The sequence below is a fragment of the Rhipicephalus microplus genome, chromosome 9, assembly GCF_043290135.1.
Source record: "Rhipicephalus microplus isolate Deutch F79 chromosome 9, USDA_Rmic, whole genome shotgun sequence".
NCBI classification, from domain to species: Eukaryota; Metazoa; Arthropoda; class Arachnida; order Ixodida; family Ixodidae; genus Rhipicephalus; species Rhipicephalus microplus.
The window spans coordinates 106,525,908-106,597,996 of NC_134708.1; the positions used below are offsets into that span (position 1 = coordinate 106,525,908).

General features: G+C 46.4%; 2 protein-coding genes across 6 annotated transcripts in view; one reads left to right on the forward strand and one right to left on the reverse strand.

Annotated features, from left to right (window-relative positions):
• Positions 1 to 21,820: 21,820 nt before the first annotated feature.
• On the forward strand, positions 21,821 to 52,262 carry LOC119163107 (uncharacterized). 3 transcript variants are annotated; one of them, XM_075874217.1, is made up of 10 exons: positions 21,821 to 21,908; positions 22,828 to 22,957; positions 23,087 to 23,262; positions 23,717 to 23,776; positions 23,848 to 23,907; positions 23,971 to 24,075; positions 24,131 to 24,244; positions 29,776 to 29,835; positions 35,339 to 35,494; positions 49,697 to 52,262. In XM_075874217.1, exons 2-10 carry the CDS (start codon positions 22,842 to 22,844, stop codon positions 49,915 to 49,917), a joined length of 1,068 nt encoding a protein of 355 aa, XP_075730332.1. In that variant the 5' UTR covers positions 21,821 to 21,908; positions 22,828 to 22,841; the 3' UTR covers positions 49,918 to 52,262. The 3 variants fall into 3 exon arrangements, with proteins under 3 accessions (XP_075730332.1, XP_075730334.1, XP_075730333.1); XM_075874219.1 differs by lacking the exon at positions 35,339 to 35,494; XM_075874218.1 differs by lacking the exon at positions 21,821 to 21,908 and having other exon boundaries at positions 21,917 to 22,957.
• A 5,783-nt stretch (positions 52,263 to 58,045) lies between these two features.
• LOC119163104 (uncharacterized) overlaps positions 58,046 to 72,089 on the reverse strand; it is a 21,682-nt gene continuing 7,638 nt past the window's right edge. For all 3 annotated transcript variants that reach the window (XM_075874220.1, XM_075874222.1, XM_075874221.1), the window contains exon 4: positions 58,046 to 58,802. In XM_075874220.1, coding sequence (XP_075730335.1) covers positions 58,465 to 58,802 — 338 coding nt within the window. In that variant the 3' untranslated portion in view covers positions 58,046 to 58,464. The remainder of the gene's footprint in view (positions 58,803 to 72,089) is intronic.

Consider the following 72,089-nt stretch of genomic DNA (forward strand, 5'->3'; position numbering starts at 1 on the left):
GGACTTCCTTCGGGAATGCGGTGCCATCATAAATCTCCGTGAACGCATCGTGACCTTCTCGACTCAAGGCGCAACAGATCGAGACGCTGATAACTGCCGTAGACCTGCGCTGCGTGTTGCTGACGACAGTGTGACGCTGCCGCCCCGAGCGACTGTTCCCATCGAAGTCATTTGTGAAGACCTCCGGGACGGTGATGTGGTGGCTGAAAGCAACCTATCACTTCTGCTACTCCAAGGTGTATGTGCTGCCCGAAGTGTTGTGCGTGTCCGTAACGGACAGTCACAAATACTAGTTACGAACTTCAACTACGAGCACCAGCATCTTTTCCGCGGAACCACCGTAGCCTATGGAGACCCTGTTGCCGACGTCACAGAGTGCTTCGCGTCCGAGGAAACGCATGAGGATGAAGAATTCCTAGACCACATCGACATTAATTCGACGCTGTCAGACAAAAGAAAGGCTGCACTTCATGACCTTTTAAAGGAGTTTCGGTCTTGCTTCGCCTCTTCTTCCAAAGTCCATCAAACACACCTCGCCAAGCATCGAATTATTACCGACGATGACGTCCGCCCCATCCGGCAGATGCCTTATCGCGTTTCTTTCAAAGAACGTGCGGCTATTCAGACACAAGTGAAAGATATGCTCGATGACGGGATTATTCAACCATCCAGCAGCCCTTGGTCCTCGACAGTCGTTCTAGTGAAGAAAAAAGACGGAACGCTGCGATTTTGTATTGACTACTGGAAGCTTAATAGCGTCACGAAAAAAGACGTTTACCCGCTTCCACGCGTCGACGACTCTCTCGACAGATTACGACACGCGAAGTATTTTTCGTCCATCGATCTAGGAGTCTCTCTCGAGCGTTCACAGAGAGCAGACGTGTTGCCCGGTGCTCCCGATTCTGCGAGAGACGCTACCGCGTCAGCCCGCGAGAGACGCGACCGCGTTCCGCGCAGTGCTCCTCGCGTTCCTGGACTCTCATACCCGTTCGAGTCTTGTCAAGGAGAGTAATCTTTACAGATTATGCCTTTGGATCCCTGCCACCGCTTTCGGTGACCTGAGCCCTGTGACAGCGTCCTCTGCTCCTGCGCGTCGCTGGGGCAGCTGTCATCCCGACTACCATGGCAGAGCAGTCCCCTCCATTCTCGGCTACGCCATTGGAACGCCCGTCGCGTTCCCTGGTTCCCACATCGTCACACAGACGCTCAGCGAGCGTCGCGTGCACCCGCGTGCTGTGGAACCTCATCTCCAGTGCCAAAGCGGTGCGGTTGCATCATGAACAGGCACAGAAACTGTGCAGAGTCGTCAGCGAGAAACCGACATCACTTCGCCTACCGGTGCTTGCTGCCGACGTCGAGACAACTGCAAGGGGCCTGACGTCCTCGGCGGCCTCCAGCCCTACCACTAGCACCACAGCATCTTCGACCGCTGTAGCGGCGCATCATACAGCCCAACTCGAAGATGCCGGGTCAATTCTGTGCGTGAACGTCACCGTTCCGCAGAACGTACCACTGCCGTTAGACGAGGAACCTGATATTGCAGACATGGATACTACGTCAACGCGTAAGCGCTCGCGTCCTAGCGAGTCGGGCAGCGACGATGAGGGTGGCTCGCGGAAGATGCACGCAGTAGCGCCTGAACGTGCCACAGTTGCGTGTCTTACCCCAACGTCAAATGATGCGGTTGCCCACGAAGACGCCGTCACACACGCAACTGACGAAATCAGTCAGTCTGAGTTTCAGACCGTCCTCTCCAAGTCTAAGAAGCGCCGACAGCGAGCCTCGACATCTCAAGGACCCGCTGCCCACACTGGTCCTCGTCCCGCCACTGAATCGACGGCTATGCTTGCCCACGTTGCTCCAGGGACTTCTAATGCGCCCACTGCGACTCAGACCGCTCCTGCAGGGGTACGCGCCACTGAACACACCATGCCGGCTTCTGCTTCATCGTCGCTAGACTCGGGCACTATTCTTTTTCGACCAGCAAACGCCAGCGCCTCCTTTCACCGCACCTCTCGTCTTGCCATTGCGCAAGCTCTCTCTGCGCTGCCCGGAGTCAAGGAGGTGCGAGTAAACACGAAAAAGAACATCGTGGCAGCAGACGCATCTACACCAGAATGGATGAATCGCCTACTAGCAACATCGGAGCTCGCAGGAATACCCGTGACTGCCCGCCTCCCTGCTGACCGTTCACAAAGCAGTGGCGTGGTGCAAGGCGTCGATGGCGACTATACCGACGAAGCCCTCCTGGCCGCCGTGTCGTCCGATGTGCCGGTGATTGCAGCCAGGCGACAAGGGACATCACTAGTCTTGCGGTTCGCCTCTCCCGTGCCTCCCACCCGGGTCCGCCTTTTTCGCATGGTGTTCGAAGTGAGGCCATCCCGACCTCGCCCGCTTCAGTGCCGGCGGTGCGGACGCTATGGGCATATCGCCGTCACTTGCCGAGGACCAGAGCGGTGCCTGCGATGTGGTGGCCACCATGGGAAAGACGCCAACTGCACCAACAAATTAAGATGCCTGCACTGCGGCAGGCCACATTCAGCTGATTCCGCAGACTGTCAGCTCTGGCAAAGAGAGCGGCGCCTGGCCACCATCAAGGCATCAGCTCCCACCTACCTGCCTCACCGCGAGGCTCAAGCAGTCTTGCGGGCAAGCCCTAGTGTAACTGATAGTCCTCAGCTGAAGCAGACCACGGGCAAGAGCTATGCTGCCGCAGTGGGATCACCATCCAAGATGACGGTCAGCTCGACCCATCCAGGCCAGACAGGCGTACAACAACGGGGCCCTTCGGCTGGTCTCAAGCACCCAGACTCTACCACGACTCGTCCACCCGCGAAGGTACCTTCCCAGCCCCGTGTGGACCAGGAAAATGCAAACCTGAGGCTCCTGTTAAGAGCAGTTGCGGACCTGCTGCCTCCTGAAAACCAGCTGCGCTCCATCTGCCTTCAGGCAGGTGGCGCGCACCCTCATAGCAGCCACCATGGCTGACACTCATCCGCATGCTGCAGAGAACCACCGCCGCCGCCGCCCGTGTGTGCTTCAATGGAACGCTCACTCGTTGCGGCGGCGGCATGCAGACCTCTCCTCACATCTCCTGCAGAGCGAGTATGATGTGCTTGCTTTGCAGGAAGTGTACGTAGCAGCGACCGACTTGCGACTTCCCGGATACATCGGTTACCAAAGTATCACGTCGTGTACTCTAGACACGTGCCAGGACGCGCCGTGCATAGCGAGTGCACATCCCCAGGGTCGACCACGTTGTGCAGTGTACGTGCGACGAGAACTACCACATGTGCACATAAACGTGGCTGATGTCACTGGAGGGGCTCTTGAGTGTTGTGCCGTGACGGTGCGGCTTCGCGGTGTGGACACGACAGTGGCCTCTGTGTATGTGCGACCTGGACAGCGGTGGGACGCCTCCATGCTGTTACAGCTCACGGCTAAATTCGGAAGAGACTACCTCATATGTGGGGACATGAATGCTCATCACACCATGTGGGGGAGTAGCACCTGCTCCTCTCGAGGAAGGGATCTGGTGGACGTTATCCATCAACTGGGCCTACAAGTTTTGAACACCGGATCCTTCACTTTCGTCCGCAGAACAGCACGACCGTCATGCTCCGCCATTGACGTCACCTTGGCCAGTGAAGGGGACCGGTACGATTGGGCAGTGGAGCCTGACTCCTGGGGTTCAGACCACCTGCCGATCGTCATCTCACCTGTGGGCGGAAAGATCCCAAGGAGGAGGCTGTGTAGTACGATCGATTGGCGGGCTTTTCGAAGGCAGCTTCGAGACGTCCCAGAGGATCAGGATTTCCTGAATCTGGTAGCAGTGGCAGCGCAGGCGGCAACTATCCAGACCAGGGTGCCAGAGCACCACCCTGTGCCAGACCTCCATCACTTGAACTTACGGGCTGCGAGGCGCAGGGCTGAGAGAAGGTACCTAAAATCCCATGACCCAGCTCAACGTACACTCTTCAATCGTGTGGATGCGGTATGTCGGCGACATGCCAACCGTCGCAGGCGGCAAAGCTGGCAAGGCATCTGCCTCTCCCTGAGTCAGGCAAGAGGTGGCGCAAAAGCATGGCGACTTCTACGATCCCTCGTCACTGGACCAATGGTGCGGCAACCCGTCATTGCGGTGGCCATCTACTTGGGCATTAGTGAAAAAGAACTGGCAGAGCGACTGGCCGATCGCTTCACAGAACTCCCACCAGCCAATCCTTCAGCCCTCATCGCCACGCCTGCTCCCAAGCCACCGCAAGGTCATCACCCTGCCTGGACGGCCAGCCAGATCGCATCTCTGTGTCAGGACCCTATTTTCGAACACGAACTGAACGTTGCTCTAGCCAGAACCAAGCGCCGCAGTTCCCCTGGTGCCGACGGCATCACATACCAGATGCTGCGCAACCTGGATATGGCCTCACGACGACACCTGTTGAGGACTTTTAATGAAATATGGCAGAGCGGCAACCTACCTGAAGCCTGGCTGACCGCTGTTGTGGTGCCGATCCGGAAACCTCGCCGCCCTTGTGCCGCCATTACGTCCTACAGACCCGTTTCTCTCACCTCTGCTGCCTGCAAGCTCATGGAAGCCATAGCACTGGCACGCCTAAATTGGATTGCGGGGGCAAAGGATTTCCTACCAGAACAGCAGACGGGCTTCCGACGCCACCGATGCACAGCAGACTCGATCGCGGACGTCGTCTCTACCTTGGAGGAGGCCAAGCGCAACGGCGAAGTGGCCCTCCTCGTCCTGCTGGATGTACAGAGCGCTTTTGACAGCTTGCCTCACATAGCGATAGAGAGTGCTTTGGACACACTCGGCATCGTGAGCTGCCTACGTACCTTTATCAGTGCCTTTCTGGCAAAACGCACCCTCCGGGTTAGAGTACGACGCGCGCTCAGCGATCCACGGCCAGTGACAGCAGGCGTTCCACAAGGTTCCGTCCTGAGCCCCTTTCTGTTCAACCTGGTGCTAGCGGGGCTGCCGACCGCGATGCCCGCAGACAAGCGTTACCCCACGCAGTGCTCCTTGTACGCAGACGATGTGGCACTGTGGGTTAAGGGGCCTAGGCAAAACTTCACGGCCATAAGGCGTTCCCTGCAGCGCTCCTTGGATGCCGTCGTCTCTTTCTTCAAGGCAATCGGACTGAACGTTTCGCCCACGAAGACGGAGGCACTGCTGGTTCACCCCAGAGCCACTGCGCGGAGGGCCGTCCGAAGGCTTGTGCTAGGTGACCGACCTATCCCGTGGAGCGATGCAGTGACGTACCTGGGGCTAAGGATCGACCACCGCCTTACCTGGATACCAGCCGTTAAGCTCGCCGTCCTCAAGGCCACCAGGGTCGAGACTGCCGTAAGCAAACTGCTCAGCAGGGGCCAAGGGTGCACCTCACGGCTGGCTCTAAGACTCTACGAAGGGGCTGCAACGACAGCGCAAACTTATGCACTGCCCTTGGTGCAGCTAGCGCCACACCGCAAGGAGCAACTGGAGCGGCAACATCGCATGGCAATTCGGCTCTTCATGGGACTTCCCCGTCAGTCACCCATAGCTGCAACCCTGGCGGAGGCCCAGACCTGGCCTCTGTCACTCTTGATGCTACGACAGGCGCTGCATCACGTGGATCGCCTTCACAGGGCCCTCGGGGGCGCTGCCCTCCTTCGGAGACTGCGGAGCCGACCAGCGTCTCGGATGGCACAGATCTGCGCTCTCTATGAAGAGCTGGTCCCCGATCCCCCCAGTCCAATCCAACCCCCTCCACCACATCAGCAGCCTCTGGACGTACAATTAACTCTGGACAACCTCAGAAAAAGGCGCACACCGGCATGCGAGCTCCATCAGGCAGCCGTGGCGAAACTTCATGAAAGACTTAAGGGGCAGCTCCTGGTATTCACGGACGGGTCCGTTCGGGACAGCCCCCATTCGGCCGCGGCTGCCTGCGTCATACCATCGACTGGGACAACCATCCGCTGCCGACTTCCCTTTCACGCCAGCTCCACTGCAGCTGAATTGGCCGGCCTTCACTTGGCAGCCGACCACCTTGCTGCCACGTTACCCCAGTTGCCTGTGGCGATTCTGTGCGACTCCCGACCAGCCCTACAAGCGCTGCTCCAACCAGACCAAGCAGGCATAACTGTGGCGTTGCTGCACGCAAAACTGACCGCCATCAAAGAGAGTGGTGTGCGCCTGTCCCTCCACTGGCTTCCCTCGCACGTTGGAATAGCTGGCAACGAGGAGGCTGACGCCGCCGCTAAGGCAGCACACCACTGCGACACGCCAGTCACTAAGGCGGTAACCCAGTCGGACTACTCACGGCAGCGACTGCGGAAGCTCTTACCAACGGCCCACCCTGACACACGGGTGGCAAGCGGCAAACCTCCACCATCCCTTCCGGAGACCGGCCTGGACAGATGCGAGCGGCGGTTGTTGCTTCGCCTGCGTACTGGCAGCGTCTGGCCTGCGGCACGCATGTATTCCGCGGGTCGCTCTTCATCGCCAGCGTGCCGAAGGTGCGGTGATGACGAAACGCTGCAGCATATTGTTTGCTCCTGCCCTGACCTGGCCACTGAGCGTTGCGCACTGGTAAGCCGCTATCGTCTGCTTGGACTACCTGCCGAAACAATGGAAGACATACTTTTTCCCGCGCGCTCGAAGACGAAAGCCCTTCGAGCCTTCCTCGAGTTCTGTGCTTGCGCGGACCTCGCCGCCTTATAGACGGACTCTTTACACTCGCACTACTGACTGTACTGACAAGACGTTCTCTTGCCATGCCATTCACTTTTTCTTTCCCTCCTCTCTTCTTCCTATCATCTTTACTTCCCCTTCCCCGATCCCTAAAGGCGCTGAGCCGTGCCCCCGCGACGGGAGGCAGAAAATAGCGTCCTTTTTGTCTCTTCCTCTTTCATTAATCTCTCTCTCTCTCTCTCCATCGATCTAAAGAGTGGCTATTGGCAAATTGAAGTGGATGAACGAGACCGAGAAAAAACTGCGTTTGTGACTCCAGACGGACTTTATGAATTCCGTGTTCTTCCCTTCGGCCTCTGTTCTGCCCCAGCCACTTTTCAGAGGATGATGGACACAGTTCTCGCTGGCTTGAAGTGGCAAAGCTGCCTTGTCTACCTCGATGATGTGGTCATCTTTTCCGAGAGCTTCGAAGAACATCTGAAGCGTCTGAGAAAGGTTCTGGACGCCATTCACACAGCTAAACTCACGCTGAAACCCCAAAAATGCCATTTCGGCTACGAAGAGCTGAAATTTCTGGGACATGTCATTAGTGCGGATGGAGTGCGACCTGATCCAGACAAAACTGCTGCTGTCGCCGCCTTCCCTGTTCCATCAGATAAAAGAGCAGTACGCCGTTTCCTCGGCTTGTGCGCGTATTATCGCCGATTTATCGCCAACTTCTCGAAGATAGCTGAACCTCTTACGCGACTCACTCGAGATGACGTGCCTTTTACTTGGAGCGCAGAACAAGATGCAGCGTTCACAGAGCTACGGCGGAGAATGCAAACAGCCCCTGTTCTTGCCCATTTTGATGAAGACGCTGCTACAGAAATTTATACAGATGCCAGCAACGTCGGACTTGGCGCTGTCCTTGTACAACGACACGGTGGCGTTGAACATGTAATAGCTTACGCCAGTCGTACTCTTTCTCGAGCCGAGACCAACTATTCTACATCGGAAAAAGAATGCCTCGCAGTCGTGTGGGCGACGACCAAGTTTCGGCCTTACCTCTACGGTCGTCCCTTCAAAGTGGTGACTGACCACCACTCGCTCTGCTGGCTGGCAAATCTCAGAGATCCATCCGGCTGTCTCGCTCGGTGGAGTTTGCGTTTGCAGGAGTTCGATATTACCACAGTGTACAGGTCAGGGCGCAAACATGAAGATGCCGACGCGCTTTCTCGAGCGCCTGTGGGGCCCGCTGTCAGGGGCTCCGAGGATGAAGATGCCTTTCTCGGAGCAGTCAGCGATTCCGAATTTATTTCAAAACAGCGGGCAGACGACGAATTACGCCCAGCTATTGATTTCCTGGAAGGCCGAAACTCTCAGGTCCCTCGACACATTGCTCGCGAAATGTCCTCTTTTTGTCTAAGAAGAGGCATTCTTTACAAGAAAAACGCCCGTGGTAGCGACAAAGTCTTCCTACTCGTTGTTCCTACCGAAATGCGGGACGAGATCCTCCTTGCGTGCCACGACGAGCCCACGTCAGGACATTTGGGCTATTCGCGAACTCTCGGCAGAGTACGCCAACAGTATTACTGGCCGCGACTATCAACAAGTGTACATCGATACGTGAAAGGCTGCCGTGAGTGCCAGCGTCGCAAGACTCCGCCTGTGAGACCAGCAGGCCTGCTCCAGCCGATCGCACCACCACAGACACCGTTTGACCTCGTGGGAATGGACCTTCTTGGACCCTTCCCTTTGTCGTCCTCTGGGAACAAATGGATTATAGTTGCGACAGATTATCTCACCCGGTATGCTGAAACAAAAGCGTTATCCCGTGGCACATCCTCTGAAGTCGCGCAGTTCTTCGTGCACCAAATCGTCCCACGGCATGGTGCCCCGTCATGCGTGATTACGGACAGAGGGACGTCATTTACAGCACGAATGATGGAGGACATTTTTAAATTGAGCTGCACAACTCATCGAAAAACGACGGCTCATCACCCGCAATCGAATGGACTGACAGAGAGGCTTAACAAGACCATAGCGGACATGCTGTCAATGTACGTTGATGTACAACACAAAACCTGGGACGAAATTCTTCCATACATCACGTTTGCATACAATACAGCAACGCAAGAAACAACGCGATTTCCGCCTTTCCGACTCGTTTACGGACGCAACGTGCGAACCATGCTCGATGCTATGCTTCCGTGTGACCAAAGCAATGAAATCGCTCCAGACGCTGAGGAATACACTCAATACGCCGAAGAAGCTCGTCAGCTAGCTCGCATAAACACCAGTCACCAACAAGATGAAGACGCACGACGTTACAACCTCCGCCATCGAAACGTCACCTACCACCCTGGGTACCGAGTGTGGGTGTGGACCCCTGTCCGGCAACCAGGCTTATCCGAAAAACTCCTAAGCCGTTATTTTGGACCGTACAAGGTTCTTAGACGTGTCACTGATCTTACCTATGAGGTATTTCCGGACGGCGCAGCGTCTTCTCGTCGACAGCTTCGGCCCGAAACCGTGCATGTCGTTAGGCTGAAGCCCTACTTGACACAGTAGCCCTTGTGGTTCACGTGTTGCGACATGCCGTGACATTGTGCTGCTGCTGCTGCTGCTGCTGTTCGTGTTCTCCTGTGTTTTGATGCCTTTTGTTTTTGCGCTTGGCGCAAGCATTGGCGAAATTCCTTCATTTGCGCTGCGAGTACTGGCACTCTCCCTCTTTTGGTTCTCTGTATCTGCGTGTGTATGCCTTCATTTTTTTTTCGTTACGAGCATCGAGTCGATGCTTTCAAAGGGGGGACTAATGCCACCTGACATGGTTGGGTGAGATCCGGGAGTGGAAGAAGACAAAGACGATCTGTCTGAGCTGCTGCTTGGCTAGTCGACTCAACGAACCCAATAAACCAAGTTTGTCTTAAGAAACGTGACAATATATATATATATATATATATATATATATATATATATATATATATATATATCCGCAAGTATACGCACATAAGTCACACGTCACGTCCACTCACAATATTCATACGGCCGCTATTTTTACGTGGTGCGTTTTTGGTCCGACTACATTGGACTTGAAGTAGTTTTGAGACCTCATACTGTCGAAAATGTGACATTTACAGTGCGCATTTGTACAGAGACACGCTAAACGTTCGGCGCAAAGCTACCCAGGATTTTTTTTAGAGGGGGGGGGGGGGAGGGTTGTGTGCAGCTGAACGACTAACTTTGGCAATTGGGGGTCGCTGTAAATGCGAGCGAATATTTTGGTATACCCTAAAAAGTTAAGTTACGAAGGTATTTCGTGGTGTTGGGGGTTCAGATTTCTTTCCTTTCCCCTATCTACTTACGGCTTCCTGGTTCTGGGTGCGTTTGACACGGTATTTTTTTTTATCTCACAGGTTTCTGAGCGCATCTAACTTCCAATTAATCCGCTCAGTTATTCTGAATATTGTATACACCTAACCAACAAAAAGAAAACATTTAGGACAGAAGAAATCAGAATAAGACGTATCCTTTCTGTTTCTTCTGTGTCTTATTTCTTCTAGCAGTGGTTCGTCGTCCATTAATTATAAGTATTACTTTTACTGCAAGTCAGCGGACTCCTAAAACAAGTTTTTGTATAAGAAATAATGTTTACGTATAAATAGGACCATTATGATGATGTAGTGCAAGTCACTTGTGTTAAGCTCCGAATAATGATGGTCTTTCACATCTCTGAAGCCGTGTTTTCTTTAATCAACGCATTACTAGCTGTTTAGACGATGCGCTCCTACCAATGTTCACAAAACAAATGTAATTTGAAGCACATTTAACTTCAGGTAACGTGTGTAATAATGCAAAGGCTATAAAGCCTGACTGTACTGATCATATTTTTTTCTCATTATTTTCATACCTGCAGTCAACAATTTAACAGTTTAACCTCAACAAAATAAATAATTTTCGATCTCTCACAAGGGTTTTATGGAGCTAGTATTCAGTAGGTTGGCGTGTCATACTTCAAGGGTTATGGCATCATGTGTTAGACATGAATGATGGGCAGGTACGAAGAAATGTGCATCGAAAAAGCGCGCCGGAGGAGCCGAAGCGCATAGCAGTTCCTGCGCGCGCGTGGCTCTTTCAGTACTGTTCGACTGCAGCGCCGCCGTCACTTGGCAACACGCACGGAGGAAGCCCTTCCTCCGTGGCAACACGGAAGGTATGGTGGCTAGAAGGGAGAGGTGACGCCAAGGGCCGGTCAAAAGCGATGCGCCGTTTCATGCCTGGCGCACGGTGGCGCTGCTGGTCGTAGTTCGATTAATCCGCTCAGATTAATCTCCTTGCTGCTGGTTCTCTAGAGGTCGGACGTGTTTTTGGAGAGCTCCGGAATGACAGCTACAGATAAGTGTTTTTGCATGTTTCCAGCTTGCCTCTGTATGTAGCGTTATGAGAACGTAAGGCGCTAGCGTAAAGCTTGATTAGGTCTAGTACGGTGTACGTTTTTTTTTAGTATTCTGTACTGTGTCTTTTTTTTCTCCAGCCACCACGTGGCTGAGGCCTGCGCGTAGACCGACCACGTGCATGCGCAGGTGCTGTGAAGTGTAGCGTATTTATTTATTATTGTGGTTCTTTTTGGCTTAGACCAGTGTATTTTAGTACAGTTTTCTAACACGTGGGCATCGGTAAACTGAGCTAGCCATGGTCAAAAAGACCGTAAAGTGTTCAGAGTGCGGGGTAGGGTAGAAGGTGGAAATTAGTGCGGAAGAGAAAGCAGAAGATGACGCCAAGTGTAGACAGTGCGAGTTCGAGGAGAAAATGAAAAATATGATGGCGGTCCAGAGTGGGCTCATGGAGAAAATCGCAGAGCTGGAGAATGCATTGGCGAAGGAGCGAGAGAAAACGTCAGCCATGGAGGAAAGGCTCCGGGCAGCCGAGAAGGGCCTATCGAAGGTCGTGAAGGGGAACGAAGACGCAGGTGACGGCGGAAGCATTATGGCGACGACCCCCCGTGCGGGAGAGATGAGGGAAACAGGCATGACAAAGGCAGATACATTGGCCACAGAACCCAGCTACCGGGAAGTAGTTTTGAGGGAGGGAGGGAGCAAACCAGCAGCCGTGACTCACGCTAGTCACCTAGTCAGCAGCCAGGTGCAGGTTTCAGAAGGAATGTCTGAACAGGTCATCATCGCCGGTGACTCAAATTTAGTCCGATGCGCAGCGGCAATCAAAGAAAGGGTGAAAGGCGACAAGAGAGTTGCGATAGGGACGTTCCCAGGACAAACGCTGGGGACAGTAATGAGTCAAGCGGGTGAACAACTCGCAGCTAAAGCTAACAATCGTAACCTCGTTGTAATTGCGGGAGGGTTAAATGACGTCCTGAAAAAAGAATCGTCAGGACTAGCGACGACCTTGGCGAAAGGGGTGGATGACATGCGCACCGTGTCCCCCCAGGTGCAAATTGTAGTATGCACAGTACCAGAAGTACCAGTACGCAACGTCAACCTGCAAAGAGCGGTAGTCGACGCAAACAAAGAGATATGGCGAATTAGTCGAGAGAAGGGTTTCGAGGTAGTGGATTTAAACAGGGAAGTGCACAGGTGGGGTGGATTCCAAAGAGACAAGATTCATTTCGATAAGAGGCTTGGACATGAGGTGGGCTGGCGACTGGCAGGACGCGCAGTAGCTTTTTTGGGGGGCTCACGGGCCCTTCGGAGTCCGGGGTAGCTCGTAACAGGGAAAACAACCAGGAGGACGCTTTGACAGGTAGAATTGCGAAAAACCAGAAAAAAGGTAAAAGAAAAAGGAAAAAGGCGCGTGTTGAAATTAGTTACATAAACATGCAGGGTGGCAGAAAGAAGGCAAAATGGTTAGAGATTGAGGAGCAGTTAAACAAAGAACAGATAGGCGTGTATGCGGTTACAGAAACACACCTTAGAGACTTGGAAGAGCCACCACATATTAAAAATTATGTTTGGGAAGGGTGTAACAGGACCATATCGGAAAGGAAAGGTGGGGGTGTAGGAATGCTAATTCACCGCGGAGCCAAATGGGTTAGAGTGAAACAGACGTGTTCAGAGCACCTCTGGGTTCTGGGCACAGTAGGTGGAAAGGAAACGTGGCTAGGGGTAGCCTACTTGTGGACGGGGAATAACTGCAGAGAAAAGAATCAGGAGATAGTGGATTGCATGAGTGCGGATATTAAGGAATTTGGTAATGGGGCCGAAATCATCCTTCTAGGGGACATGAATGCCCACATACATGACCTTGACGGATATTCAGACACCAATGGGAAGTTATTACTAGATCTTTGCGAGCAACATAGTCTGGAGATAGTTAACACGGGGCCTAAATGTGACGGCCAGATCACATGGGAAGTCGGAAACAAGCAATCAAGTATTGATTATTGTCTCATGACTGAAGGAATTTACCACAAACTGACAGAAATGAGGATAGACGAGGAAGGCATTAACAGCTTGGGTAGTGATCATAAACGAATAACATTACAAATGGGATACGAAACTAAAAATATGAGCATGGAATCAAAGTCTGGCAGCTCGTATTTAAATGACAAACAAATAATAAATATAACCGCAAGAGTCGAGGAAGAAGTAGGCGAAATACCAGGCAAGGACTGGGAGTATAGTGAGCTGTTACATCTAATGACGAAGGAGATAGGGAAAGAGAAGAAAACTGTTTGCTGGAAAGGAAAAAGGAAGCCAAAAAGTTGGTGGAACAAGGAAATCCGGGAGGCGATCGAGAAGCGACGCAAAGCGTCACGGGAGCATAGAAAGGCAAAAAAGGAGAAGCGGCCGCAGGACGAAGTCAAAAAAATATGGGAAATATATTTGGAGAAAAAATCCCTTGTACAGAAATTGGTAGAGGCAAAAATTAAAGGTGAAAGTGAACGCTGGATGACAGAGATACACGAAAAAAAGGAGGCCGCGCCTAGGATTTTTTGGAGCCACATAAAGGCGCTAGGTAGGAAGTCTGTCACAACGCAACAACATATTCTAGATGAAGGAGGAAATCAATTGGAAGGGTACGAAGCGCTAGGTTACATCCAAAAGGTAACAGCCGATTCGTTTCAAAAGAGCGTCCAGGGGATCTCCCCGGTGAGTAAAAGTGTGGCGGAGGAAGCAACAGAGGAAGAGCTAGTACTTGATCATTTCAACTGGAAAAAGGCCGAAGGAAAAATTCCAAAGCGCACTGCCGCGGGTTTAGATGGGATTCCCGTTAGCCTCATTAACGAACTAGGACATAACACTAAAGAAGCATTGTTAAAAGCAGTAGAAAAAAGCTTAAAGGACGGACAAATACCGGACAGTTGGCGACAAAGTAGAATGAACCTAATCTATAAAGGCAAGGGAAAAAAGGACAAGATTCGCTCGTATAGACCACTAACCATTACATCGGTACTATACAGGTTGGCGATGCAAGCAGTAAAAATGAAAATAGAAACATGGGCCGAACATAACGATATTTTGGGAGAACTTCAGAACGGATTTCGAGTCGACAGGCGGTTAGACGATAACCTGTTTGTTCTCACTCAGTGTATAGAGATATCTAAAATAGAGAATAGGCCCTTGTACGTGGCTTTTCTAGACATCACTGGGGCATACGACAACGTTAATCAGGAAATTTTGTGGGATATATTGAAAGGAATGGGCATGGGCGACGACTGTATACAGCTTTTGAGGGAGATATACCGAGAAAATACAGTTTGCATAGAGTGGGAAGGAATGCGTAGCAAAGAGAACGTTGAGGTTAGCAGGGGTCTGAGACAGGGATGTCCTTTGTCCCCACTGTTATTCATGCTGTACATGGTGAGTATGGAAAAAGCGCTAGAAGGTAGCAACATTGGTTTTAATCTGTCACACAAACAGGGCGGCATGATGATTGAGCAGAAGCTTCCAGGTTTATTTTATGCGGACGATATCGTCTTATTTGCGGACAGTCGAGATGATATACAGCAGCTGGCGAATATATGCGGAAGGGAAGGTGAAGCTCTTGGACTAGGATTCAGTGTAACGAAGTGTGGTTTGATGGTATTCAATGATCCCTGTGATCAGACGGTGTCCATACAAGGCCAAGAAATACCGAGGGTAAGTGAATACAAGTACCTTGGAGTATGGGTAAATGAGAGTGATAGATACATGGAGGTACAGGAAAAAGCCTCGGCAGCAAAAGGAAAGAGGAGTGCGGCAATAATGAAGCACTGAGCGTTGTGGGGATACAATAGGTATGAGGTGCTTCTAGGTCTGTGGAAGGGTGTAATGGTTCCAGGGCTTACTTTTGGGAACTCAGTGGTGTGCATGAGGGCAGAGGTGCAATCGGGAATGGATGTAAATCAAAGGACTGTGGGACGCCTCGCGTTGGGTGCTCACGGGAAGACGACAAACGAGGCTGTAAAGGGCGATATGGGGTGGGCAGGTTTTGAGGCGAGGGAAGCGCAGAGCAAAATAAGGTTCGAAGAAAGGCTAAAAAATATGAAGGAGAGTAGATGGGCAGAGAAGGTGTTCCGTTATTTGTATAGGAAGAGCGTGGACACACAGTGGAGAAAAAGAACTAGAAGACTCACTAGTAAATATACGGCTGGTATTGTGAGCCATATGTCAACAAAGAGCGTTAAGGGAAAAGTCAGGGAGGCGGAGAGGATTTACTGGATGGCAGCTATGGAGAAAAAACCGGCTTTGAGTAACTACCGAAAGGGCAAAAATGAAATAAGGAGGGAGGCATTTTACGATAATTCAAGGGGAAGCGCTTTACTGTTTGAAGCGAGATCGGGTTTCCTTAGAACGCGTAGTTATAAAGCAAGATTCAGTAAAAAAGAAGAACAATGCACATGCTGCGGGAAAGATAAGGAAACGGCGGAGCATGTTCTGATTGAATGTGGAGATATCCACCCAGGTGTACGTTTGGGCACGAGCCTACAGGAAGCCTTGGGTTTTAGGGACAACAATGGAAAGCTGAACACACCGGCGATTGAAATAAGTAAGAGACGGTTAGAGTATTGGTGGCAGAAAATTAGAGAGAAAGGACAAAAATAAATATTGGAAAAATAAAATATGGACAGTGTGCCGTAAATGGCAGAGAACTTAAGCTGAAAATTTACCTTTTTTCCATTAAGATAGAATTTATCGAAGTAGAGGCATTAGGCCAACATAAAAAAAAAAGAAAAAAGGTTTTTTTTTTGTCGAGCCTGGTGGCATACTTGTCACCACCCCGTTATAAAGGGGACGCTCATAGCATCCATCCATCCATCCATCGATGCCCGCTCGGCCGCTCGCTCTACGGCTGGGCGCGCGGTGGAAGCGCAAATTAGAAGTTCGCCGCACGCGCAAGTCTAATTTTACTAAGCACGCAAGTGGCCTTAAGTGGCATATACTTCGGAACTCGTTCTGAGCACGTCGAAGTGTTCTATTCCGATACGCATGACCGATGCAATCCCGAACGGCACTGATCCCTCGCTTCCGACTTCCATGCTCTACTCCACACTTCCCATTTTGCACACGACGTTAGTTTCGATAAAATACAAGGAAGAGACCATACCGCTGTTTTCATGAGTACACAAAGCATGAAAAACGATTTATTTTTTCCAATCCGAACAACTGACAAGAAATCAATAACTGCACGTAAACAGAAAGCGTCTGTATCTGCGACTGCAGCACATCACTTTAACTAATAAAAGAAAGACTGTTCAGTTTTTAAGTACAGATTATTTTTTTGCAAATTTAGAACACATTTTACTGAAAGCAGAATAAAAACATGAAGTTTGCAATTGGGGGAAAAGGTAAAAGCGCTTCACTTCATTGAAAACATGCACAAATACAATAAAAACGTTTGCATTTGAGTACGGCACCAAGTCATCTCGACGACAAAAAAAAAAAAAGTCAGTCATGTTCATACATTTTCAACTATGGTGATCACTTTTGAACATATTTACACAACTCATACAAAGGCTGCATTGAGAGTAGAGTGAGGAAAAGCAACTAATCCACTCAATTCACAGCACTCTTCTTAATTTTAGCATCTTCATCTTATTACGCTTGTCACCTTGGCTGGCATCCTGCGACGCTTTCCGTTTCACGCCAGAGCTCATTGCGCTTTAGATCACCGCACTCAGTACTGACTGGAAATAAGTTTGTGCGACATACTTGTCACACAAAAAGCGACGAACTCAGGCTGTAAGGCACAAAGAAACAAGTGCGCGAAACGGTAAACAAACGACGGAAGAAAAGGCGCCAACCCCCTCGCTTCGCTTTCGACAGGCATCGAAGAGCTGGCCGGAGCGCCACCCCGGCTACCGCGGCCGTGTCATGAAACGACGAATCGCTTTCCCTGCGGCGGCGCATGGGCGCTGACGCCACCTCCCCCTTCTAGCCACCATACGGAAGGGAACGGGCGGCGAGGCGCGGTCTCGCCACTCAACACTTCTAGCATAGAGAAAGAAAAAGACAAGAGAGGACACTCCGCGAAACCTGGCCTTAGGAAGTGCGTCACGACTACGTAACAAACTAGTGCTCTCACCAAACGTCAGAGAACGCAAGTGCAAAAAAAAAAACAACTATAATCAATGCAACAAAATTGTTTTTACAAAATAATAATTACACGCCCAAATTTGGTATGTTTTTATACATAAAAACCATTTATTTAACACACCTTACGCGATAATTTTTCTTCAGCCGTACTGTCATAAACACCATCCACCCAGCGACAAGCTAGGGTGGCTAGAATGGGGAGGTGTGATGAGCGGGGCGCCTTTCGCTTGGCGGAGAGGGTCCTTCGGCGCGCCGATGCCGCTAGGGGCGCTGATGGCAGCGGCGCGGGTAGTGAGCGGCGCACTTCGCTGGGTTTGCTTCAGTCGCGCCATAATTTTTTTCGTTAGCAGTCGCACTGTCTTACAAGTATGTCGTCGATCGGTGATTGCGTTGAGTCTCTCTGAAATGTCCGAAGATGTCAACGACAAAAAAGAAGACGCAACGTTGGTGCTTTGTGCCTGGCTGCAACACTGGATATTATAATTCTTCAGGAGAGAAAGTTTCCCTTTTCCGAGCTCCCACGTGTAGTGTGCTGTTCGACAAATGGATTCGTGCTATTCCAAGAGCGGACAAACAGCTTGACGAGAACTCCGCAGTGTGCGAGAAGCACTTCGACCCAAGGTATGTACAAAAAATAGAAGGCACGGTGTTCGCACACCCGAGCAAGAGACCAATTTTGCTTACTTGCGTTCCACGTGTCACATGCTGCATTGCAACATAACCAATTGGCTGTCCTTTTCTCTTTTCTTTTTCACAGATTTGTCGTGCGTACGTTCAAACATAGGATTAATGGTGAAGATGTATACATGCCGCGCGCTGTGCCGACCTTAACAAATGACGCCGTGCCGACGATTTTTCCTAATTTGCCTAAATACTTGACGAAAGCTCTGCCCAAGGAGAGAAAGAGACGGAAAAGCGTGGCTGAAAGTGCTGTTTCGAGTAAAAGAATTAGTGTGAACCACGACAATGTCGAAGAAGGCTCAGCGATTGACCATGACGTGATCGTTTCAGAACAGAACGTCATGTTGACCGAACAGCTGCATTCCTTAAGTGCTATGCTTCACCGTCCTAGCGAGTTGTGGTCGATGCAGAAGTTCGAGCAAACGAATGCATTATGCTACCAGACCGCTAAATTGGACAGAGATTTAACACCTCCTGTTATTCACAACAAGATAGTGTTGTTTGAAGCTGAGGAAGGAGCAGCTGCTCAGTGCAGCATCTTTCTGAACGGGTTCCTATTCAAAAAAAGTGGCTGTCAGACAGTGAGCCAAGCACAGGATCTTCTCAAGTATGCAGACACATTGACACCCTGCGTAGGAATTGGGACAATGGAAGAGTTCCAACCACTGAATTTGGAAAGCAAGGCGAAGCTATCTCAAAATCGTGTCTTCTCCCTTTCTTGCGATGGTTCCTCATCGATTTCGCTACAAGGTATTATGAGATATCGCAGTTGCGCAAACCCTGCCTAAAATATTTTATTTGAGCCTGTAGATACCTGTCCCTGCTTTGGTTAGACTTATCCACCGATTATGGTACACTTTACAGATGGCTCATCTGGACGTTGTACTGCCTGCAGAAAATGCAGAAACCTTCTGAAGGCTCGTCTGCTCCGTCTAAAAAAAAAAAAGACTAAGCGGCCACTTGCAAGAACAGCTGCACAACGACTGAAATGGGCTGTTCGTACGTTGAAGAAAAAGAAAATGAAGCTGCTTACCTTGCAGGATGCCCTGAAGAAGATGCGAGAAAAGACTTCACAAATCATTGCATCTGTGTTAGAGGAAAAGGTACACTGTCCCATTAAGTTGTTATAGATTCATTACTAATAGCTTCTTAATTATTTCAGCTGAAACTTCTTCCAAAAAAGCAACGGGCTGCGGTGCAGGCTTGTTTTGACGCTGCCAAACGAAGGTCCTTGCGCGGATATAACTACAATAAAGAATGGCTCCTTGAGTGCATCATCCTCAGAATGAAAAGTGCACGACTGTATGAGCATCTTAGAGCACACAGAATTCTTGTCCTGCCAAGCCGTGCTTGCCTTCAAAAATACATCAAGGTATGTGATTGCATATGGTGTGCAGTATAGAGATGGTTCCTAATGTTTTTATCTACAGGGATTCGCTGCTGCTTATGGGTTTAATACCAAACTCCTGAGCTGTCTGAAGAAAAAAGTTAAAGACATGGATGAAATGGAGAGGCATGGGGGCATAGTAGTGGATGAAATGAAACTCTCTGCTCATCTGGACTTGCAGTCGTCCAGCAATATTGAAGGCTTTGTCGACCTCGGCAAGTTTACCGATGCCAATGAAAGACACCGCAAAGCTGACCATGGGCTTGTCATAATGTTCCAACCATTTGTGGGGAAATGGACACAAATCATTGGTAATATATTTTTTGCACTGTTAAGGCACATATGCCGAAGCGTTTTGTAATGCTCTATTTCTCTTCAGGTGTGTTTTCATCCAGCGGGAACGTAAAAGCCAGGCTGTTGACAAAACTTTTGGTAGAAGCTACAATTTTGTGTGAGCAAGCCGGCCTCTACGTGGATTACATTTGCTGTGATGGTGCGCCCTGGAACAGATCTATGTGGAACATCCTGGGGATACGCGCCACCCTCAATGACATTCAGTGCAGAGTTGTTCATCCGTGCAACAAACACCGATTTTTGTACTTTATATCGGACTTCCCTCACCTCATGAAGTGCGTGAGAAACACAATGATGAAGCAGGGCTTCAACACCCACAACGGAAGGGCAAGTTGGCTCTAATATTTCTGTGGAATTTTTATGCATAATGCGTACTTCTCAATGCTAATTTGAATCCTTAACAGTTCCTGATGCAATGTGGAAATTTTACAGGCCCACTGGGATCATGTGTCAACCATGTGGAAACTTGACAGCAGTGCCATCACCTTGAAAGTGGCACCAAAGCTGACTCGATCACATATCTTTCCAAATGGATTCGAGAAAATGCGTGTGGACTTAACATTTCATGTTTTCAGTGCCCAAGTGACTCGGTGCTTAGATTTTTACAAAGATCAGATCGAGGAGCAATACACAAATGTTGAGCCAACAAGACTCGTTATTGGTCTCATGGCGGAACTAATCGAGGTGATGACATCCAGGTTTCCAGCAGAAGCTTTACGGTAAGAGTGAAATATTTACCCTGTCGATAATTAGTCCAGACAAAGTTTCTACGCTTCATACATAAACATTATTTCAGGCTTCACAGCCGAAAGGAAGCTGTGCTTGACCAGGCACTAAAGTTCCTCGATTTGTGGGAAGCTCACGCAAGAGGACTTGGCTTTCTAAGCAAAAGTACCGCAGTGGGTTTGCGTGTGACGTTGAAAAGTACGAAGCACCTCCTGGAGTACCTGTGTGAGGAAGTACATTTCAAGTATCTCATGACGGCTCGCCTAAGCCAAGACTGCCTTGAGCGCTGTTTCGGAATCGTGCGGCAGGCAGGTGGTGGCAATGATCACCCAACCCCTGCACAGTTTGTTGTTATCACGAGGTATTTTATTATCAAATTTTACGCCTTATGTTGCATGTCGTATAAACTTGTTACGCATCTGATTATGTTTGACTGCTGTTGTGAGTAAAATATGCATTGTTTATTTATAGATGCCTCAGCTTCTATAGCCTGGCAAAGAGTCCGAAGGGTGGCAATGTAGCTGACGGAGTGGTGGAATCTCTTCTCTCTCTGGAAGAAATGCTGCACGAGGTGGAAGATCACAACGAAGACAACGAAAGACTTTCATCTGACGTGCTAGAAGTGTCTGTAGATCATGCGTCATACACTGTTGAGCGAAGTGACGCCCGCCTTGTGTATTATGTCGCAGGTTATGTCGCAAGAAAGCGTGTACTTCGTAGTAATTGTGATGATTGCAAGAACGCCTGCCTTGCTTCTAAAGAAAATGTGCCAGGAAATCTCCCAGCCCAGGCAAGCAAGCTGTGGGATCTCGGAGGACTTTTGTATCCGTCGAATTCCTTCTATAACCTGATATTATCCCTTGAGAACAAAATCACTCGCTTCTTGAGCACATCACGTCTTCATGCCAAATCGGCCGTTGAGATGATGAAGGGGATAGGCGAGACGCAACAAATTGGTTGCGCAAAGCATGCTGCTTTTTTGACGAAAAGTGTGGTGCGATTTTATTGCCTCACTCGTGTCCACTTTTTTTTGAAAGGGATGAACCAAAAGGAAGACGAAAAGAAAGGGCGGAGAGTAAAGCCATGCGTACTCTAGTGGCAGTGCATGAATGGCATGCGTGGAAATAAAGTTGTGTTTTTGTGAAAAAGTGTCTGCTAAATTTATGCTGCTGGGAACAATTCTCAAGTCACACGCTTAGCGGTATAGGTAAATTTTGGCGCTCTTAATGCGTGACTCATCTGAGTTAATGTATACATTAACTCAGATGAGTTTTAGCTGCCTATAGGCAGCTAAAACTGCTTCGTTTTTCTGCGGCGAGCAGCGCGCTGCGGCGAGCAGCGCGCGCTCATTCGTACATCGCCTGCGAAAGGCTACCCGCGCCGGTGCGTGCAGCGCCCCAAGCGGCATCGGCGCGCCTTGGGGACCGGTTTCTGCGGCCGCTTTTCACACCTCATATTCTAGCCACCCTAGACAAGCCCTTGCATGACTGACAGCGGGAAGCTTTCGTCGCTTTCGTCAACGTCGGCTGCGTCGGCGTTTTCGTGCGTGAGATAACAGGTGAGGCACGTTTTCAAGCGAAGCTTGTTGAATGACATGTTGTTGGGCTTGTTGGGTCATTTTATCAGAAAACGGTTACACCTGCGCGAATAAGACACCACGCAACAAACATAGAAAGATGCACACACACGCGTTGCGCTTCGTGTGTGCGAGTTTGTTTCTTACGTGGCGTCTCATTCACGCAGTTGTAACCTTTTTCTGAAGCTTGTAAGGACGGGGAGGTTCGCTAAAAAGAAAGTTTGCGGCTCTATGCGGCGGCTAGACGGGAACATTGTGCAACGTATGCAGTATAGTAAAGGCGGCACGGTGTCAAGCCGAGGCGACGCGTGCTGCGTCTGCCACGGACGCGAGCGTCTGTGCGCTGAGCATAGCTGGGCAGCTAGGTCATAGGTTCGTTGGCTCGGTGCAAAATATTGAGAAGCGTTCGCTGGGCCTCGCATGCTTCACGACGCGTTTCCCGAAGGCTCGGAACACGAATAATTCTTGGTGTGCCGGAGGCAAATCTGGACTAGCCAAGTGGCCGTCATCTTCGTTTCTTCGCTAGCCTTGTGCCACTAGTGCAAGCTGCCCACAAATTTTTTTGACGTTTCCAATATAATTTTACCGCGCAAATTTCAACTACGATTTTTCTTCCCAATTTACTGCTGATACTGCGTACGCACGAAGGTGTTCTAAAGTTCCCATGCCGCGATACTATTGCATTACAAGGGACAGCGGCCTGGAAACTTCTGAAGATCTTTGTACGTGGTCTTGACGTCTATCTTTGTAAGTCAGAGTTTTATGGGTCAGAGATGTATCACTGGTTTTGTATTGTGCATCGATTAGCTAATCATTCAAAGGGATTTGCTGGTACACTTATGACGTGCACATATCTTTTTCGTAATTTGACAGCGAAGCATCCACTTACTAACATTTTCAGACCGCGCTGATGCCATGCCGTCCGGTGGTCCAAGCTACGGCAGCTACTGCTGTGTATCGTGGTGCTTCAACAATGGCAGAACCCACAAGAAGCCTGGGACGAGTTTCTTCCGCATACCACGGGACGGCAGGTGTGTTAAAGCTTTTTTATGGTTTGCATGTTTTTAGGCTTACTGTTCGTACTTGCTCAGTGAGGGTAACAATAAAAAATCACTATTCAAGCACTTCCCCTTTCAGCTGATAGTTCATTGCCAATGCAGGATGAAAGCATGGATGCAGTATGCTGGACGCGATGATCTCCTGAGTAAGCCGGCCAGCCTATTGTACGCAACGTACAGGGTTTGTAGCGACCATTTTACTGCTCAAAGTTTCATGGACCCTGGGCACACAAGGCTTACAAGAATGGCTGTTCCCAGTGTGCAACCAGATGCACCATGTAAGTGATTAACTGAAACTCAAATATGTGCAATAGCAGCCACTTGTATTGAATCAGTGGCGACAGTTAACCGCGAAGATCTTTGTAGCCGATGGAGAAACCTCACTATAGAAGTAACACTTGGAAAGTCTTAAATTTTGTGAATTGTGGGCTATTGCCTTTCTAACAGCAGCTTTACATTTCTGTGGTTTTTTGATGCTCTTGACCTGCGCAACTTGTTTTGAAAGACTTTAAAGGGCTATTTCACGTTATCTTCAAGCCTGAGTGCACATGTACATATACCTTTCATCAGTGAAAGCTGGCACTGTTAATTCCAAAAATCACAAATTACTTGTTTCCCACTTGGTGCCTTCTCTTTTCTTCCACGTTCGACCAATTTATGCGTTTGAAAGAGCCGTTTAAGTTTCCCCATGCTACAAGCTTTGTAACTTGTACCAACTGCACATATATGCAGGTTCTCTGAGCGTCGCTTCAAATAGTGACTGTGACATGACTGCAGAACCTGCACTGCAAGGTGCGGATGAGCTTCAGTTCGTGTTATTTTAAGCCTCTTACTGACACATTGTCGTAATTTCATTTCTTCAGGACCTGCGATAGAGGCTTCAAAAAGCGGCTCCCACACATTGAGGTGCCCCGATGAGCAGGGTGCGTTCAGTGTCGCGATTTCTTTTTTTTTACTCAAATTGACTGTTGACCAAACCTCTGCAGGTGGCAGCTCCCTTGTAGCTGGTGAAAGAATTTCTGCCGACTTCGTCTTGCCGGAGAAAACCTTAACCAGTCGTTCAGCTGTCACAAAAGGAACTTGTGTGACCGGTAAGTTGTATGTTCACTTCAACACCAGAGTGGATTGATATAGAGACTTCTGCAGGCCGCTCGCAAGATTGTTCCGACAGCACTGTCCGTGGACCTGCACAAGCTTCACAAGACCCTCCAGAAGACGTCTCCGCCAACAGCTCCACGCCTAAGTGCCCTGGAGAAAATGGTGACTATGCTTTTATTGCAGCTGTTTTTAATGTGCTATTTTATGTTTAGGACATTCTGAGGAAACTATCCTCAAAAGGACACTATGTGTGGACTTACAAAATGTAAAGGTGGGCTCTCAGTGATTTTCATTTTTTTTGTGCATTGTCAACATTGTGAATGGTTTGTTTTTAAGTAGTGAAATTTCTCTATGCTTCTAGTACACTCTAGCCTGGCCAGAGAGGCCTGACGCAGTGTGTTGTAAGGCTCGACAAAACAGCAGTTCAGTTGGTTATCTGGTGTGTGGTGCCTATATTACAGACGCTCTTCGAGCAACTGCGGGTCTCCCCTTTTAACTCATTTTGAAAGCTCAGTGCTTTATTTCTTACAACTGCGTGCGGCCGCTTGTATCCGCTGCGAGTGCTGCGCAATGCTGAGGCTCTGTGCCTCAGTGCACTTCGAATTTTTATGCAACTGCACAGGGTGTTAGCTTTCACAGCTATCCGAAGGACCCGAAGCTAAAGAAGTGGATAGTAAAGCTCGGAATGGGAAAACGCCCCACGCCTTCATCGACCGTGTGCAGCAAGCACTTCGCTGACAGTGACTTCTGCCACCAACCGTACGCCCCGCTCTTCGGTGAGCTTGTAACCGTGGTTGAGCACCTCACATAAGTCATTCATTGCACGGAGGCTACAAGATTAGACGACTTACACTGGATGCGGTGCCATCGCAAAACCTGCCAAAGCGGCCTCTAGATAAGCCGAAGACGCGGCCTCTGAAACTCCTCGCAGGTGAGCACGCCTCGTGAACGCAGCTGAGCCAGAGAACGCCGTTGAGCGGCGTAGGATGTTGAGGTGTGCACCGGCAGCCGCCGCCGACGCTAACTAATCAATGCCGCCGATGTGTTCTTTCGGCGCGCGCTATTTATGTACGATTAAATTTTTTCATTAAACCTGCCTTTCTATGGCAGTTAATGCTCTCACCAGCAGATCGTCGGTCCTTTCTTAATTCTGCCCTCTAGAAAACGCTTCACAGTCTCTTCGCCTGCTGGTTACAGTTAAATAATTGGACCAGAAAAACTGGAAATGTAATGTTTGATTCAAAATAAACATTAATTTTAAGCTACTTTTCAGGCCATCTACTAGTTAAACAAATACAGATCGGTTAAGGTAGAAGATACAGTTAAGGTGTAAGTACTTCTATGCGTATGAAAGCAATCACTTATGTTTCTCAGCAGTCTAAACGAGCAAGACCCAGCTGTTTGGGGCATACGTATTTAGAAAACGTCAGTTTAGGAATCGGAATGTCATCTAGAGCTGTTTGTTCTCAATCGGCTCTGCTTCTTTATAGTATCTCTGTTATGCCAACCATATTCTGTTTCATTATATGTTACATTGTTTTTAACTTGTTCTGGACTTTTTTTTCACTATCATTCATGTTTCCACACCATGTGTTAGTTATGGCACCATACAATAGTCAGCACTTTTCGCTCTATGTACAGTTGTAAATTCTCTGTCATTATTTTGGAGTGTCTGCCGTTTATGCTCTAGCCCATCTATGTTCTTTGCTGAATTTCCTTTTCATGAGTAGAGTGACCTGTGAATATCTGACTTAAAGAAGATGATATGCGAAGTACAAATGAGGAAAATTGATATTTCACTTCGAAATCAACACACCGTTACGAGGCAGACCTAAATATATGCCGCACATGAGTTCCATGTCATGATGGTTGAAGGTAAAAAACCTGGAGGCACTGCGCCGATCAAAGTAAAAGTTAAAAAAAAGAAAACACAGAGAAAAGACCTTTCGGCTCCTACACGGAAGCCTTGTTCACAGTGAAATGAAAACACGTGTAAAGCAATTGGCCTTATGTATGTTTCAATATATCACGCAGGCAGCGCGCATATACTGACGGCAGATTATCATCGCTTCTGTTTGACGTGCGCGGAGTGGTTTGTATCACGAGTCACTCAAGATAAAGACGCCGGGACAGCCCTTTTTCTCTAGCGAGAACACGTGCCTTCCCTCAATTGATTGTGTGACCATCTGACCCATGCTCGGCTAAGGCACTGGATTTAACATTTCTTTTCTTAACGTCGTCATGATTGATGTCATGATTGTCTTGTTTGGACGTGTCATTTAGCTTCGTCGTCCATTCACGTCACGTTATACAAAATTTGGTATATGTGAAGCTAGCGAAAAGGCCGCGAGCATGCTATAAGCGGAGCTTGTAGTCATGTTTGACATCACACGCATGTCACGATTATTATTTTTGGACGTGTCATTTACCTTCATCGTCCATTAACATCGCGAAATACCAAATTTGGTATATGTGAAGCTAGAGAAACGGCCGCGAGAGCATCATGAGTGTGGCATGTAGTCATGTTACATGACACGCACGTCATGATTATCATGTTTTTACCAGTTATGCCTTCGTCAGTCATTCACGTCCCATAACATCAAATTTGGTATATGTGAAGCTGGCGAAACGATCGAGAGCACATCATGAGCATGGCATGTAGTCATGATTTACATGACATGGATGCTATGATTTTCACATGAGGGTCTGTCACTTCTGTTCAGCAGGCCCCGCCGCTGTGGTCTCGTGGCTAAAGTATTCGGCTGCTGACTCGCAGGTCGGGGGATCGAATCCTGGCTGCGGCGGCTGCATTTCCGATGGAGGCGGAAATGTTGTAGGCCCGCGTGCTCAGATTTGGGTGCACGTTAAAGAACCCCAGGTGGTCGAAATTTCTGGAGCCCTCCACTACGGCGTCTCTCATAATCATATGGTGGTTTTGGGACGTTAAACCCCACATGTCAATCACTCAACATCTGTTCACTAGGCAGTCATGCCATGCCATACCAGTTTTGCATTATGTCATGTGAACAAAACTACTGCAAGAGCAGCGAGACCATGAAATGTAAATCATGACAAATATGTCATGATTTTCATGTTACGTCTAGTCTCTTATGCTCGCCATACAGTCATGTTATGCCATATCAATTTTGGTATCAATACCATTATCGAAATGGCCAGGAGAGCTAAAGTCGTAGGTGGCTAAATAGATAGCTAGGCAGACAGATATAAAGATAGAGACAAATAGATAGATACGCTCAAAGTAGTTGAAGTTCGCTAAGAAATGCTTCGCATTTAATACACATGTTGTAAGGATTCTAGTGTCCCATTACCAGTAGCAAGCTCTCACTTTTTTGTTTGGTCTCCTACCATTTATCTTTGTCCTTTAATTATTACTTGAACACTTTCCCTGCTTAGATTCTCGGTCTTTGTAGTTCGTTGGCATCACTGCAAAAAAAGTACGGTGTGCACAGCATAAGTATGGAGATATTCTTTGTTAATTTTTATTCCTGTTTCTCATGAACATGGGGGCTGAAATACTTCTGCTAAGAATGCTGTAAATATTGCTCGGGTGGTGTCTCCTTGCCAGATTCATTTTACGAATGGAATTTTTCTGCTCTCCTGTGGACTCCCTGTATATGTTGGCTAGGGTATTCATGTATGCATTGTGCACTAGCTGCTTGACAACACGTCTCTGCGACTCCTGATATCTCTACCGAGGCAAACGCCTTTTTGTAGTCTATGCAAGCCAAATAAGTAGATGGGTTGTGCGCATGCTACGATCCACAGTGGAACATCTGTTCACCTGTAAATAATTCTTCAAATCTTTCATGTCTCCTTTTTTCTGTATTTGTGTGGTATTTGTGTTTTTACAATTCGCTAGTACATTTGATTGGCCAGTATGCGAGGCATTGTGCGGAAAGTGTCACAAGCTTGTTGAACAGGAGATCTCCTTCATGTTTGATCAAGTAAACAATTTCACTGGATGATTTTTCGTGGGTTATGTTTTGTAGGGCTTTTTTCTATTCCGTTTTTCCATTCAATCTCTCAAGCTAGGGTACCCAACCAGATTCATTCCTGGTTCTGATTATCTTTCCGAGTCCTCCTTTCTAACCTTGTTGGTACTCATAGAACTTAAGTTTTGTTGAACTTTGGCTTCTTCTACTGTTAGATGGCTTATTTTTTAGCTGTAGAGCTCATATATAGTACTCTTCTGCAACATTTACTTTGTTGCTGAAACTGCTGATAACCATTACCATACTTATCCGTTATAGTGTGCATTCGAAAACAGTTTCCTGTTGTCTTGCTTCGTCCTTTTTTTCGATTCTTCTATTTCTTCGGTGCTATAATTCCTCGTGTCGCCAATTTTCTTTTTCTCAGTCAGCCATTTTAGCTCAGCAAATTCAATTTTAGATCTTGAGCTGGTAGCTTTTGTGGGTTGCCATTTCTTCTATAGCTTTTTTTTTATTTTGAGAGTGCATTCTTCTTGCCTTAGTGCTTTAACCTAACTGTAGTTCTGTGTCAGTGTAGTTATGGTTTTGTTCATTTTCTCTGTGGGCCTAGCGTACGTGTGTTTTAAGGCAACGCTGAGCATGCTCGTTACTGTGACTGCTCCATTTTGAAGGGAGCCTTGCAAGTTTTCTGCAAATTATACGAAAAATAGCATTTTGAGTTGTCGTGAGGTTCCGCATTCAATTTTGGCGGGCTTGCTGATGACGATGACTATGGAGTTCAGGTATGTGAAGAGATGCGTTTCGTCGAACATTTAAAATGAAAAGTTAAAGACGAAAAAGCATTAAACACGAATCGCCGGTTATTGTTCCTGTAGCTAGGGTGGTAGCCGCATTGAATTTCGCTCGTAACTGTCTTGGCTTACATTGGCTTTGCATTGACTCGCAGATGTCTGAAACTATGGCTGTTTTTGGATGGTGCCCATACTGTACATATTTTACTTAGGAAGACAAGTGCGCCTTGCAGACTGCTTATAAATGCATGAACTAAACTTGCTATCGTTGTTCAGTGCACATTCTCTAAAGGTTTTCACGTGAGTGCGATTATAAAAAGCGGAACTCCTTAAGCTTTTCATTATTCCGCATGCCTGAACAGAAACCAGCTTGCTTTTGTCACACTCCGGCCTTGAGCACGATATAACTCATCAGAGACACCTTTTTAATGTTATCTGAAACCCAGAAAGGGCACTGTGTAGTATTAATATGAACTACGTACTTCGTGATGTCATTCTCGTTGAACCAAAATTACTGGGTCAAACTGCAGTCTTTGCATCGACTACGGGGTGCAACAAGGCGGGACTTGCCCCCCTCCTCCCGCCACACCAGCAGCTGCCCCACAACAGGCCCTCCCCCCCCCCTTTTGCTGAGATACAACACGGGCTTGTGCCCCCAATACAAAACCCTACAATGTCCATGACTTCACCGAGCACAAATGTCTCGGATTTGATAATTTGATGCGACCTTGAATTTCTAGATGCCATTTATTATCGATCACAGCAGTTGTTTACACCTGCCACAGCAGCAGTGTAAACAGCTGCCCTACACTGACTACTCCATGTATTGTTTGCGAATGCCAGAGCTGCAGAATCAATAGGGGATTATTACGTATTTCCTCATGCTCACTGTCGCTAGTGATGCACTGCAGAAAAAGAATTATCATTATTGAATATGCCAAATCTTTTTCAGACATGTCAACCATCAACAGTGAAGCAATGTCTACGAGCATGCTAGAGAGCGAACCATACAGTAAGTATGCATTGTAATTTTTTACGTGTAATTTTAGTGGTGTGGCAATAATATCAACGTTGCAACAAGCTGTAGGTGCTGAACGCATCGAGTGGAACATTCACCTCGCAGTTGCTATTACTTGTCAGAAAAGCATTACTCAGATGCATTCTGGAATGTCACAGTAAATAGAAAAGGATACAAAGATAATTACAAAAAAGGATACAAAGATACAGAGATAAATTAATTGTTTGTTTTGACAACAACTTGCCAAGCTCCAGCAGCTTTTGTTACGGCAGTGTATAGCGTTTAGTTTACAGGTTGTTCCTGATTTGGTTGCAAATAGAAAAGCATTCTCGGTGTATGCAGCCACGTAATGTGACAACTGCGCATGCTTGCTTTTATGTCTCGCATTATTTTTCTATCGGCCTCTACAAGTAAAGATGATAGCAAGCATGCCATTTGAAGTTCCTGACACAATCGTCATTCTTGGAGCCGCACGCAGTTCTTTGAAACAAAGCGCTGTGCTTTGAAAATAAGTTGAGGCCCACGGTTATTCGAACAGCTTCGGTAACCACCACTCACCAGATAACCAACTGAACTGCTTCTTTGTCGAGCTTTACCACGGTCGATAGTTTCTGTATGGCGCCAGGCCTCAGAACGAAATCCACAAATTGACGTATACAAGCGCCGCTATGGGTCCCAGGCCATAATATCATAGAGATAACATACCGACTCTATATTATAGGCTCCATGTATCGAAATCCAGACACTTTGGCTCTCTTGCCAGGAGTGAGCATGTTGTTGCGCCACCTGCTGATGATCAACATGCCCACTATTAGACGCGTTGTTTGGGTTTTGTGTGGTTGCTACCAAATGGTGCGACAGCCTGCTAACTTCTGAAAAACCGGGCCATTTGCGTGTCCGGGTTTTGGAACGCAGTTTCGCAACTAGTACGGTTTAATAACTATGGCCGCTGGATATGAAACAAGAATAACTCTAGTCTGGCAAGGGAATGCGCGGCACTTCGCAAACCTCCCCATTAAAGCCGCTGAATTCGACGCCCCGTTTTAGCCAATTTAGTTGGCACTTTTCGTTTCCACTCGGCCGCATGAGCAACCTACAAGCCAAAGCAGCTGTGCGGCGAGCTCGCAATGCAGCTGCCGCTCTGGCTTGCCTCCAAGACCTTGCGGTGACAGCCCAGAAAGCCGAAGAGATCTTACCGTCCAGCAAACCCAGATCTGCGGGCCAGCGAAACCGCAGCGAGGAGGCTCGTTGTCAAGTACACCCCGAGCTGTAGCACTTTTAAATGCGGAGAGAGCACTTCTTAGTCGAACAACGTCTCGCATCGGGGTAAGTGCCATCCACACCCCCACTGCACATGCTCGGCACGTCTCGTGCCTCGTCTCATCTCCCTTCGACGGACCTCACCCCCATACTCTTCTCCTTCGAACGCGGACGGTGTGTATTGCGCGGCAGAGGTTGCATTTCGGAATTCTGTCAAGGCTGAATTTACTTGGCTTTAATTTTACTGGACGCTTTTCTTGACTTGAGTGGATGCGATGGAGGCAACAGTACTTGCAACCTGTAGTGAAGCACAGCCCAACATCAGCGTCCCACCACTCGTTGAAGGCAGTGTTAACCCACCTTCACCGTCATCGGTGCTAACAACAGCAAGCAACGCAGAAGACAAGGCTGCGAAGAGACGAGCATATGACGCTGAACGCAAGCGTTTGAAGCGAGCTGCAGATCCGGAACTTCATGCACAAGAAGCTGCTGTGAGACGACGGGCTGCGGATCCTTCACCTGCCACTGTGACGCATTTACTCGAGTTCCCCCCGTGAGAAAATGTGAGCACCAATTTTTTCGTTATCCCTCGGCCGCATGAGCAACCTAGAAGCCAAAGTAGCAAGGGCTGAACGCAGCTGCAACTCGGGCTCGCCACCAAGACCCTGTTGTGATAGCCTGGGAGGCCAAAGTGAAGAGGGCTCGCAGTCAAGCAAACCTTGAGCTGCGGCGCAGAGAAGCAGAAGCTAAGCGGGCGCGCCGTCAAGTGGACCCTACGGTCAAGGATCGCGAAGCAGAAGCAAGATAGAAGCGGCGGCAAGAGAATTTGAAGAAGTGCGGGTGCGAGATGCCGCGGCTAAGTGCCCAAAGTGGTTGCTACCTCACGTAGGCAGCGCTGATGCGCGCTTCGTGCGGGATTTGATTTCTTTCACTGCACTTTAAGCCACAGCTGCGAGTTATGCAACCGCTTGTGGTGTGACATGACTGTTTGCCAGCATTTACATTGAGCGATCCCGCACCAACGCCATCGCAGTCCTTCAATGAGAGTTCCCTGCCGCTTTCACGTCGTCATCCCCGACAGCAGATTGCAGTGAGTACAGAGCTTGTTCTATATATGATCGTAGGTGATGTGTACGGATGATTCGCGGGTTACCCGATTATCTGCGGTCAAGCTCCTCTAACATCACTTAAATTTTTGAATATGGGGGATGTTTTTTAGTGGCGAAGCCCCTTATGGCGGGACCTAGCCAGAAGTCGAGCGGCGTCTATCGTCGACCATCCTCTGTACGCACTAGCGTCTTCCTTCTCCTGCAAAATAGATGGCGCTGGCTCATAGAGATGCATGCAAAGGCAGTTGGTTGATCATATACAAGATAGCGCTATATGCATTTGATTTCTCGTCTCGTTTACGAGAGGGTGATGTCCCATAGACATGAGTACAATATAGTAGTTGGGTGAGGGTACGCTAGATGACGTTAGCGATGCAGCTGTACTCCAATTGGCTGTTGCGCGGCGCTCCACTGGCGCGCCCGTTATCTCTCATTCTGGATTGTCGCTGTGCGAGTGCGTTGCGGGATCGTGCTGCTTGGCGGAACATGGGCGTTGAGGAACGCCAGGTGCGGAAGGCCGCTGCGGCTCATGTTTGTCGGCAGGATCCCGAGATGCGAGCTATAGAGACCATTGCGACTCGATCGCGGCGCCAGGCAAATTTCGAGGGGGTGCACACCCGCGAAGCCGCCATCAAGCACGCGCAGTGTCAGGCAGATCCAGAGACAGTGCGCGCCAAGGAGGCCACTGACGAGATGTGCACAGCGAGAAGCGGACCCGGAGACGTTGAGGGCCCGTGCTACGGCTGCAAAACATGCGCAGCGAAAAGCAGACCCGGGATTGCGAGTGTGAGAAGCGGTGGCCAAGCGCCGCGAGCTCCCGCGTGTCAAAGGCGTGGACGCGCAGTTTCAGCGAGACTTTCTTGCCGTGTCGTTTGGACAGAGTTACGACGTGTGCGATCTTCTGTGCTTGCAAACAATCTGGCGCTCGTGTCTGAATTCAAGAGCGAGAGTGCTCAAGAGAACACCATCATCATTCTTCGGTGCGAGTTTCCTGCCGCTGCCGAAACAAAGTACGGTGAGTACAAGGTGTGCTTGAGTTGCAGGGATTCTGTGGTGGTGGGAAAGTTCCCGCTGGTGAGCGTGTTGTACTGGTATTGCTGTCCGGCGAGGCAAGGTTCTGTTTAATGTTGCATAAGTCTGTTGTCAGACTCACTAGGTCAGATTTAGGCATCCATGAATTTAGGGGTCACTGTGGCCAGACTTGCTGCCAAATTTCGCGAATAAATTTGCTCCTGTAGCTGTGCCTTTCCGTGAGGGCTCTGTGGTGCATTTCAGGAGTGTCTATGGGCAAGGTGGCCGTTTTAGGAACGAACGTACAACGCGCATAGCAGAAGTCGCGGCTTGCTCTCTTGCTGTGTGCGCAGTTGTGCAATTAAGAGGTCGGACAATGCGCAACGGCATGTTTGAACACACGCTCAAGAGGAATTGAATTTGTGCGCCGCGCTTCAATACATCGCACTTGTGTAGCCGAAGCATGGTATAACTGTAGCTGTTTGTATCTAGCCGTAGCTGTGCATTTCACACATCGCCGGTACAACGTTGCAGACGATGACCACGCTGTGGCTCACCTGATCAAAGAGTACAGGTCATGACGTCAAAGAGAAGAATTAAGAGGCCGCTGCAGATGCCGTCGCAGACGAAGACGTCGATCTCTTGCCCAGTGAAGACCTTGTTCACCTCGTTAGAGAGACGTGTGCGTGTCCGGCTGTGCGCAAGCGGCAGGACATCATGGGGAGGAGATTGTTTAATACCTTCATGCGCATGATCAACCACGAATATTACAAGTTGCTCAGGGAAATCATACACCGCCAGACCACTGCCGCATCCCCTCTGCTGCGCGTCTTCCTCGCGGGGCCTGCCGGCCGCGGGAAGACGTTTGTCCTCAAGCTGCTCATACACATTTACAACCACTACAACAGTGACGTCCGGCCGTACAACTCGTACATCGTGTGTGCAAGCACCGGCAAGGCCTCAGTGGCTATCGGGGGAACCACTGCACATGCACTCGATGTTCAAGCTTACGCGTAACAAGGAGGACGTAGCATTGTCTGACTGCAAACTCAACACGTTCTGGGTCACCTTCAGAAACGTCAAGTGCGTCGTGGTCGACACGGTCAGCATGCTGTCGTCGGGAAAGCCTTGGGGTCATTGACAGATCACCCAGCGGTTAGACGAACTGTTCGGCAGCTTGGACGTTGTCATGTGCGTTGACCTGCGACAGGTGTTCCCCGTACGGGCCAACAAAGTGTACAAGAGGTGCCGCAAGGCGGCCGGACTTTTCGGGTCCACCATCAAGTGGCATTAATTAGCTCGACTACTTCCCTTTCGTGTGGGCCGTCAGGCAGGCGGGTGCATCCTTCTTGGCGCTGCTGACAAAGATTCGAGACAGAAGGGAGCTCAACAATCAAGAGACGAAACTTCTCGATAGCAGGATCATCACCGTGGACAAAGCGCTGGTGCGCGCCCCGTTGGCTGTGCGAATCTTCCACTTGAACAAAGAGGCGTGACCAAGTTCGACACCTTTGTGGCCATGCAGGGAGGTGACGATGTCGTGAGAGTGGCTTTCATTAAGCATAAACATTTGCTCTGCAACACAGGAAGGTCGATGAAAGTCATGCAAGATGTTTAATCTGATGATTGTATTGCTCCACTTGAAACAGGCAGCCTTTATACCGGAGCAACACACTGAAATGACTGTTGAACACGTCACTCACTGGCAGCATGAAATCCATGTTGCATGTCCAATCGCTGTCAGAGCTGTAAAGTTTCTTGATTAAAAAAAAAAAAATGCTGGGGAAAGCTGTATGAGTATGCACATGGCCAGGTAGATAACGATTGTTAATGCGGGTGTACTGTATATATACAAAACTGTTAAATAGCCGAAACCTGCCTAATCTGAGACAGGTGTGTACACAGCACACTGCAAAGCAATACAAGCAGTCTTGCTGCTGTGTTAATCAGAGCCAAAATTCTCTTGTGGCCTTCACCACTATAAGCATTTTCGCATGATGAAAAAGATGCATTGTCACTTGTGCTAGATTTATTTCTAATAGTTTCGCCATACAGCTGTGATGTCTCTCCACTGTAATGGAAGAAATGAAGCCTATACTTGTAAAAATTGCCTGCAGTTGCTGAAAAAGGAGTACTGCTGAGGAGGTGCCCTTGTGGTCAAGTGGTCAACACGAATGATGCAAGCCAGTTACTGGGTTGGAAAGTTCGAAGGGACGTGTCGATCCAGTGTGACCTACAAGAGATGGCCCCCCTGCCTCTCCCGAGAGAAGTTTGTACGTACCTTGTACCCGTCTCTGAGAAATGGCAATGGTGCAGCTTAGTGCAAGAAAATTTGGAAATTGTTAAAGGAGTTCAAACAGCAGTAGAGTATTTTTCATAGCAGCGCTACTTTTTATGCTCACCAGTGGCAATGTCCATGGAATATTGTCACCATTAACATCAGAAGCAGTGATTCTACACGTTACTGTGGAGGATTTCACAAACTAAGTTGCTGCATTTTGTAAGAGAGGCAGCATCTGCAACAAATAAGTCAGCTGTCTATTTGTAGCAAAAGTGACCAGCAGATCAGTATAAAGATTGTCAACATATTTATTTACTATCACTAAGCTTGCTATTGAACCTTGCGGCTTGTCAGCTTTGACTAATGGTACGTGGCTATTATACTGGCCACCAGTGAGGCTGCAGTCTATCACTCGAGACATTTCTCTGAGAAACTAAGCTGCCTATAAATCATAACTATGAGAGGTTTCTTGGCAAAAAAGAATGCGGGAACTTTGTACCAAGTTGCGCAAAGGTTGGCACAGTGAAGCGCAAGCTTGTCGCTGCTCGTACTCCCCGTCAACTGACATGTCTAGCTCTGAGATGTGCAGCTTCCTCCTAGGGCACTCTCTTAGGGCAACTTGTGAATTCCTGGACATGATCGGGTGTAGCCAGGCTAGGTACCATAGAGAGGAGGCTGTGCGCAATGTTTCCATTGGTTGGTGTGGCGTATAGCCACTGCACATGTGCGACTTGATCAGGTTATGCAGTATCTGGTCTCTAGATGAAAAAATGCTTGCTTAGTCTTTCTTGCTTTCCTTTATTGTAGTGTATTTCTATCTCTATATTTATCTCTTACTTTTTCGTATATGGTAAGTAGAAGGCAATCATCGCATCTCTCCTCACTTGCCTTAGCCACTCCTGTGACTACACTGTAACTATATACAAGGCTATGTTATGGTCTTTCTGCATACATAAGGCCCTGCCTGGCAGAGTGTGTTAGGACGCTTGTTTACACATTGAACGAGCCCCGCCGCGGTGATCTAGTGGCTAAGGTACTCGGCTGCTGACCCGCAGGTCGCGGGTTCGAATCCCGGCTGCGGCGGCTGCATTTCCGATGGAGGCGGAAATGTAGGCCCGTGTGCTCAGATTTGGGTGCACGTTAAAGAACCTCAGGTGGTCGAAATTTCCGGAGCCCTCCACTACGGCGTCTCTCATAATCATATGGTGGTTTTGGGACGTTAAACCCCACATATCAATCAATCATTCACATTGAACGAACGCGGGTTTAAATTCTGCCTTGGGAACAATATTTTTGTGGCAAGGACATTGCTCTTTCTTCATATCTTTTATTGTTTCTTTTCCTCTCTTTGTGTGCTCTTTCTCTCAACCATTTGGATTATTACAAGCCATGCCATTGTAGTGGTGAGTAGAGGGATTGACCCAATTCTGTGCTGCACACCAATTCATAATGACGACACTTTTTGGGCATGGTCCCGTGCTCTATGCCGAGCTAGAACACTCTCACAGTTGAAACTATGATTTACTCTGCTCTATCAAGTGCTTTGCTTGTGGAATCCACAGAAATGTGTACACTGTTTAAATCTGTCTGCAAATTGCATGGGGTGGACAGGAATGCCATTTGCACTAAGGAAACTTGCTGTAATATTTGTATATATGTAGTGTTTGCAACTGCACACTGCAAGTTCTCACAATGGAGAGAGTGAATGCCCCTTAGTTCTGGTTTCAAGGTGCCATTTGGCCTGCGCTCGATGCTATTATCTAGTATCAGCTGGTTACTTTAAGGCTGCTTTACTATCATCTTTGGGCTGTAGTGTTACAAAGTAAAAGCTTGGATAATAACGGTTTTGTATTAATAATGCGGTAAAGCTCATGAGCAAGTTGCCTGGAACATATTGGTCTATTACGTAGAGATGCAGTTAAAAAAAAAATTCACTAATCTGTAGTTCAGGGCAGTAAATTTTTTTCCTATATGTCATGTTTTTATGTTGTTTTCAAGTAGTATGTGATTAGTTTTATAGTAAGCTGCACAGTTTTTACCTTGTAACATGATGATGTGTAATGTGTAGTTCATTTTGGATAAACATCTTATGCCTCTGAATTTTTATGGTTCTGAGCCATTGTGGGCTCATGCTACTCCATGCTAACTGTAAAATGCGAATAACTATGAAGAGAGTGTGTATAACACATTCTAATGGACAAGAAAAATTGTAACGTGAGAATTCTTAGAATCATCAGCCCATACTAATTGTTTGCTTTAGATTCGTAATAACTATACTGGCATTATAAAGATTTGATAGAGATACTTGCAGCCTTCACATGCTGGTGAATATGTGGGCAAAACTTCATCCTGATCTGGATATCAGAAGTACCATAAAAATGATGCCTAAACTCAGGAATTTGCCCGAAATAGGATCTTGAGAAAAACACATATTAAAGGTAGAAGTCAAAGCTCATCTATGCGGCAGAGATATCTTTTTTTTTCAATAATTTTTCCATCACAACAGCTTGGCAGTCATTGTTATTTTGAATGTGTGGCTTATTTAGTGAACTGCTCATGCAAAATGTAATGGTAAGCAGCCAGCTGACAATATCCTGAGGACCGTAGACATTGAGCTCGCTTTTTTTAGTTTTTATTAGCCACTTGTGTTCTCTAAAGATGATTGTAACCTACTTCAAGTAGTACACTCGAACCTCGATATAACAAACTGGGATATAGTGAAATATTGGTAATAATTAATTGAAAAATAGTTTTGCAGTCGATATAGTGTTAGGAATGAACCTTTATAACAAATTTTATGGATATAGAGAACTTATTATGCGTAAGATGCAAGTTTGTTATAATGAGGTGTAAGTGTACAATCTTCAGTTTTTTTTTGTTGTGAAAGTAGAGGACCTAATAAAATATTTGTGGCGCAACTGATACAAGCAAGGAAAAAAAAATTAGCTCTACAGAGTGATCTTAACAATGTAAAACAATGGTGCGATGATTGGCTAATGGAACTTAACCCTCACAAATGCAAAGCCTTATGCTTCACCCGCCGCCGTTCTCCACTTGTTTTTCCATATTCCATCAGTAATGTTCCAGTTGAAACTGTTAATTCTTTTAAATATCTGGGGGTCACACTCTGCAACGATCTTTCATGGGGTTTGCATATTACGAAAGTCATATCATCGGCAAACAAAACATTGGGATTCTTGCGACGTCATCTACGTAACGCACCTAGAAATGTAAAATTATTAGCTTACAAAAGCCTTGTCAGAACTAAACTTGAATATGCTTCCCCAATCTGGAGCCCGCAACAGGCCTATCTTGAAGACGCCCTTGAGTGTATTCAAAACCGTGCCGCTAGGTTTATCAATAATTCTTGCTCCCATGACGTCGGCGTATCTTCACTAAAGGCAGAACTCCAACTGCCCCTCCTTTCCCTCCGCCGCCGTATTGCCAGTCTTTCGTTATTTCGTAAGTTTTTTTCACAGCTCGATGCGCATGCCACCTTATTTTGTTCCCCCAGCGCACATCTCTCAACGAACTAATCATCCTCTTCAAGTCGCACGCCCACGTGCACGCACCGTTACCTTTTCAACATCATTTTTTCCTCGCACAGCAGTTGCCTGGAATGGCCTTTCAGGCGACATTCCTGCCATTACTTGTACTTCTACCTTCACAACCAGTATCACTAACCATCTTTCACTCTAGAACAAACGATTGTTTTCTGCTCAATTTTTATGTACCCACCCTTTATGTAATGCCCCGCAAGGGGTCTTTAAGGAAATAAAATGAAATGAAATGAAAGGAGGGGAGTCAGACAGGATAGGGCGCTAGACTTTCAGCTTGTTTATTTTCCTCGCATCACCCAAATATATACGTTCCCAGAATGCGCAGAAAAAGGGGCCACAGCACAAGCAACTATCACAATGCACAAACAGAAGAAAGGTATCGCACAGGCCTATTTAGAAACGGGCATTGCTTCTTGTACAAAGTGATAGATGGGACATTGACAAATTTGCTCCCCTTTGATATACCTTTGGTACTTTACATGCTAATGTTTCCCTGCTTCGTCCTGTTGCACGAGTTTCTCGGAACAGTGGTGTGCAGCGACACGAAGCATAATGAAACGGTAGATGTGTACTCACGCCATACTTAATTGATAATATGTGCTTCCTAAGGCGATCATTAACGCAGTGTTCTGTTCGGCGTATGTACGACTTGCGACAGCTCAATGGAATTTCAGAAACAACGCCCACCATGCAATGCAGAACTGGCCAGGCGTGCTTCTTTTTGCATGGAGGCTTGGCTTTTTGCGACGAAATGCGGGCACAAAGCTTTGAGAGCTTGTTGGGTGCCGAGAATACCACTGGAACGTCATGCCTGTTGGCAACTTTCTTTTTAATCGTGGGCAATTTTGTGCACGTAAGGCAGAACCAGTGGTTGTGCTTCGCGCTGCCTGCTGCATCTTTTAAGCTTTTTGAGCAGAGATTCAGACACATTGGTTAAGACCTCCTAAGGGAACCCAGCTGCAACCAGCCTTGAAATGTGCTCCTAAAAACTTGTCCATCGTGTGCTCGCACGACTTCAACAACGCAGACTGGAGACACATTGCCGCAATGGCTTTTTTCACGGTTTTCGAGTGTGCAGATTCGTAAGGCAGGAGGTTTTTGCATGCACGGGGGTTGTATCTTCAGCACGAATGTGTAGCATTTACTAACAGGTTAATGTGAAAAAACTGCAAATGATTGTTTTGAGGTCGCTCATGCGTAAACGTCAAGCCTTGACTGTGCTGAATAAAAGCTGATAAAACATTCTTTACATCGTCGCAAGCGTTCATAGAGTTGGGGATATATAAAAATACCTGGAAATCTTCAACGTATCTAGTTGCTTTGAAACAAAGATCCGAGTCGAGGTTTCTAGGAATTAAGTGCCTGGTCAATAGATGAAAGAAAGATGTTGCATAAGACAGAAGCTACACATGAACCAATGTAAATGCCTTTGCAGCAATGGGGCACCCACGAGGGGGTTTAGGGGGTTGTACCCCCCCCCCCCCAAAGGCTCCCCCCCCTGTATGCCCCAATATCCTTGTCGCCGAATCCTCTACGTACGCCTTAAGGACTTGGGTGACATAGTGATTTCAATTCAGTATGTGATTTGAGGTTGATTTTTCGTGAGCGACTATAAATGCACTGTATTCACTCACCGGGTAAAATTGGATGAGTGCAAGCTGCATGGCTGGTGGTTTGTGTTATAGTGTAGTGAAGCAGCTTTGTATGAAAAAGATGCTAAGACGGGCTAAGAGAGCAAATAGCTAAGAATAGGAAAAAAAAACCTTGCTTCTGTTATTACAACGGTAGTCTGTTGCTGAAGACAGGGAGTTGCTCTTTGAGGTCATAGAGATGGAGGGCGAATAGATTTGTTGAGCGAGCCTGCAGAGAATGAAGGGAATTTCAGGGCCTTGTTTAGGTTGCGTGTATGCAACTGAGACGATTCTCTTAAGAGTCACCTCGAAGAATGTGGCGCTAATGCAACCTACACTAGGTGGAGAATCCATAATGAGATTATCTCAGCCTCATTATTCTGGGAAACCTAGTTTTTTAAAGTCAATGCTGCTAAATATTTCGCAGTATTGGCTGATGAGACAGCCGATATAGCCGGCGTTGAGCAGCTTTCGATTTGTGCACTCTACGTGAACATGGAAGAAATTGAAATTCGGGAAGAGTTTTTGCAGTTTGTTCCTGTTACTGACCTGACTGGAAGGGGCCTTGCCGATACAAATTTGAAAAGTTTAAGGGATATAGGCATTGCAGCCGAGTACCTCAGAGCTCAAGGGTATGACTGTGCAACCTCAATGAGTGGTGCTTACAACGGCGTTCAAGCACTCGTCCAACAGCAGTCTGTCGAGTGCGTGCTCTGTGCCTCAGATTCGAAATTGCATGGGAACCGTGGCGAAAGTTTGTGAGTTTTTTCATGCGAGTCCAAAATGCCAGGCCGCTCTAGGTGACCAAATTGAAAAGTCAATACCAAAAGCTCGTGTGACACGCCTGAAGTCACTTTGTCCAACGAGATGAGTGCAGAGACACGATGCGCTGAATGTATTTGTAAACATTCTCCATCCTGTTTTGTCTACTTTTCAAGACATTAGCGAAAGTTGGAATGATCGGGAATCTTCATCCAATGCTCAAATCCTTCTGAGCGCTTTGCAGAGAAGCAAATTTCTTGTCTCTCTTCTTGTTGCGGAAAAAATTTTCTCTATAAGCTTGCTGTTAAGCAAATACTTGCAAACCGTCAACTGGAATCTTTCCTCCGCTCTAAGGTTGGCTGATGACGTTTTGTTTACTGCGCGTAACCTTAGATCCCGCGCTCAAGACGTATTTCATGAACTTTTTGAACACGTTATGTCAGTTTGTGAAAAGCTTGGCTTGATTATTGAAATGCCAAGGCTCGTTGGTCAGCAAAGGATGTGCTCAAATGTGCCTTCGACTCCGGAGGAGTACTTCCGTCGTTGTGTATTCCTCCCATTTCTCGAAGCTTTCACAGAACAAATTGATGAGAGATTTGTGTCACACAAGAGCATCCTTACTAAATTTGAAATTCTTCTTCCTTAAGTCTGTTGCTGAGCAAGGACAATGAAAATGCGATGCACATTCTCTGTGAGAGCTACAGTTCTGATGTCGGGGACTCGGGTTCGTGTGCTGTGGGAGAGCTATATCTTTGGTACAGTAAGATTCAGCAGCTTGAAAAACTCCCAATGGGTCCTCTGTAAGTGCTGGAATTCTGTCCAGGTGGTATTTTTCTGTGATCCGAAAACTACTTCAAATTATGGCTACTCTGCCAGTTACGACTTCCACAAGTGAGAGGTCCTTCACAATTCTGAGACGTCTTAAAACCTATTTTTGCAGCACGACTTGGGCGCTAAGGTTAAATGGTCTAACTTTTCTAAATATTCACAAAGAATTTTCCTTATCACCTGAGAAGATTTTGGACAAATTGGCAACGAAGTCACTTGGCTGGACTTTAAGCTGCAGAGTGTCTCTTCTATGAACAAGCCACTGCTACAAAGACCTGCTTGAGAACTTGAATTGTGGGTGCTGCCTCCAGAATTAATGGTTTTACACCGTCTTCAACTAGATGCGCATGCCTGTAGTTTAATATTTTTCTTCGTTTGGTTTAGCCATTTCATCCGTGCTTAATCGTATTGATTAAGCTTTTCGGGCTAAGTTCACCCTTTATTGTCTTGCTCTTTGGTCACTTGACTAGTTGATTATTAATTTATTCCTAATGTTAGTATAGCACTGTAGGTGAACCTGTCTTGCTTGCGCATTCTCTTGGATCTTCCAACTGGCATAACTTGCACAATCCTTGAGTTCTTTCACTACATCAGTCAATAGTAACCTAAAATGCTTATGAAACTCGCCGCTTCCACGGCTGTATAACTAAAAGCTTGAGTGGATGACTCCTCTACAACTTGTCTCTGACGTGACCATTGGCGCCGCTATCGTGTTTGTCGCCAGTGCAACTTGCAAGCTTTCCCTGCATATAAATGTTCTCCAGACTTTGTCCTATAGTCCCCTTTCTACTATCGGAAGCAAGACATTTCACATGTGCTCTTGTGACTTGCTCGTGAATAATGTATGATTTACTTCTCTCTGAGTTCTCTTCCCCATCTTACCGACAACAACAGGAAGACAACGAGGACAAGTGCCCCAAACTAACACGCCTGTGATGACGTAGCTGCTTTGACAGAAACAAATCCTACTGTCGAAATGTTGGACAGGACGACTTAGGCTCTTATCTGATTTGACTTTAATTTTGCTAAGGATGCCATGATGATACGCGTGAATGGCCAACTAATAATCCTAGCTTATGAGAACAAATTTCTGAAGTATATTTTCTGACGTGAGGTGAACTTTCATATTTTAATCATACGAGACAACCTCGACAGAATGAATATTCTTGGGAAACATTCTGGGATATATATTTTGTGTCCTTTCTTCAATAAACTGAGTTGGGAGTTGGCGCCTGTTTGTCTTTTTGCCTTTCGTGTTTTTGTCTATTGTGTGCGCACTGAAATGTTTCCAAGAATGTACTCGGACCAACTTGCCCAACTTTCCATACTGTTACAGAATGAATATTATATATCTCTTAAGGGGAGACGCTCCTCGAAAAAGTTTTTTTTTTTATTTTTAGTAATAGAGACTTGAAAAGTTTGTTATTAGTATAGTTTTTCATGCAGATTTCAAATATGCAATCATTTTTTGTGTAGCTGCTATAATTATTGAGTTATGCCGTAAACAATAGCAAAAAGTTACATTTTTTGCGGGCACTCTTTTATGTACTAAACTTTCAGTAAAAGCACTGTGTCTGATCTTATTTGACTTTTGGTAGATTGAAGAGTGCAAATATCTATATAGATATGTCACAGAAATATTGGAACCAAGAAAAAAAAAATTGTATTGAATGACTTATTATTTTCAATCTCCCTTGAAACAATAAGCTAATATTTTCACAACTAATGCTGGTAGGCATTGCAATTTAGAGTAGATATTTGCATTCTGCACGTGTTGAAGAATATGTGTGCCAAGTTTCGTTACTATACAATGAATATAAGTTTCTAAAAGGCTGCCCGGAAAACGTGAAACTGTCAGAAAAAATGAAAATGAGAAAAACAAGTTTGAAAGTTCGCAAAGTTGGCATTTATTAGGAAATCATTCTTTTTGCATCAAATTGGGGCACAATGAAAAGTACCTTGCCTTGAATGCACTGCAAGTGTCTAGAAGTCCCCTGCACCATAGCTTGGTCCTTCACGGCTCTTGCGGTCAGTGTCCTCAACACGAGCTCTCTTCGCTGTGTTGCGACGGTGTGCCCTCGCTTCTGCAGTTTGCTTCAGGTTCATCTTCCTGATGCGCATGACGTCACAGTGGTCACCATGTGTGGCCAGATCTTGTGAGGGGAGAATTCCAATGCCTTCGAGCACTTCTTCAAAGCCCCTGTGGCCTTTGTTGTACCAGAGTACAGCAAGAGCGGTGGCCGTCTCCACAGTTGTTCTGGAGGCAAACTTTGTTTTTGGACATAGCAGCCATATCGTGCTGTTCAGCGATTCGGCTGCATTCTGTGTCTTGCCATGAAGGCACCGAATAAGGAGTTTCTCCTCTGTAAGGCGCTTGTAGATAGGCATAATTGCCAATCCTTGAGCCTTCAACAGTGGGGTGTGGCGTGGTGCAGGCTCCCCCAGTGCTTCCGCACGCTTGTGCTTGCACCACGAATTTGGTCCCGCGGGGCAAAAGTTGTGGCTACTGGCACCATCACTGGAGCAGCAATGAAAATACGATGCCCATATGGCAGTGTACATATTTCGGACACTGTCCTTGTTGCTCGTGATGGCGATCTTGTAATATGTTTGTAGTTTTATTATTGTCGCATCTTTCAGTTCTTCGCCTCGTGGCAGTGGCGTTGCCAATTTCCGTAGGGCAGTTCCCAAGCGCTTTGCAACGTGGTTCGTGCACTCTTCTTTGTCAATGGGGGTGTCACAGTATACATTTGCCTCGCAGACTGCAGTGTAGGCCTTGCTGTCACCATCACTTAGGAAGCTGGTGAATCGCAGTGGAGTTTCATAAGACAAGGTCCTCTGCCATATATTGACAGCTGCCGTAGGTTCCATTGCATGGGATGAGCAGTCAGTGTTTTTTTGGCAAACTGGAAGATGAAAAGCTCGCCCTATCTCTTCATCCTCCCCAAGGTCCCTGTTTATACTGCAAGCATGGCAGTAGTTCGAAAGAACTTCAAAATCGAGGCAGAGCCCCGTGTCCAGGGACACGACTGTGCCCACTCCATTGTGGCTTTTATGACCTCTTTTCTGCCAGGTGCCATCAAACATGACTGGCACATCTCTGCCGCCGACTGCGTCCTTCGTGATGTTTCGTGCCTGGTGCAAGTTTTTGCTCACTGCCGTCATCGCCGCACCATGGAGCTTCTTGCAAATGCCGTTGAATGTCTTGTGATGCATCGGGCTCGGAAGACCGAGAATCGCACAAAATCGTGAAAGTTGGTCGTGGCCTGCGCCTATAGCGCGTGCTGCGAGAACTGCCTTCACGTTTACAGCAAAGCTGTCACGCGAGCTGCCGCTGTCAAAACGAGCGCTCGTTCCTTGGTCCCCGGCCGAAGCAGTACGTCTCGACGTGTGCGTGAACGAAAGTGCAGATACAGGGCAATCAGAATTTTGACAGCACAGTTCGAGGAATGCCGAAAGTCCTTTGCGCTTTCCAGCTGCCTCTCGCACGCCGAGCTTCCGTTCGCGGCAGGTTGGGCATTGCGCACCCGCCACAAGTGCCGTCAGCGCATCGATTTCGCAAAGCAGCATGTTCGCAGTAGCAGCATCTACCGGTCTACGTTCACTCTCGAAGAATCCAATCTTCCTTTGGGATGCACTGACGAATTCCACGGCAGCGGCTATTTCACAACCACTGTCGCAGGGTTCGGTGACGGTGTTAGGCCTATCCGAAGTCGGAGCGTCGGGGCGTTGGCCGGGGGCGACATCGTCGTTCGCTGTCGCTTTGCGAAGCGTCCGACGCCGTTTCCCTCGATACTTGTGGCGAGTTCTGAACTTTCAATTATCTGAACTGCACTTCTTCGGGCTTGCCATGACGCAAAAATGCAGAGAAACGCAGAAAAACTCGATCGCGACGTCCGAGGCTTCGCTCTTTTGCCGGAGAGATGGGAGGGGGAGGAGCGTGGAGCGCACCGCCGTCCAATGGCGGCCTCGCGCTGTGTGCCGCGATATTCAAAACGCGTGACGTACGCATTGTTTTTCTCGTTTTTTGTTTATTCTGCGTGAAGGCACGAGACTGGCTACTAGTGGATTATGAAGGATACGGCCTTCGCAGCATGCGTGCACGATTGCAAATGGCGGCCAACGCGTCGTTTTCACGACAGGACGACGCGAACTTCGCCGTTTTTCGCGACTTTCGCGCATTTCTCGCGTCACCGCTGCCCACTTGGAAGCATTTTTTGATAATTTCTCGTGCGAATTTCAGCTTGATATTTTCAGAAGTAATAGATTATAGTCCAAGGATGCCAATACAGCCGGAAAAAAAAAAACAAAAATTTTCCGGAAAACCGCGACTTTTCGACTCGCGTCTCCCCTTAAAGACCTGAATATACAATTTCTCAATGAGCTTGAATTTACGTGGCTTCACTTCTCTACTTTCTAAACCAGACAAACACAGTTTTTACGCAACAAATATATCCCTTAGACTTTATATTAGTTTGTATGAACTGCTGTGGTAAAAACAGTGTACTTATTCAGACTACGTGTTTAATACAAATGCAGCTAGTTAAAGCCCACAATTCACTTTGGTACACTTTCACAAGACTCAAACGAAACAGATATCATGTTCCGCTCTCATAATTTAGAACATCCTTACCTGCAGAGCTTTAACATCGCGCGACTGCCAACAGGCTGGCATATCCTCGACGCCCTTATCTCTGTACGCAAGCGGCAAAAATAAGCATGTGCCGACAACATTGTGGGGAACTATGTTATGCGCTGCTTTATAAATCTGTGGTTTATTTTTCACTTATACTGCTCTGATGAATTCATTGATGCACCAGTCAAGCTTTTGCGAGGTGTCTCTGGAAAACGCTGAAGTAATCATCATCATAATCATGATTGACATTATTTGTGACTTTATTTGCTCTAAGACTTATTTGCTCTAAGACACCACTCCCTCCTCCAGACAAAAATCTTGGGTGTGCTACTGCTTTGCACTGTAAATACATAGTCATTAAAAGAAATAAATGTGCTACTCAAGTGAAATTCAAGCAGGGACAAGGAATTGTCAATTGATAAACAGCAAGAGTTTATAAAGTGATGCTGCCATTGCCATAAATACATTCTCTAACGCAGGAAAAAAGTGAAACACAGAATAAAATAAATCCTTAGGATACTGAAGGCACACCCAAAACCACTTCTAATATTCCAAAAATCAGTGGCCGTGGCCGAATTTTTGAGGCAAACAGGTCATCAAGGCAAAGTTTGTTTAGGTGCCTAAACAAGAAGCAACTAACCTGATGTTGCCAAGTGCCCCTTTCAGTGACATTACACCTGAACGGCTTTTCTGGCTTGTGTGTTTGAACTGAGAAAAGAACCTCAAGGGAAACCTTTGCACATCACCAATAGATTTTGCTAGCTGGCCCAAATTTAGTTGCTTGCCCAAAGCTACAGCACGGTTTTTTACCTTGGGAGACTTCGCTGATGAACGGACAAAGTTTGTTCAATAACGTAGAAGGCCTTCTCCTAGTAGAAGTCCCTAGGTGAAATGACGAAGCCTCCTTTTTTGTCCAACTGAAGAAGGAATAGTTAGTTTTTTTTGAAACAGGACACAATGTTCTCTGCAGAAAACTTCTGTCAAGCTGTGGTCATTTTCCCGAGGATTTTGTCTGCTCCTTCGAGAAGGCAACAATCACGGTCCTGTTCTTTAGCTCTCAAGAAGACTCGCCGGTTCAGAGCCAGAAGTTAAGTGCAGGGACCTCATAGTGAAGGCAAATCTTCGGCCCTTTCTTAAAGCAAAGCCAACTTTATCAGGAGTGGAAACATTCCAAAGAATTTGCACGTCGGGAAACGAAGGTGACTTACTTGAGCACTTGGGAAGCCGTACCAAGATGCAACACCACCAGTACTCGGTCGTGTCAGCTGCCAAGGGTTGAAAACCCTGTAACTACGACAAGGCCATATTTTCCCAGAAAGTGCAGGTAGCAGAATGCCTGCAACAAATCCTGGTACAAATGTGCTTGTATTCACAGTTACGACTTCATTATCTTGCAGATACATTTCACATAACCGAATGAGGGCTGTACATGTCCAAGAAGGAGTAAAACTTCATGGGGTATGAGGCCTTTGTTCAAGCAGAGTCCGATGTACTTTACACGGCATACAGAAGTGATGAGGTGAACATGGGGTGGTGTTAGGTTGAAGGATAGGCGTGGTAGGAAAGGGCCCACTGTAGAAGAAATATGCTTGTATAAGCGTGTATATTTAAGTGATGTGAGGAAAATAAACGAGTCAAAAGTCTGGTGCCTCATCTTGTTTCCTCCTCGTTTTCTTGCTTGTATCAGTTGGGCCATGAATATTTTATTAAGCTATGCACCAACTCGCTCAATGTCACACTCTGCTAGAGAAACTAAACTTGTGAAAGGAAATAAAAACAAAAAATGTGTAATTTTAAAGAAAAACAAAACTTCTATTTTTTTACTCGCACCTCCCCTTAAAGGGGCACTAAAGGCAACTATTAAGTCAGCGTTGATTGTTGAAATAGTGGCCCAGAAACCTCATACTGTTGCTTTTGTTCCAAGGAAGCGCCTATTCTGAAATAAACTCGCATTTTAGTGGTCCGCATTGGGTTAGCGCACTTCAAATTACCCGCCTTAAGAAGCGGACCGACTCAAGTCATTGTTGCCGTGCACAACATTGCCCGGCTTTACTGGGCTAGTAGCAGCAGACCGAAAGCAGTGAGAGCCACAGCAGCAACAACAGCCATTGATCAATTTCCCGTCATTTGCTTCGAGATTGCCGACGTTTCTTTGTTTCAACTGTGCCTGACTAGATGGCACCACCCGCCTCGTGTAACCACGCGAAAGTTTAATTTTTGAGCCACTTGCGCCTTTCCACATAGTAACGTCCGGCGGTTCTTTCTTTCTGTGAATCAAATGAAAACCTACAAGCATCATTTTCTTGCATCTCTTGATGTACAGAAGGTTTTTTTATTTAGTGCAGTTAGATCGATTACTAGTGATTGATTGTAGGCAGTTCGTCTGATGTCATCGGGATCGTTTTGAAAATCTCCTACTGAGGTGCTTGGGTTCTTGAGCATTTACCTTAATTTATCGGTGTGTAGGGCACTGTTGTTGATAATGTCGTCGTCTTAGATGTTGTCATACATTGAGCTTTCACTCTGGTGTGAATTCTTATTTGACTTTAGTGTCGCTTTAAGTCACAGAACTGGTGTCGAGAGAAGGGGGATGTCATTGACTGAAGGAAATTCTCAGCCATAGACGTAGAGTGGCCTGTGCAGACTAGTCATAAGGCATTGAACACGAAAGGCCCGAATATAATAAAGTGATAGCACAATTGTACATAATTTCGTGTTTATAGATAACATTGCATGGAAGTTAAGTTGTGTGTCATGTTTTCTTTTACAAATTGCAGTTCCATCAGCAGCACATGTGGAGAGCATAAGGAAAGGAACAAGTTGCAACCAGACTGGAAGTCTGCCCTCAGAGTTCGAGAATGGGATGGATCATGGCGCAGGCAACGCAGTGGGATGTCAGCAGCTGTTTCAGTGCCATCGCTGCCAGTACTCCACTCTTAAGCTTCATAGGTTGACGTATCATCTTCAATCACACAGCGCAGAGACCTTTCTAATCTGAGGCCTGTCCAGTGGCATTTAAGTGCCTGCACTCCTCAAGGCCCACATGTGCATACACACGGGAGAGTGCTCTACCAGTGCCATTTTTGCCCGTATACGACTTCCTACCGGACACTCTTGTTGGATCACAAGAGAGCTCACTTGAACACCGTGTCTTTAGCCTGCGACATGTGCGCATATACAACTAAGAAAAAGGCAAACCTGAATGTGCACGAGCTCAACCACATAAGGGATATGCCTTTCAAGTGCAAAGTCTGCTCTTTTGGTTACAATAACAAGCGGTATTTAAAAGGTCACATGCGGCAACACTTGGAATCGTAGCTATGCCGGTGATTGTAGCCATTCATGGAAGCAGCATCCACCATCGCCTGTTTTTGTACATCTGAATCTCTGCATTCATTCTGTTCATTGTGCATTATAATGAGATGAATGTTTCATACTTTGGGACCTGAAGAGGACATCTAATCAACAAGGCAGTCATCTGCATCACATGGTGGAACATCCATATACCAAACTCTGTTGTTATCCATATGTTCTTCAGTCATGCAAACGCTGTTTGACATTCCCCTAATTATTTCCATTCCCCTATATCTTGCCAGCGTGTGTTCATCAAGATGCTATCACAAGCAATACTGGAAGTTGCACCAGTCATGCCACATCTGATGTACTGAAGTTATGAAAAAACAAGCAGCTAAAGCATGTCAAGTCTTGTCATATTGTTAGAGGTGTTAGCAGTCTTGGCTATCCATGCAACAAGCAGTGAATGGGACTTTTGTATGGTGGCATTTTTAATACAAGAACACTTGTGTGGAGGACGAATGGTGGAAAAGTTTATTTCTTTGCACTTGAAAAGTGTGTTGGGACTGTGATAAGTGTTCTGTGCTTAAAGTTCTATTTCAGTGTTATCAATAGGAAATAATATATTCCCAAAACAAAACCCTTATGGTATCGAGGTGGGCCAGGCTTGGGCTTGTTTTTTTTTGTTATTATTATGTAAAGTCTGGTGGACATAAAGTCCTTAAGCATTGGGCGCAAGCAGCAGGCCCAGACCTCTCCTGAAAATATGGCCTGTGCCACACCTCGGATGCCTGATCATAGTAGGTACCATCTGGGCCATGGTCGTGTGGCATCTTGGTTGTATACTTTATAGTAGAATTTCAAAAATCACAAAATTAAGCATGAAGGTTGTTCCCACATTCAGTATGTAGCAGAACGTACCCTGTAACGCAGTTCATTGTGATTGAGGAATACGGCATTCTAAATTGAGCATCGGGCACCAAGATTGATTGCGATGATGATAAATTGGTGCCTCAATATTCCTCTCTAAAACTCTTTCGAAGGATAACAGCACGAGTTTCATTCTAATACAGCACAGGATTGGGTATGAAGGCTTGGTGGCACAGCTTAGATGTCTGAAAAGCCAGTGTGTTCCTGTTCTATTCCATCCATCCAGCAAATAGATTCTTGTAAGGGTTGGCTATGTAGTGCATTGCAGGGAACCAAGATGAGAAGATGCCAGAAGTACACTACCAATTTTAATTGCTTAAACGGTTTATGAACCACTTTAGCAAGTGCTAATAATTGCAGTATGGTTGTCTGTTACCTCACAAATCAATTGCTGCAAAACATTTTCGCATCTGCCAAGAACGGGCAGAGTTATTCTGATTTCTCATGTGTGACTGGTTCCTCTTTTCTCGGTGCACGATGATGCGCACACAAGTGTCGCCTAATAAGTTGAATGAGGTTTGTGGGATTGTTGAACAGAAACTGAAGAAGAGCGTGCCAGGAGTATCAAGAGATAGCTGCAGGGTCAGACATCTAACTCTATTTGTAAAGAGTGGGAAAGGGTATCGTGTGTTTCTTGCTGTTTTCCAGCGATCGTGCATACATAGGCCAAACAAATGGATGCATTAACATTAGGTTGTTCCAACAGAGGCAATCTTTGCTAGGGAACGTGTACTCACATGTGCCCCAATGTGTTGGGCAGTGCCATTGCACACATACCTTTCATGAAGCTAAACTTCTATTGACACGCAGGAATAAACCACATAAGAAATAATTGAAGCATATAATACCAAAAAAAGGGGGAGTGAACAATGCATTAGCGTGCCTTCAATAGCCCTACATGACAGTGAGCTTAGGCTCTTTGATAGAACAATATCTTAACTTTTATGCTCTTGGAGAGTACATGGGTGGTAGGGGGAGTATCAGGTTTTTTTTTTTTCGTTCAAAATGTCACCTGACCGGCTGTTTTCTTGCTTTAATGTGGTCACATGAGTGTGAAGGCTGAAGTGTTCATTTTTTTTTTCACTCATGTTTTCCAATAAAAATTCAGTTGCGAGTGAGCGTTGCGGTTTGTCCTTTTTTTGTGTCCGTGTAGTCATGCACTGCATTAAAATATGTTAAAGTACTGTCAACATCCCGCCTAGCTTTCAGTCCTCCCCCTTCAGGCACGATTTATGATGTACTGTCTGTAAATGTTTAAATTTTGCACAACAACATTCTAAAATGCTCGATATTACATTCCACAAAAACAAATGGAGAAATAGGTTGTTTTTTGGTGAGCTTTGGTCATTATTTTTCATTTGCATATATATAAACATTTAATTATTCTGCATTCAGTCATGTTTGATTTTTACACATAAAAATGGAAATCTTAGGCCCAAAATGCATGCACAGTTAGTTTGTGGCTGTGTTCATTTTAAGCAAAGAAAAATAATACATGTAAAGTTGGTCCTGGAAGCGGCACGTTGAGTGACCCGCCGAACATTGCAGTGCTTTCGCTAAAATAGTCGGCTTCAGATTTACGCAGCACATTTGGGTTAAATCAAGACACTTTGACTATGTAGTAGGTTCAACTGATCTTATGCGCAATGTGTGTTGCCCTTTCTTTCACACTGGTCCGAAAAAGTGGCAAAAGCAAGTTGCGTCCACATATGTGGATGCTGCGTCTTAAGGGGTACACAAGGCATGGCATGGAGGAAAGAAGTTGCAGGAACGTGCGCTAGGAAACGCGCACATTCCTTTCTTAGTCTCTCCTGTAGTGGCGAGTGTGGCTCACTATGTAATGTTAGCAGGCTATGGAGTGCAGTGCCAGCACCGTGTGGCAAGAAGCACATCTGATCCAAAGAACACTCATTATTTATTCCAGCTATTGGCATACTACTCGCTTTTTAATGTAAAACATTGATTGCTGGCCACTCTCAAACGAGCGAAGATAGGGATCTATGTATGAAAAAAGAGCGCTTGAGCAAATCGACGCTTTTCATCGTGCTTGTAAGCTCTCTTTGCTGTGCCTAGCTGCAAGGTTTGGCTCACTTGTGTGTCGTGTTATTTGGAGGATTGGTTTTCTCACCAAGACTGAGCGGTGTTTTATGACCCTTTTAAGCTGTTTGGCATTGGTGAAATGTGAAGCAATCAAGACAGTCTTCTAATGCAGCTTCATGGTTTCAGTACTGACATGACCCATTTTTAACGCGATAGTGTTGAAGAGCTCTTTTCGCAGAAATTCTGGCATCGGGGTCGGTTGTGTGCGAAAAATCGTGATCCTGTGCGTGATAAAAAAATTCAGAAAATGCAAATTCAAATAAATAATAAAAAATTTTGGTTCCAGTGGGGATCGAATCCGGGTCGTTTGCATCGCAAGTGGACATTCTACCACACAGCCCCGCGTCTCCTCGTGAATACAGTGAAAATAACTTCCTCTGCTTGTGAATGCAGTGGAAGTTATGACATACACACACATCCTGTATACATGCTTCACAATGCAACATGAAATATTGCAGTAATGATGCGTGATACAAGAGTACATTGTCATTGGGTGTCAAAATGTGCGATTATCATAATGACTGCATAGTTTAAAGCCAGTCACCCACTACAAAAGGCACAAACGTTACTTCGCCTATTTCCTTGTGGGAACAGGGTAAGCCCTATACCCGCTGTGTATTTTAGGCGAAGTTTATGTACCTTTTCCCCGAAACCATAAGAGCTACAGTAATCATTTTACTGTCACTGTGGTTATGAACCATTCCTCCTCTTACTGAAGTAGATTTAGCACTGAAGACTGTAATGCTCATTTTTGAAATCTTCGTCAATACTCAGAATGCTGTCTAATTGCAAAATGCCTTCCCCCTTCACTTCCGAGTTGCTGTGCTGTCCCCGCTGTGTCAAATTCATGCAAATCTGCCCTTCAAGGGGCTGGAGGTGTTCGTACAAGTTTGAAGCAAACACGATGATGCAGGAGCGTAGGCACAAGCATTTCTCAGAGGGGGTGGACCACCTTAAAATAATCATTTTTCATGCTGTATGCCAAGGTGAAAACAATTTCAGGGGGAGAGGGGGGGGCACCCCCTGGCTGCGCCACTGCAAGGACGTCATGCAAATACACAAGGCACGTCGGTCACTTCTAGCCTGGCTTGAAAATGTGGATACAGTGTTGGCCAACATTATATCTTTTCTGTTGTGTCTTGGCAGCCCCGGCACTGACGAAGAGAAAAAGAACCATAGAACCAAAGCCCGCCAACGCTGCCGGCAGGCAGGCCAGAAGGCCACCACACAACGGAGCGCAGAGTGCCGAAGGGACGTCTGCCTCGTCTGAGCGGTCGTCACCAACTCCTTATCCACACATATAAACACATCGCCGCAACGCGAGGTGGCACATGACAATCAAAACCGGAACTAATAGAACACCACAGTATCCATAACACGTTGGAAATAAGCAGCAGCTGAGCAACAAGGGGCATGACCTTGAACTCACACAGGCCGTTTAGGTGATTGATTGATTGATTGATTTGTAGGGTTTAACGTCCCAAAACCACCATATGATTATGAGAGACGCCGTAGTGGAGGGCTCCGGAAATTTTGACCACCTGGGGTTCTTTAACGTGCACCCAAATCTGAGCACACGGGCCTACAACATTTCCGCCTCCATCGGAAATGCAGCCGCCGCAGCCGGGATGCAGCCGTTTAGGTGAAAATGTTTGGTTATTGGAAAATGTTTGGTAACACCGCTCAGTCTTGGTGAGAAAACCAATCCTCCAAATAACACGACACACAAGTGAGCCAAGCCTTGCAGCCAGGCACAGCAAAGAGAGGCAGTCTTTTCTCAGTCACTTCTGTTGACTTCAGTTTGCTAGTAGCCGGTCTTGAGGCCCATCAATGAAGAGTACTTTGTGTTGTGGAGTCAATCGGGGGCGTCGTCTGCCTACGAACTCTTAAATGGCTGAATGATGTCGCGTAGCATTTCGTCGACTTGCTTCTTCCCGACCTCGCGTTCGCACATTGAAACTCTGTACGGGCTCTGACAGATTAGTTGGACACTTCTGTTTTGATGTGATGTTTCGCGAGCGGGGTCTGTCGAACCTTTGACGATGACGAGGAGCAATCACGGAATCGCAAGAGCGGGTCTTTGAGCTGGTCATGCTTGCACTTCGGATAGCTCGGCTTGACGTCGAAATCGTCAGTTCTTTAGGCTGCCGGGACACGACTGGTGTTGACGGCGGCGCAAAGGTCATCACTGTGCCTGCAGTTTAGGTAACTGTTGATAAGGTTGCCGGCGATGAGTCGTTCATCGCCACCGGCCACCTTGCCATCGCACTTTTCCGATGCTTATCCGCTGAGGCACTGCTGCAACCGCGCGGAAGTCATCACAAATCGACCACTCTCTGCCGTTACCGAAAGGTGAAAACCTTTTGCCGCACATTGTGATGTCGGAGAGTTGAGCGTTGCAGATAACTTATGTGCGACTAAAGTTACTGCTTTTCACATATATGGTTTCTTGCGTTCGAAAGCATTGTTGATTAATCATCGCTAGTCGTAGATGCCGAGAGCGATGTCAGAAAAGTTTGCCATGCGAAAGCTGACCGCAAGTCTTTTGCTGTCTCCTATTTTTTTTTCGTGTTTTTTTCCCTCACTTCGCTTTTGCCGATGAAGAAACGTATGGAAAATCATCGACCTCGCTCACCATGCCTGAAATCTGTGTGCGGTGCTCGCCGCAATCTACGATATCTTAGTCGCATATAAACAGCAGCGGGGCACACGTGAGCGTGCACCTATATGCTTTAGAGTGCCTTTCTTAACATTTTTTTCTCGCTTCGTATGCCCCATATTTTTACCACGACCGTGTCGGAAGTGTTCATTGTTACGTTCGCTATATGTGGACTCAGTTTCGAAGAATAGCATAGGAAAATCGTAAGTGCACCGAAACAGGGTCATTATAACCAATAGATGGCTATTTTGGGATCATTATAACAGGGTTGGACTTAAGTATTAAGTGCTGCATCTGAATTGGCTAGATGGGAAATTTTGAACAGCAGATAAAACAGTGTGTCAGTCATGGGCATATCCAGAATGGGGGGGTAGGGAGTGCATAGGTGGGAGGGGCGGGCTCAAAACCCTTTGAAATTTTCTATTTTGCTTGCGTATATGTACAAGCACACACACAAACACATGTACAAACATATATAAAGTATGGTTAAACCCCCCTCCGAAAACAAGACTTCTGGCTACTCTCCCGATGCCAATGACGTTAAGACAAGAATGTCTTTAAATGGTTAGGTAAAGAATGTAGAAAGCTTGATCAAATCGCGTTGCGTAATTCCGCAATTTAAGAACAAAAAGAAAATAGATCTGTCTTCAAGAGATCACTTGGAATCCATTTCGATAGAAACGGACGATAGTACACTGAACCTTTCCTCTTATTTACACCCGCTGCTTGTGTCACAGATTGAAGTCTGCGTAAGCACTGTATCATATGTCCTCGTTTTGATTGCAAACAATGCTCCCACTAGAAGAGGTGAGCCGCCTTTTTTTCGTGCTGTAGAAAATGCAGGATGTCTAAGCTAATTACAATGTGAATATTACAGGATTAATATTAAGGCTTTTACTATAGGTATCTTTCAGAATTACAGTCACAACATTTTAGGATTTGTTACGTGTGGTATGAATATTTGACAGCATTTAAATGAATTATGGCTGGTGCGCTACTGGAAATGTTAGCCTGTCGGTCTGGCTCGGCAGTTGCATTGCATGTGCATCTCGTCACTGTTCGATAATTTGCAACTACATGAGAATCGATTCAGTGTCACAAAGACATATAAGACCTTTTTATGCACAATTCATGGCCTTTCATTTCCCACAGTTCCCCTTTCCAGATAATAAACGACAATGCGTACAAAATAAAAGCATGCTTTTTTTGTTTGAGTCAATCATTGTGTCAACATAACATCTATTGCATCAACTCATGGCATTTTTCTCCCCTTTCTATTGCCTTTTGTGCAGTACTATTTGTTCATCGCAATACTAATGAGAACTAACAGTAAATGATGCCAAGGAAAGTATAAGGGATATTATTGGAAGTGGTTGTAATGCAATTGTGACGAAAAAAAGTGGACACAAAGAAAGCTTGCCGTGGGAAGAGACTAAACCTGCGACGTTCGAACAATTCGTCCGATGCCCTACTTTCCTTGGCATCATTGTCTGCCAGTTCTCATTAATATTGTATCTAACAAACAAAACGAGCCCTTAAATATACCCTCCTTTTTTTCATTCATAGCGAGGGTCTCGTTCTAGCAGACTTGATGCCTTTAGATGGTATGCAAGGGATTACTGGTCAGCTACCAACTCGTAATAAGATCAAGTACTACGTGACGCCAAACAGGCCGATAAAGAGTGTTCCACACTCTCCACCATGGTTAAAAACGGCCATGACTTATGCTGTGGTAGCTCGGTTGGTAGAGCACCAAACGAGTTATTTAAAGGTCGCTGGTTTGATCCCTGCCCACGGCAAGTAATCTTTTTGTTCACTTTTCTTTCTTCACAACTACATTACAATTACATCCAATTATATCCCCTATACTTCCTTGGCAGCATTGCCTGTTAGTTATCATTAATATTGAGTCAAACAAAGAAAACGAGCCCTTAAATATACACTTTTTCAGTTGTTCATGTAATATTAGTTCAAGTATTTATCATCAGTTTTACACACGACATCCTATTTCTTTTTTTGGGCATCATTCTTTTTTACATTTCTCATGCTAATAATTTGTTAAACATTTTTATTTTTTCATGCTCCTGCTTAAGGCTTGCAAAACAGCCCAGCAATATGAATCAAGAACAAGTACTCAAACGACTGCTGTCAGATAATTTCATCCTTTATTAAGCTTCCTGAAGAATTCCATGCACTTGCAGCACTGACAAAGTGAAAGGCAATAATTAAGGCAATGTAATGCACCTACTTACATTCCAAGTCTTAATTTTGCGTCATATTGGCGTGATTCCAACTCTAGCACTTACATGAGAGTCAATATTACCTCTAGCGGCCAAAATTTGTAGCATCATGACACTGCCTTCTTGAGAAATTACGGCTACTATTTGTTATGCTAAAAGTTTTAAAGTTGCATTTCAATCATAAGCACTGTACACAAGCAATAACCCAGATGTCCCAAAAAAATAAACCTGCGTGCCCGAACAGACACTGTGGTGTGTATTCTTCAATTGGTCAAAGGTGGAGTGTGGTTGCCGGTTGCTCAGTACCGTTGGCGTCGGCTGATCAGTTGCTGGTGACGTGCAAGCCGTGCGAGCGCAAGTGAACCTTGACGTTGCTGCGTTGCGAGAATGCAGCCGGGCATAGCGGGCATCGGAAGGGTCGCTCTCCAGTGTGTGTGCGAATGTGGCGCACCACGTGCGAGCGGTGCGCGAACCCGCGGCTGCAGAGGTGACACCGAAAGGGCCGCTCGCCCGTGTGCACTCGCTCGTGCAGCACCAGGCTGCCTCGGTGCCGCGATGCGTATGGACAGAAGCGACACTTGTGCCGCAGAGCTTCAGCCGGGGATCCTGTTCCGGGCCCCAGAGACAGCTCAGACCCCTCTGTAGAAGCCAGAGGGATACCTGTACATGCGAATGCAAAGCCCAATTATGAATGGTATATAACCTTTTTAAAGGGAAAAAAATGAAAATATAAGAAATCGTTTCTAAGGGCAACATTGTTTGTTAGTTTTCATTATGACGTTTTTCTGGCTTTCAAGTGTGCTCGTCTTTCTGTTCACAGTTACTTCACCTGGCTGTAAGCATGTAGATATCTAGCCCTTAGGTATACAGCCCCTGAGATCCTTTTGTTCACACTCCATAGCGTAGCAGGGGCCTCAAAATAGCAGGCCTGGTGCCACAAGGTTGAATATGAGGTGTTATATGTAGGATGCCAGCTCCTGAAAATTAAGAAAGAGGCTTTTCTGAGCAAGTTCGACCTCCATTCTTGAACAAAAGCGCACCCATTTAACGAATACGGCAGCAGAACACAGTGCGTTACCGGGCTAGTTGGTTTATCGAGCTGGGTTTGCACGGCGTGACTGAACGCTGACAGAGAAGAACATAGAGTGTGCGTGCATGCTGTTCTCTGCCCGCATTACGCCGTTTAAACTTGGAACACAGACAGGACGAACCATCAACTGGCGATTTGCTGAGGTAACAAAGACACATACTCGCAGAACACTACACAAGTCAACAAACATACAAGAAAACTTGTAAACACCAGTCACTGGTGCACTCTCAAGTAATGAATCTTAAGGCTATGCAATGTAATGGATGGCAGTACAACATGTTTTGCTAGTCTTGATTACAAAAAGTGCTTCAGTCTCTATTGCCACCCTGTCGTGTAATCTTCAGAGTACCTTATTACTAAAATATACTAATGCGCAGCCATACTCTTCGCAGTGTAATGACAAGTCACCGCACGGCTGTACTCTCAATGATGCTTAATGATCTGTTATTCAAACGACACCCCCTTTCTCCTATATAAAGTTCTCCGTAGAAAAAGGATGTGCTATACACAGCCCCCTTTATGTGCCACAACGTACTGCGTCATGGTGCTCTATGCACAGTAACACACCAAGAGACAGCGTTCACTGCACAGCTTATTGGATGAGGTTTTCTGACAAAGCAACACTAGGCATTGAAAAGTGACCGCTTACCCTTTTCAGAGCAACGGACTCATCGAGCAACTTAAATAACACAGTCACCAAGATGATCTGCACGTACATCAATGTCCAACACAAAGCATGGAATTGGATATGCCTTACGCGATGTTCACTTACAACACAGTCGTTCGGGGTGGGTGGGGGGATCAATGAAATTCACATTACTTCACCTTCTCTATGGCCACAAAGTTCGGAGGATGCTGGATACTATGCTTTTAATGCACATTATGCATAATGCACAGCATTGAATTACTTCTGTTGCAGCATATCCACCCGACTTCACAATTTCCTGTTTAACAATCTAGATGCTGAAATTCATTAAAAGAAAGTACAGCTATCTATCAAAATATATGATATATTGAACAAGTTCTAGAAAATCCTGCTTTTCGATGTAACTGAGTTTCAGGGTATGCATGCTTAAAGCTCTCAATGAAACAGAACAGAGCAAAATATTTTCCGCACATTAGTGAATGATACCCCTGGCCCACTGGATGTTTTAATGTCATTTGAACGGAATGACATTAACATCTGACGACGCTTAGCGGTTGCTTCAGAGAGATATATAGTGTCATTAGAATCAAATTACTTAGGCAATTGAATGAGTTCAAGAAACATTCACCACTTCAGTCAAATTGAATGTATACTCTCCAACCCAAGCACTACTTAAAAGATGGCATTCAGCATTCTTAATTTGACCCGCATACATGGAAACACCCTATTATTGCTTCTTTTTAAAGGAATATTTCAATTTCACGAAGTCAAGTGTAAGGAAGGCCGTGTATCTCTAGTGGTGGCATCAAGGAGAGTATTTTTTTTTTTTCTAATCTCACGATCAAGTCTTCTGGCCTATGCGCATTTTTCGCACTGCCAATAACAAAGCGACTAAATGCATTACTTACTGCAGCTTGAAGTCATCGTTCAGTGTCTCTGCCATGTCAGCTGTGTTTGTTTGAATTCATTCTATCTGCTGCAGCTACCGGTTAAGTGGATCATCTCAGTTTATGGTGGCCATATATTCTAAGACATAAAATTCCTATGCTTCTTTATTTATCAAAGCAACTTCCCACAGATCTTTCATAGCTTCTCTTTTTTACTACTCTACAGTTAGCCTTCACAAATTTTCCAGCGATTTTCTTTCTGAATTATCGACACAGATATCACGAACGAATGACATTACTTTTTCATGCGCAGCACCACCACATATCGAATGGCATTTGTTGCACCGAATGACAATTGAACCTAATGATATTAACATCTCCATGTGACTGTGGTATTACCTCTTTTCCAATTGCAACATTACCGCGCTAGCCACAAAAAAATGCTTGGCTAGCGAGAAAATGTGCAAAAAAAAAAAAAACATGCATCTCCTCGAAGTGAATCATGACAAGAGGGTGAATCTAGTTCCTAAAATCTATAATGTGTGCATTGAACTCACCATAAAGGGCTTGTGCTTGTTGCTGTCTTACATTGTTCTGACACAATTATGATTGATGTTAGTGTACTTTTAAACCTTTTCTTGTGTCTCATATACGTTACGTGAGCGTTGCTCCATATAATGTAAATAGAATGCCATAAAGTGATATAAAGAGTCGACGACAGAGCTAGAGGTGCCAAGGTTCATAATGCTGAACGTTGAATTCACTGACTAGTAAAAAGGTTTGTGCTTGTACGTGTTTCATATTCTGTCACAATTACGATAGATATTAGTCCATTAAACTGTTTTTCTACAGTAAAAGCTCGTTTATTCGGACCTCGTTGACTCGAAAATTCGGTTAACTCAGACTCGTGGCGCGGTCCCGGCAAAACTTTGTATATTTCAATGAGGTCAAATGCTCATTAATTCGGAGGGATTTAGCCATGCACCGGTTATCTCGGACAACTCCGGAGAGGGCTATCGGAGTCGCGCAATCTTGGCGGCTTGGAGGCTCATTACAGCTTGCCGTAACCGACAACAGAACCGGAGTTTTGGAGAAACCAAAACCGAGCGAACTGCAGCAGAATATGACGATAATGATAGTGAATGAGGGGGAAGTGGCTAGGTGGTGCTAGTCACTACCCGAGGGAAGCGCTTGGGCCACCGGCGCATCCAGTGTCTACTAACAGCTGCTCGCTACGCCCATGCTACGCCTACTAGTGTACTACTTCGTGTCTTGGTTCTTTGTGTTGAGACTTTGCGTGTTGCGGCTGTGTTTGTGCGCGTTGTTGCCGCCTTCGCGCTAGATGGCGACTGTCACAGGAGTTAAGCGGCCACAGCAGCCAGCAAATGATCTTGAAAGAAAGGTTATGACATTGAAAGACGCAATGAGCCGATGCGACGTCGCCGCACCGTGCAGGAGGCCGCCGAAGCCATCGCTGTCCTCGAAGAGTTTTGCGTTTGTTCTCGCGACAGTGAACGTGTGCACCACCACCTGATGAAATTAAATTAGATCGTTCCGTCAGAAATTCCGACAGCGAGGCAGGCAAAAATAATGTAATTTTTTAAGAAATAAAGGTTTGTCTGTGCCGTGTACGTTTTCCTTTTGTTTTCATGGTCTGTTCGATAATTCCGAATTGGGTTAACTCTGACATTTTCTCCGGTCCCGTGAGATCCGAGTTAACGAGCTTTTACTGTATCTCACATCTACACAGCTCCCTGTGACAGCCAACGAACGCAGTGGACGGACATGCCCTGACCCTAAAAAAGCTCTGCCGCTAAAAGAAAATGTGGTAGGTGACACTACCTGGAAATCTCCACACTGAATTCCATAACGCCACTAATTTTGACAGTGTCTACCATGTCTTACGTAGTTTCTGATTGGTAACAGTAAAAAAAAAATGCCCTCTAATAGTTTAATCAAAGGGGTACTGAATCAAAATTTTGCGGCTGAGATAGCCTGTGGGATCAATTCACATAAACATAAGTATATATCGTGTAATAAGAGTAGCGACGGTGGCTACTTGATAGTACAGTACTCAGGAGTTAAAACAGCACAAATCAGGGCTAAGTGACGCACATCATATTGTTTCCACCATGTTCTCATTTCAGGTGATATCTAGGTAATTTCGACTCAAACACATAGATAAGGGCCAACATTACTGTATTCATATGAAAGTAAGCGGACTCGAATGCAGGATGACCCCCCTAAAATCACACAGCAAAGAAAATAAAAGAAGAACAAGCACATCTCATTAAAAATATTTATAATATCTCCGAAAAAAAAAAAAAAACTCAATTGAATTTTAGTGTGCCAAGGTGGCTTCATGACAGTGCTTGAAATCTGTTCAGAAAAGCTCGCTTTGCGGGAATGATGATGATGATATATGGTGTTTTTTGGCGCAAGGGCCATTTGATGGCCAAAGAGCGCCAGTTCATGAGACAGGAATGTGGACAATGGTTGTGATTAGCGGCTTTATAAGGGCCATAAAATTCCTCGCAGTAAAGCGGGTAAAAACATACAAGTAATAAAATCATGACTATGCCGTGAAAGGTGTGCATGGTTTGAATAGGTGACAAAAGTTGGTGATAATGAAAAACGATGGTGGACATGTATGGCATTAGCACAAGTACCTCACACGTTAGTACCCTTGCGTGCAAGGGCCGTGAGGCAAGTGCTTACCTGTGTAGCCACCGCAGCAAAAACCTCTCTAGAGAGGTCGTGCTACGGTATGCCCGGGTATATGATATGAAAATTATGAATTTCCTTTAAAAACGCTAATAATGATTTGTGACTAAAAAGCGGTTCCCTATCGACGAACATTGCAGGGTGTAAAGGTATATGTTGTCGATAGGATAGTGGGAAGTGTTGTCTTCTTAGAGTGTCTAAATGTTTACATTGAATTAAAACGTGAAGAACTGTTAATGCCTCACCACATTTATCACACAATGGTGGATCACCACCGGACAAAAGATGTGGGTGTGTCGTGTATATGTGTCCTATCCTGAGTCTTGTTAGTGTTACCTCTGTTAGACGTGATTTTGATACTGGTGGCAAATGGCCAAGGTGTGGCTTGATAACGTGTAGTTTGTTTTGTGTGTGTGTATCCCACTTGCTCTGCCAGTAGTCCCTGAGGTTTCGTTTGAGAGACTGCTTCAGATCAAGGACCGGGATTGATATGGGTGTAGGGGCAGTGTTTTTGTGGACGGATGCAGCGAGCTGATCCGCCCTCACGTTGCCTTGGATCTCACGGTGCCCTGGCACCCAGCACACCACAACATGTTGGTTGAGTGTGTAGAGTGTGCAAAATATGGAGTAAAGTGAGACAAGGACACGGTTTTTTTGTTTTTTAAGACTGTGCAGAGCCGTTACCACACTGAGGGAGTCTGTATAAATTACTGCTTTTTGTATTTGTGATTGTTTGATGTGTTTAGCTGCCACAAGTATCGCGTAAGCTTCCGCTGTGAAGATACTTGTGCCTGGATGTAGAGGGCCAGCATCCGAAAAGGAAGGGCCAACAGCAGCGTAGGACACAGAGGAGTTAGACTTAGAGGCATCTGTAAAAAACTCAGGACGTGTGTATTTGTGTTGAAGTTCCAGGAAATATGTTCGGATATGGGCAATGGGCGCATGTTTTGTAACTTCTAGAAAAGACACATCGCAGTCTATAGTCTGCCACTGCCACGGTGGCGGGTATGCTACAGGAGCCATTAAACTGTGTTCGAGTGACACTCCAGTGTCCTCAGCTAGACCCTTCAGGCGCACTGAGAAGGGCTGCCTCATTGAAGGCCTGTTTTGAAAAAGAATGGAGCTCGACAAGTCATTAATAGTAGATAGAGTATGAGGGGTGCCTCTTGTCTGCTTTCACCTTAAGGAAGTATACAAAGGACATGTAGGTTCTTTGCAGATGAAGCGACCACTCATTTGACTCAACATAAAGGCTTTCTACGGGGCTGGTGCGAAAAGCACCCGTAGAAAGGCGGATGCCCAAATGGTGCACGGGGTCCAGCATCTTCAAGGCACTTTGAGTAGCAGACTGATAGACAACGGCCCCATAATCTAAGCGGGTGCGAATGAGGCTTTTATAGAGGTTCATGAGGCATTGCCTATCACTACCCCACGTAGTACGTGACAACACTTTTATAACATTCATCGCTTTTAAACATTTTGTTTTTAAATACTTGATGTGCGGTACGAAGGTTAACTTGTTGTCCAAGATTAAGCCTAAGAATTTATACTCGGCTTTGACGGACAGACGTTGCCCGTTCAGTCGAATGTCAGGTTCCGAGTGCATGCTTCTCTTTCGAGAGAACAAGACACACGTGCTTTTTTGTGGGTTAAGTCGAAATCCGTTTTCATCTGCCCATTTGGAGACCTTATTTAAACCCAGCTGAACCTGCCGCTCACACATGGCCAAGTTGCATGACTTGAAGCCAAGCTGAACGTCGTCGACATATGTACAATAGAACATATTGCGGGAAATGGACAAGTGCAAAGAATTCATTTTGATAACAAAAAGTGTGCAACTAAGCACGCCACCTTGTGGCACGCCTGTTTCCTGGACAAATGTTTGAGAGAGCACACTGCCCAGACGGACACGGAATGTCCGGTTTGACAGGTAACTTTCGATTATATGAAACATTCTTCCGCGCACACCAAGGTGGGACAGGTCTCTTAGGATTCCAAAATGCCATGTTGTATCATACGCCTTTTCGATATCGAGGAACACAGAGAGAAAATATTGTTTATGGACAAAGGCGTCTCTGATCTGTGCCTCGATACGAACAAGGTGGTCTGTAGTGGATCTACTTTCTCGAAACCCGCACTGAAATGGGTCGAGTAAATTGTTTGTTTCAAGGATATGTACAAGTCGGCAGTTTATCATTTTTTCGAATACTTTGCACAAGCAGCTTGTAAGTGCAATAGGCCTATAACTTGAAGCTAAAGAAGGGTCCTTGCCCTCTTTCAAAATGGGAATAATAATAACCTCTTTCCAGGAGGTAGGGATAGTGCCAGAAAACCAGATAGCATTGTACAAACAAAGTAGGGTTTTTCGTGTTTCGGCTGGTAGGTTTTTTAGCATTTCATACACCACACGGTCAGAACCCGGGGCAGAAGTGCTGCAGGAGTTTAGAGATGTTCGGAGCTCCGCTAGACTGAAAGCTTGGTTATATGCCTCGTATCTAGTGGATTTGTGTTCGAGTTTCTGCTTTTATATTCTTGTTCTGTATTTTTGGAAAGTGTCAGTATAGTGAGACGAGCTGGATACCCGTTCAAAGTGTGCCCCGAGGAAGTTTGCCTGATCTTCCAAGGTATCACCTTGAGTGTTTACGAGTGGAAGTGTGTGTATTTGTTTCCCTGCTATCCTACCGACCATGTTCCAGACTTTTGCCTCCTGTGTGTACGAATTGATCCCTGACAAAAACTTCTGCCAGCTTTCTCTTCTGGCCTGCCGACGCGTTCTCCTTCCTTGAGACTTTATTTTCTTGAACGTGTCAAGATTTTCCGCTGTTGGCGAGTTGCGCAGCAATCTCCATGCCCTGTTCTGTTCCTTTCGCGCATTACGACACTCCGTGTTCCACCATGGGACGTGTCGTTTGCCGGGCATTCCAGATGTTTGCGGTATGCACCTGGCTGCTGCGTCAGTTAGAAAAGCTGTGAAGTACTTCACAGCTTCATCTATGTTTAACCTACATATGTCTGTCCAACTCAAACGTGTAGTGTTGTGGAACTGTTCCCAGTCTGCTTTGTTTATCAGCCATTTGGGAACATGTAGAGGACATTCATATGTTGTTTGTGAACTCAACACTACAGGAAAATGGTCACTTCCATATAGATTATTTATGATTTTCCATTTCAGTAGGGGTAGGAGTGAAGGTGATACGATGCTGAGGTCTATAGACGAGTAAGTTTTGTTGGCAACGTTATAGTATGTTGGCTCTTTCCTATTCAACAAACAGGCACCGGAAGAGAAGAGAAACTGTTCAATGAGACGACCTCGTGCATCACAGCGAGAATCGCCCCAGAGTCCACTATGTGCATTTAGGTCGCCAAGAAGCAAATAGGGTTCAGGCAGTTCGTCTATTAAAGACTGAAATTCACGTCTTTCAAGACGGTGGTGGGGAGGTACATACAAAGAGCAAATGGTGACGAGTTTGTTTAAAAGTACCGCTCGAACAGCCACTGCCTCAAGGGATGTTTGGAGTGGTAAATGTGTACACGCTACTCCTTGGTTAATAATAATGGCTACGCCACCGGATGACGCAACAGCATCATCTCGGTCCTTTCGGTATATGACGTAAGCACGTAAAAAATTTGTATTGGAGGATTTTAGGTGTGTTTCCTGTACACACAGCACTTGAGGTGAGTGTTTGTATAAAAGCTCTTGGACGTCGTCGAGGTTCCTAAGCAGTCCTCTGACGTTCCACTGTATAATTTGTGTTTCCATATTGGAAGTAAAGTAGTGCTGTGTGTACGTTAAGGAAGTGACTTGTTTAAGCTGAAAGGTCGAGCTCAAATGACAGGGCTATTATCAGGCCCTGTTATGAGCTTTTTAGTTCTCTTGGCGCGCTCCAAAGAGCCGCGCCGTTCTTTTGGCCCAAGGGGTGCCGCCGTATCCATTGCCTCCTCGGAGGCACTGGATGCCCGCTCATGCGAGCTGGTTTTTCGAAGCTTGGGCCTCGCCTGGCGAGGTGAGGCCTTGAGACCCGAGGACCCTGGAGTCTCTGGTCTCTGTTCAATAGTAGGCGGAGTAGACTCAACTACTGCCGCCTTGGGGGCAGGCGCCACAGCCAATGGCTCGCTCTGCGCAGGCCGAGGGAGTGGCGAGGGCTGGTGCGACACTGCCCCCTGGCGCGCCGCATCAGCATATGTGGGGCCATAAAATGGCGAGACTCTTTTTCTTGCTTCTTTAAATGTAATGTTTTCTTTTATCTTTAAAGTGATGATCCCTTTTTCTTTTTTCCAGAAAGAACAGGAACGTGATGATTACCGCCACAGTTCACACAGTGTGCAGGTGCTTCGCAGTTGTCGGACGCATGGCCCACGACTCCACACAGAGCACAAGTTTTCCGGCCACGACAGCTTTGCGAGCCGTGGCCATATCTCTGACATTGGAAGCAACGGCGGGGGTTGGGAATATATGGTCTCACGGATGTCTTTGTGTACCCAGTCTGAATAGTTTCCGGCAAATCGCTCGAAGCAAAGGTCAGTACTAAGTGTTTGGTTGGGATTTCCTTTTGATCTCTTCTGATCTTAATACGCTGTACGTTTGTCACGTTCTGGCTCTTCCATCCTTCCAGAAGTTCAGCTTCGGTCAGGTCAAGCAAATCTACGTTCGATACGACCCCGCGAGATGAGTTCATGGACCTGTGTGGCGTAATACTGATGGGTGTGTCTCCAAACGTTGTGAGGGTGTTCAGCTTATCGAATTGGTCTTTGTCACGTATCTCAAGAAGTAGATCTCCGCTGACCATTTTGGTAACCTTGTACCCAGCACCGAGAGTTTCGGTTAAGCATCTAGCCACTATGAAGGGGGATACAGTTCTGGCTTGCTTGTTAGTTTTTTCACAGTGTATAACGTGGAAAGAGGAAACATTTGTCTTGGCCGGATGAAAAAATTGATGTCTTCGGTGCGTACCCGCTTTGAGGAGGCACGATCACTAAGTAAAGGAAATGCTTTCTGCATGCTAATTGTATGTTGTTCAGCAGCGTTGGCGGCCACCCACCACGGAGCCCAACGAGGGGACGCTGCAAGTTTGCGGATGCTAAAAGCTTGCAGACGTCAGCCGTACAACCCTGCTATAACCCAATGCGCATAGGCCAAGGTAGGCTATTTGCACAGGGTTAACCCTTGCCGCCGAGAAAATTGGAAATAAGCAGAAGAGAGAAGTAGACAGGAAAGCTAAAAAAGTATGAAAGACGAAGATGTAGGGAGAGAGAGATAGGAAAAGGCGACTGCCGATTTCCCCTGGGTGGGTCAGCCCAGGGGTGCCGTCTACGTGAAGCCGGGGCCAAAGGGGTGTGTTGCCTCTTCCGGGGCGCCTTAAAGGTCCTATCACCCAGCGTCAGCTCAACCCCCAGGATCCCCTTTTCCCCGGACACGGCAAAGCCACGTACGGCTAGGCGTGGGAGGGAGCCGAAGCTCCCCCGTTAGCTCGGGTCCGTGGTGTCGCTACACACCAAACGCCTACTTGCGCAGGCGCCCCTGCGGGCTCGCTTTGCGGGAAGACAGAAGTATTCTTTCGAGAAAAACTTCACAACCGAAACTAGTTTTCGATTATTGGTCGAGCCATATTTCGAATTATGAGAAAATGGGTTCACCTACAATTGTGTAAATATGGTACCTTTGTAGACCAGATGCGTTAGGAAATGAAATGATCATCTCAAGCAAATGTGCATACAAGTCATTATACTAATATAATTTCATGTAGCATTTCAAACTGCTAGTACGTACTGCACATATTTTTAGGTAACAGTCCTTCTGATGTACTCAGACCTGTGCCTGTGGTGTGTCTAGTCCATCCTAGCATGCCAAAAGCATGATTACCCAAGAAAATATATCATCTACCAACGCTGAATTATATTCTTTGGGATGCATTCATGAAATCATGTATTTTGTGCACCTCCCTTTTTGGAGCTTCAAAATTGTGAACAAAAAGTACCGAAATTCTAAAAGTCAATACGGTATTTCTGATTCCAGAAAAACAATTTTCAAGCTTGCCGTAAAACCATCCTCTATGTTACTCTTCGATAAGTGCTCCTTGCAAGCATAGTCAGGAGTCATGAGCTCTCTAGCTTTTCTTGGTGTTTCACGAGCCTACCCTTCGAAACTGATTGGGTCACTTAGAAGGTAATTACCTTCTTGCAAAATGCATAGCCATAGGAGCTGTACAACATATTTGAATGCCATCACTTAGAAGCACTGACTATAATCCAGGGAAGTGCTCGCCTGTGTTGAGGCTTGAACAGCGTCTGCAGAGATTCAGCAGAACAGGCTTGCTCAAGGAATGCACTCAAGGAAGCCTGCGAGAGCTCCAGATAAAGACGGAAAGCCTGCAGACTGCGAAATTCAAGGCCCTCCTGCACAGAACCCTTGCGTGTGTGCGACTCAGGCAAGGGTCCTGTGGATGCGGCAGACATCATCTGCTCAGAAACCACCTACCTACTAGTAGCGCGCACCAAGTGCTGTACAGCTTATAAATAGGTAACTATCTTTTAGTAACTGCAGCTAAAACGTCTGTTACATTTATTTTTGATGTTAATTATGGAAATCGGGCAAATACACAATATATGAGATGTTATCGTGATCTATTTGATTGATATGTGGGGTTTAACGTCCCAGAACCACCATATGATTATGAGAGCTGCGAGATGTCATCGTGATTTTTATGCATTATGTACCCAAAAGAGCATGTAGGCAATAGCAACACACTGGAAGCATCATCTGCCATGCTACGCCATTAACCGCATTTTCTCTGTGATGCTATCAAACCGCCTTGTGGTGCCGTGATGGCCTAGCACGATTTCCTCGTCAGATACCCTTTAAATGTGAAGCATTTCTTTGTCTACTGCAGGCGCATTGAGTGTATGTCTAACTGCTAGTCTAGGTGCTCTCATGATCACCACTTTAACTTGGGGTACACCAAAATAAAAAAGGGAGGGTAAGATGGTGAGACGAATATGACTCGCTGGTCATGACATGAATAATTTCACAATTCCGTGGCATATGTCAACAAACCCTTTCCGCCAGACAGTGGCACATACATGCGGGCAGGTATGTGCCACAGGTGTTTGACAGTTTATACCAACCCTGGAACGGCGAAAGCAGACATGGGCAATTTTAACGTGTGAGTGGTGTCAAGGAAAAGCTGGCATTGGCAGCATTGTCTCGACGAATGCAAAGAATACATTTCAAAGTCCCAACAAGAATCGATCGCCAGCATTCTGCGTGGCAATAAAGTATTCTACCACAGAGCCACATCAGGCCTCAGAAATACATTTCAAATAGACCCTAACAATCGTGAAACATCAATGATGGCCGCAGTACTGGCTATCCTATCTTATAAAGAGTACATATGTATTCCTATGGTACAGCCGTCATGTCAGGTTAACTAACCTCAATTGTAGTTAGGCGCCATCTGCTGAAGTTGATTTATGTAGCAGTGTCCAGGGCTCCCATCCTCGCGAGCGCAAGCATTTCATATCAAATTATCACTCGTGGTGTTGCTAATATGTATAGTGATGTTGGCGTCGTTACCCAATTGTAAACAACTAGTCATAAAATATATGCGGCCGCTTAAGGTAGGTCTGTGTGTGTGCATTTGTACTTATCTTTAGCGCCACTTCATGAAGTTTAAATACAAAAATTACAACACAGCTACTTTCCATACGCGTGTTTCACATAACATCGACTCCCTAGGTACATGGGATTCGCCGAATTTTCTCCATTTCATGCACTGTCTTATTCTTCTACGAGTGCTTTGTTGTGTTTGTTATGGCAATGCTACACTTATCTGGACAGGTTGATTCTTCAAAATGGAAATGTCCTTAGAAGATGAGGGTGAAAATTAAAAAGAAGACATCATTCTTGTCTCCACATTTAATGCATTTTGTTTAATGCATTAGTGTTTTCACTGCATCTCATTTTAAATGTACAAAAATAATGTTTATAGAGGGATCGATAAGTATGCCAGAATGACATGAAAACCTGCAAAGTTGGAATTATACAGATAACTGATTTAATTGATATGTGGGGTTTTAACGTCCCAAAACCACCACATCAATCAAATCTAAAATTGATATGGTGGTGGATATGAGAGCTCCGGAAATTTCGACCACCTAGGGTTTTTTAACGTGCACCCAAATCTGAGCACACGGGCCTACAGCATTTTCGCCTCCATCAAAAATGCAGCCACCGCAGCCGGGATTCGATCCCACGACCTGCAGGTAAGCAGCCGAGTACCTTAACCAATAGACCACCGCGGTGGGGCATTATATAGACAGTTTAAGAAGCCCCAAAAGTGCCTCTAATGGTTGAAAATCATAAAAGGAATGCTTTAGGAGCCTGAAAGGCTTAAACGCACAAGAAAGTGCACTGTTTTATTGAAGATGTGTTTTTCTCGACATTGTAACCACCCTGCTGCAGCGCTGTCAGGCTAAGCAGGGTAATCATTGAATAAAGAAAAGAAATAAAGAATGCAGCGGTGCATTTTATCATCAATTATATGGACACTCGCAGCAGGTTTTTTGGTCGCCATCAAGTCCTGTGTAAAGTCCAGGCCCATGGC

Bases quoted from the DNA above. Each gene is read 5' to 3' on its own strand.
- LOC119163107 (XM_075874217.1), top strand. From the start codon at position 22,842: ATGCCGTCCGGTGGTCCAAGCTACGGCAGCTACTGCTGTGTATCGTGG. The intron at 23,777-23,847 runs GTGCGGATGAGC...TCATTTCTTCAG, and splicing joins TGCAGAACCTGCACTGCAAG to GACCTGCGATAGAGGCTTCA. The intron at 24,076-24,130 runs GTAAGTTGTATG...AGACTTCTGCAG, and splicing joins AAAAGGAACTTGTGTGACCG to GCCGCTCGCAAGATTGTTCC.